Source organism: Mustelus asterias, chromosome 27 (genome assembly GCF_964213995.1).
Source record: "Mustelus asterias chromosome 27, sMusAst1.hap1.1, whole genome shotgun sequence".
Taxonomy (NCBI): domain Eukaryota; kingdom Metazoa; phylum Chordata; class Chondrichthyes; order Carcharhiniformes; family Triakidae; genus Mustelus; species Mustelus asterias.
Genome location: NC_135827.1, coordinates 28,724,097 through 28,796,185, shown reverse-complemented (window position 1 = coordinate 28,796,185; position 72,089 = coordinate 28,724,097).

The following is a 72,089-nucleotide window of genomic DNA, read 5'->3' as shown; positions in this document are numbered from 1 at the left end:
CATGAGAATGCATCCCCTGAGGAAGGCCTCACAGAATTATACTCTAGAAAGTGCATCCATCACATATTGCCAAATGACCTGTGCGCCAGTACTGATATGTGATGCGGGGGAGCACACCGGAAGTCACTCCCATGTGGCTGCAGGTGGTCGAGGACTGTCAAAGCTTTCACCAGCAGCCTCATTTCCGTGCAGCCACATAACAAGACATGGTGTCAGGAGCTGGCTGAGATGCTCAAGGAGTCTGGTGCATTGACACGCCTACTTTTGTCAAGAACATTGCTGACAACTGGAACAGGTTGGGAAAGGAATGCTGCGCACACTGCTCTGCCGGTCTGTCCGACAAGTCAAAGAAAGTCCAAGCCTACACATTGCTGAACCTGGCAGGCCCAAAATCTGTGGAGAAATCAAAATCCTTCACATTCCCGGAGGGGGAAGACCAAGAGGACCCTGAGGTCCTACTACAGAAATTTGAACAGATCTGTAAAAATTGTAATCCTGGATAGACACACTTTCAACACTGCTCGTCACAGAAACCCGATACAGAAAATCGATACAGTCATAAGCCTCAACACTGAAAATTCCAGCGAAAAGTGTGTTAATTTGATGCCCTCACTGACAAACCTGTAAGAGACCATGTAGTGTGTGGAATACACAGCAACAGTGTGCAAAACAAAACTTAACGTTGGAATCCGCCATTAGTGTTTGCATGTTGAATGTGTGGAATACAGAGTTCTAAAAGAGCCGGGAGTTGGCAGTATAGTTTCTTCTTTATTTGCCTCTCAACATGTCATCCATTCCAATTCCTACTCAACTAAATCACAGAGTCTCTGCTGGGCACATTCCACCATTATCTCTTCATGACCCTCATTTAATGTACACTCTCAGAGGGGCACTGGACAATTAAGAAGAGAAGCTGAAGTCTTTGCAGTACAGCACACAGCCCGCTCAAACTGCAATGGCCAGCACCCACAACAAAAAGAAGCATGTGCTTTACATTTAACAAGCATCGCAACAACTGTGCCAAGACTTTGTGAAGTGTTGCAGATCAAAGCTATATCAACCTGGTGCTACCACAAGACATGTTGCAGCCAGCTATCTCTCCAAAGTTCAGCATGTAAAAGTGACTGTACCCTTCGCCAACTTCTCCACCACGATGTGGAGTGGTGTTGGCAGGAGCATCGCAACAATGCATCCAACAGACTCAAGGACCTGCTTTCAGCTTGACCAGTTTTATAACACTGCGATGTCTGAACTGTATTGTTGTCAACAGATGTGTCTCGGCTTGGAGCAGAGAGCATCAGAATGGCAGACCAGTGGCTTTTGCATCAAGGGCCCTCACTGACTCTAAAACTCGTTAGGCCCAGACTGGGGACAAACTTCTTGTCCTTGTCTTTAACTGTCATAAATTTCATGGTTTCATGGTCTGCACCAACAATAATCCCACTCCAGGCCCTATCCCCACAACCCCACACATTTACCCCGCTAATCCCTCTAACCTACATATCCCAGGACACTAAGGGGCAATTTAACGTGGCCAATGCACCTAACCCGCACATCTTTGGGCTGTGGGAGGAAACCGGAGCACCCGGAGGAAACCCACACAGACATGGAGAGAATAAGCAAACTCTGCACAGACAGTGACCCAAGCCGGGAATCAAACCCAGGCCCCTGGAGCTGTGAGGCAGCCCTGCTAACCACTGTGCCCATGCCGCCCATGATGCTCAAGCTTCAACAACACAACCTCAGTGTGGTCTACAAGCGCGGTAAGAAAATGTACTTAGCAGATGCCCTTTCCAGGGCTCACCTATCCACCATGACAAACTGGCTGTTGTGCACAGCCATGCTCCCCATACCAACAGCTACACAGTGACCTCGGATGGCACCATATGTGTCAGGAACCGGCATCATCTGCTTCAGGTACCTTATAGAATCCCTACAGTGCAGAAGGAGGCCATTCGGCCCATTGAGTCTGCACCGACCACAGTCCTGGCCCTATTCCCGTAACCCCACATATTTACCCTGCCAATCCCATGACACTAGAGTCAATTTAGTATGGCCAATCAGCCTAACCCACACATTTTGGACTGTGGGAGGAAACCGGAGCACCCGAAGGAAACCCACGCAGACACGGGGAGAATATGCAAACTCCACACAGACAGTGACCTAAGGCCGGAACTGAACCCGGGTCCCTGGTGCTGGGAGGCAGCAGTGCTAACTACTGTGCCACCGTGATGCCCCAAATAATTATCATGACTTTTTAAAATTCGTTCATGGGAAATGGGTGCCGCTAGCTGGCCGGTATTTATTGCTCAACCTTAGTTGCCCTTGGAGGGCAGTTGAGAGTCAACCACATTACTGTGGCTCTGGGGTCACATATTCAGAGGTATCTGAACCAGTCCCCACTAACTGCCACAGAGGCTGACACACCGGGTTTGCAGTCCATGGCTCTCACATCAGCTGAGGTAGTGGCCCTTCCTGCTACCAATACAAGATACCCTGCAGCCACTATGCCCACTCCAGGCTCGGCCAGTTGCTCTCTGTCATGTGGACAATAACCCAGTCGCCTCCAAGGGACAGCCAGCTTGTGTGATGACACGCTAGGGGCAGCTGAGGAGGACCAACCCCAAGTTTAAGGTCCATGTACTCACTTAAATATATATGTGTGCTGTTTCTGACAAGTTGGTGGGGCAGAGAGACACGTTTGGGCATTGTGCCAGTTTTTAACTTAAGTTCATGCTCTGTGTTTTCAAGTTCTCCATTGTTTTTGCTACCATTTTGGTATTGTCCTATGCATTCAGTTACAGATTGTCCCAGCTAAAAAAAAAGGAGAAGGTATAGAATGTGCATCCATTCACATATTGCCAAGGACCAGGGTTAGTTGATTGGCTATGGTAAATTGCCCCATAGTGTCAGGGGGACGAGCAGGGTAAATACATGGAATAGGGCCTGGGTAAGATGTGGTTGGTGCAGACTCGATGGGACAAATGGCCTCCTTCTGCACTGTAGGGATTCTATGATTCTATGGCCAGTGCCACCTGTACTGATATGTGATGTGGGCGAGAGTGCCAGGGATCACTCCCACGTGGCAGTTGAGGACCTCTGTAATAAACTGTTGAACTTATCATCAGCGTCCCACACAACTACCAAGAATACATTTACCAAGATCCTTCACAATGATCCAAAACAGTAACATTGAACTGTGTCCCAAGATCTTACAGGCATCCGAATGTTTAACAATAACTTTCTGCAGTACATTTCTTCTTCCATGTAAATTAATTTGAATTTGATCAGCGCTACATTAAGACCCACCTGAATCTCAAGTGCCAAGAACACTCAATTTGCTGAAACCATATTTGCCTAATTAAGCACAACTCCTGTGCAAACTCTAACAGGGCTTAGTGATGACATCATTGCCAGGAGAACAAGCTGTGTATAAACAACATTTAAAGTGGATAGGGACAATTAATCGGGAGTCTAATAAAAATAGGGAGAATAAAAATTCAGACAATCTCTGTCGACCCACTGCAATATGGTTGCCTCTCAAGCACCCTCTGAAATGGAGGGGAGGTAGGGATGGGCAATAAATTGCTGGCCCAGCCAGGGCTGCCCACATCCTGCAAATAAATAAAATAAATTTCCATCCTGTGGATCTCGCTATGAACTCAAGCATCATGAACATCTCCATCAGCTCTAGCATAGTCACTAATGTGTCTCATCCATCATTTACAGCAAATCATTTAAATATATTGATCCACTATTTTTGTTTCAAATGAAGATGTGCATTTTGCAAAATAAACACCATCAAATACTTGCCTATCAAAAAAAAAGGCATCTCCACCCATCGACTACAGTGTGCTTGCAAGAATGTGCAGTTAAATATCAGGTCACAGTTCATAGAATCATGGTTGACTATCATTGTCGATCTTGCGCTGTTTACTTCCATTCAGCATTCATGGAAACATAGGAAATATAAGCAAGAGTAGGCCATTCGGCCCTTCGAGGTTGCTCTGCCATTCATTTTGATCATGGCTGATCATCAAATTCAATATCCTGATCCCACCTTCCCCCCTTTATCCCTTTAGTCCCAAGAGCTGTATCTAATTTCTTCTTGAAGTCTCACAATGTTTTGGCCTCAACTACTTTCTCCGGTAGTGAATTCCACACATTCGCTACCCTCTGGGTGAAGAAAGTTCTCCTCACCTCAGTTCTAAAAGGTTTACCCCTTATCCTCAACTATGACCCCTAGTTCTAAATTCCCCCACCATCAGGAGTAAACTTTCTGAATCTACCCTTTCTAATCCTGTTAGAATTTGATAAGTTTCTATAGGATCCTCTCATCCATTGAGTCATTGTGCCACCATGCCAACCAAATTGAACTTGTTTACACAATTCAGATAGGCTGGGAACAAGCAAGCCTTTGATACAGGCCGGGCTGACAATCCTGCCCAGACGCTATTGTTCAGGCTCTTGTTCACTTGGTCAAGGTACTGGAGCTGCAGAGTGCATAAGAAAGTGACCCCTAGCACAAGATTATCTTCTGAACAGGGGAGGTTAAGAAACTACAAAAGGTCACGAATGTAGCCCAATCCATCACGAAAACCAGCCTCCCATCCATTGACTCTGTCTACACATCCCCGCTGCCTCGGCAAAGCAGCCAGCATAATTAAGGACCCCACGCACCTCGGACATTCTCTCTTCCATCTTCTTCCGTTGGGAAAAAGGTACAAAATTCTGAGGTCACGTACCAACCGACTCAAGAACAGCTTCTTCCCTGCTGCTGTCAGATTTTTGAATGGATCTACCTTGCATTAAGTTGATCTTTCTCTACACCCTAGCTATGACTGTCACACTACATTCTGCACTCTCTCCTTTACTTCTCTATGAACGGTATGCTTTGTCTGTATAGCGCGCAAGAAACAATACTTTTCACTATTTTAATACATGTGACAATAATAAATCAAATCAAATCAAATCAAAAGGTAAGAAAATCGGTGCACAACGGCAGAAGAAAAAAATGCGACGGAGAAATTTACTGCAAAACCCAACTGAATTATTTATTATAAATTGTGCATTTCTGGCTATGTTGCCAAAACATCTGGAGGCAGATCCATTCCTGATTTTATTTCATTAGCATCCTTCAACTCTTTCATAGCATTTGAGGAATGCAGTTTCTTTTAATCGTTCATTTATATCCAATTGACAGCACATGTTCAACAACCCGATCACAACTCCTCCAGTTCACTCATTTTTTAACAATTAACATTTTAACGTAAAGTTTGATCTTTTTCCACATCACTTAAAATTTTCCTGTTGAAAATTCTGACAACTTTGCATATCTGCACTGAATAATGAACTTTGCCAGATTTCAGAACGGATTTAACTCTGCGATTTCAAATGCATAAAATACCCTGTATGACGGGATTTGATTTGATTTATTATTGTCACATGTATTAGCATACAGTGAAAAGTATTGTTTCTTGCGCGCTATACAGACAAAGCACACCGTTCATAGAGAAGGAAATGAGAAAGTGCAGAATATAGTGTTCCAGTCATAGCTAGGGTGTAGAGCGAGATCAACTTAATGCAAGATAGGTCTTTTCAAAAGTCTGTTGGCAATAGGGAAGAAGCTGTTCTTGAGTTGGTTGGTATGTGACCTCAGACCTTTTGTATCTTTTTTCTGACGGGAGAAGGTGGAAGAGCGAATGTCCGGGATGTGTGGGGTTCTTGATTATGCTGACTGCTTTTCTGAGGCAGCGGGAAATGTAGGTGGAGTCACTGGATGGGAGGCTGGTTTGCGTGATGGACTGGGCTTTGTTCACAACCCTTTGTAGTTTCTTGCGGTCTTGTCAGAGCAGGAGCCATACCAATCTATGAGACATCCGGAAAGGATGCTTTCTACGGTGCATCTGTAAAAGTTAGTGAGAGCTGCAGTGGACATGCTAAATTTCCTTAGCCTCCTGAAAAAGTAGAGGCATCACTGGGCTTTCTTAACTATACTAACTTAACTATGTAAATATATTGCTTAACTTTCATAAATCTAGGAGGGATTCCAATGAAACTCTTTCATTCAGGTCCTCATAAAAGTCCTATTTAATTTAACCAATGACTAACTGAATCCTAAGTCTGTAAGGTTCCAGGATCTAGAATGTGCAGTGTTCCTTCATCGTAACTGGAGCTGGAATAGGAGGCCATAGTTACCATCAGCAGCCTGGGGTTAGATCAGAGGTCAGCACCAAGTCAGCAGTTACCTGAAGAGTCTTTTTCAAAATTAAATCTAAAATGCAAACTATTGGGAACCATAAAACCGAGTATTTCCAAACTAAATTTTGGCAAATTGCCAAGTGCCATTGGTAGAATGTATAGATCGTAATTAAAATATATACACTTGAGTTTAACTATCAGTGCAACAGAAATTGAAATTAAAATAGACCTAGATGAATTATCATGTTTTTAAAAACTTTTTCTAACTATAATTTTGCCAGTAAAATCATCTTTTAATTAAACTTTAATTTAAGATGCATAGAATCTTTTTGGCTGTTGATCCTCGTGATCAAAAATAGCTTTTAATAGCACATTCAGAAATAATTATCATCTCAGCTATATCAGAAACAATGACTGTAGTAACCAGAAAAACTATTCGAACATTTGAACGTGCGAACAAGGAGCTGGAATAGGCCATTTGGCCCCTCGAGCCTACTCCACCATTTAATGAGATCATGGTTGATCTGATAGCAACCTCAAATTGGGCTGACATGGTGGCACAGTGGTTAGCACTGCTGCCTCACAGCGCCAGGGACCTGGGTTCGATTCCTGGCTTGGGTCACCATGCGGAGTCTGCACATTCTCCTTGTGTCTGTGTGGGATTCCTCCAGGTGACCAGCTTCCTCCCACAGTCCAGAAGACGTGCTGGTTAGGTGCATTGACCATGCTAAATTCTCCCTCAGTGTATCCCAACAAGCACCGGAGTGTGGCAACTAGGGGATTTTCACAGTAACTTCATTGCAGTGTTAATGTAAGCCTACTTGTGACACACTAATAAATAAACTGTAAAACAAATCTGCATCCCACCTACCTGTGATAGCCTCTCACTTTCTTGCTTACCACGAATCTATCCACCTTTGCCTTCAAAATATTCAACGATTCTGCTTCCCCCGACTTTTCAGGAAGAGACTCATGGTTCTCTGTGAGAAAAAAAATGTTTCATCTCCGTTTTAAATGCGCAACCTCTTATTTTTAAATGGTGGCCCCTTGTTCTGAATTTTCCCACAAGGGGAAACATCCTCTCCGCATCCACTCTGTCAAGACCCCCAAGGATCTTATATGTTTCAATCAAGTCACCCCTCCCTCTTCTAAACTCCAGCGGGTTCAAGCCCAGGCTGTTTAACCTTTCCTCAGAAGCCTCCCAATCTAGATATTAGTCTGGTAACTCTTCTCTGAACTGCTTGCAACACACATTTGTTCCTTGATCCATAGGTATTATCTATAACCATGGTGTAGGTTGACAACTCAAGTAGGTTTGTCAAGAGAATGGTGATATTTTTCATTATTTGAAACTATAAACAGATTAGCATTTTATCCTACCATTAAAACATAGTTCCTGGTTTGGTTTCACATTAACGAATTGGGAAGGTGATGGTGAGACTATTAATCCAGAAACTCAGTTAATGTTCTGGGGACCTGGGTTCAAATCTCGCCACGGCAGCTGGTGGAATTTGAATTCAATAAAAAATATCTGGAATTAAGAATCTCCTGATGATTATGAAACCATTGTTGATTGTTGGAAAAACCCATCTGGTTCACTAATGTCCTTTAGGAAAGGAAATCTGCCATTCTTACTTACCCAGTCAGGCCTACATGTGACGCCAGAGCCACAGCAATATGGCTGACTCTCAGCTGCCCTCCATGGGCAACTGGGGATGGGTAATAAATGCTGGCCAGCCAGCGACGTCCATGTCCCATGAATGAAAAAAAAAATGGAAGAAGTAGGGATTTGCAAATGAGATGAAAAAGCAGGTCCAGAGCTTCAGGTTGATTACCTCTGGGCTTGGGAGAGGAAAATCAATCTATTCCTATCAGTAATCCATGCAAAATGTGTGGGTACATTATTGTCAGAGATCAACATGTGGCTGATGGGTCTGTAATCAGATAGCCGATGGACACTCACTGCCAAGTCTTCCATATGAAAAATGACATTTTTGCTAAGGTATTAGAGGACACCCAATTTCCTTGAAGCTTTATCTTTGCAAAGAATTAATAGCTTGGATTTCGCAGCGGTAATGATGATGAAACTGTCAGCGCTTGCTGTCATTAAAGCACTGATACTGCTAACAACTTCTGGAGATTGCACATGTGTAGTTAAATCTGGAGTTCCAGAAGTTGCTGTCAGTGATTCTATGCATTTGCAGAGGATGCAGGCTAAAGACCACGCAGGTTCGATTCCAGCCTTCATTGCCTGTCTCTGTGAAGTTTGCACATTCTCCCCGTGTCTGCGTGGGTTTCCTCTGGGTGCTCCGATTTCCTCCCACACTCCCAAGATTGGCAGGTTAGGTTGTTTGGCCATGCTAAGTTGTTCTTAGTGTTAGGAGCATTAGCGGGGTAAATATGTGGGATTATGGGGATAGGGATTGGCAGGGGATTGTTGTCGGTGCAGGCTCGATGGGCCAAATGGCCTCCTCCTGCATTGTAGGTTTCTTTGATTCTATGATTCTGGGTTGCGATCAATTAAAAATAACCAAACTCACAAAAATGTATTCTCAGCACTTAACCGTACGGCAAACATTTCTGGACATAATTATAGCAAAACAGTCTTACTTTATTTAAAAATATATATATTTGTGGAATATCATCTTTCTCCAATGTGATTTTAAAAATCTAATGTTTAAAATTATTTTTATTTAAATAAAGTTGCTGATGATATTTCATCTCACATGTAAGTGGCAATAATGTATTTTGTTCTCCTTAAAATTTGAACTAAAAATGAAAAGTTCAATCATTTTACTTTCTGATTTGCTGTCTGTGAGAATACATCAATTTGATTGACTGCTTCATAAAAACAAAATGCTGCCGGTGCCAGGAATCTGAAATAAAAACAGAAAATGCTGGAAGTATTGAAACAGGTCTAACCCCATCTGTGAAGAGAGAAACAAAGTTAATGGTTTGAGTTGAATATGACTTTTTTCTGGAACTCCATTGGTTTCTTATCCTACTTGATGACATCACTGATACTGGACATGTCGAGATTCTTTTGGTTTGATGCCAGATACAGGCTAGCACCAGGAAAAGGAATGTCCACATGCAGAAACTGTTGGGCTTTTTTGGGCAACTTCCTTGGAGGTTAGTCCTGAGTTCAGGGATTTCGCAAAATATTGCAAAACAAAGGCCAAATGTCTTCCGGAATATTGGTGTGATGAGAATACTTTGATATGAGATAGAACTGTTCAGCAATTAGAATACAATCATAGAATCTCTATAGTGCAAAAGGAGGCCATTCAGCCCATTGAGTCTGCACCAACTCTCCGACAGAGCATCTTACCCAGGCCCACCCCCTGCCCTATCTCCATAACCCCACATATTTATCCCACTAACCCCCCCTAATCTACACATCTTGGGACTCTAAGGGGCAATTTACCATGACCAATCCCCCTAATCTGCGCATCTTTGGACTGTGGGAGGAAACCGGAGCACCCGGAGGAAACCCACGCAGACACGGGAGAATGTGCAAACTCCACCCAAGGCTGGAATCAAACCCAGGTCCCTGACGCTGTGGGACAGCAGTGGGAAGCATTGTGCCATTAGGTTAATGTGGGTAAGTATAAGAAAAGTTAATGGTCGGAATTCTCTGATGTTGGACACCTTCGCTGTCAGCGAGAATGGAGAATTTAGCGCTCAGCCAAATTTCCATACAGAGCAGCGGGACCGGAGAATCCCAGCCGCGGACGAGGTTGGAGAATTCCGGACAATGTCTCATAGCCTTTCACATGCTGACAGGATATTTGGAGGTTTCCTTAACCCCCATAATGTTTCATGAATCCTTGCGTTTTATGTTGGTATTCTATTCCAATGTCCACAGTGTTCAATCTGTTGTTACAGTGACAGATATACTGCAGATGTATATCAAAGAAATGCTGGACTCTGGGGATGAACCTCTGGTGGGGGAGGGGTTTCCCCTTCTTGTCCATCATAATTAGAAAGGAATGTCATCTCAAATGACGTTGAGAGCGTTTAAGTCCTTTCCCTCCAAGGCGAATATGGGATCTTCCACTGATGCTACAGTAGATGACCAGAACAACCTGTGCTGAAACTCATTCGCGGCGAATTCCGTGCCCTAAACAAGTCATCATGTTCCATGATTTGTTTTTTCCAAACCCACCCAACACATTCACACAACGGATTTGGAATTGAGTTGTGCGAAAGTGTTTGTAACTTGAAACTGAGTGAATTTGCAGTCACAGCTCCGTCATATCGAAGACTGGCATTAAAGCTAAATGAATCATGGAATCCCTACAGTGCAGAACGGGGCCATTTGGCCCCACTGAGCCTGCACTGATAACAATCCCACCCAGGCCCTATCTCTGTAACCCCCCCCGTATTTACCCTACTAAACCCCCTAACACTAAGGACCAATTCAGCATGGCCAATCAATCTAACCCGCTCATCTGTGCCAGTTTATGGACTGTTACATAGTCACAGTTTACTTTAGAGGTAGTGAAAGTCAATTATTTTATACTGGACGCTTTAAGCCAGGATGGTCACATTTATTTAGAGAATTGTTCTGGTCGGGAAGAGGTGGTTGCGGTGGGGGGTGGGGGGCTGGAATATTGTGCATAATTTTGGTCTCCTTATCTAAAGAATGATATATTTGCCATAGACGGAGTGCAAGAAAGGTTCACCAGACCTGTTCCTAGTATGGTAGAGTTGTAAGAGCAGAGTTTGAGGAGACTGGGTCTGTATTCTCTGGAATTTAGCAAAACGAGAAGCTATCTCTTTGAAGAGTATGTCATTCTTACTGGACTCTTCAGGGTAACTATAAGAAAGCTGTTTCACCTGACTGGATGAACTAGAACCAAGCGAGAGTCTCAGAATAAGGGGCAGGCTATTTAGAACTGAGGTGAGGAGGGATTTCTTCACTCAAAGGGTGGCGAATCTTTGGGATTCCTCCGCTACCTCAGAGGGCTGTGGAGGCTCAATAATTGATGACAGAGATTGAAAGATATCTAGATTTCAAAGACAAAAGTTAAAGGGGGTTATTTTACAAGGAAAGGTTAAAGAGGTTAGGCCTGTATCCACTGGAGTTCAGAAGAATGAGAGGTGATGTTACTGAGGGACCTTGCCAGAGTGGATGCTGAAAGGATGTTCCCCTTGTGGGAGAGACCAGAGGACACAGTTTAAAAATAAAGGGTCGTCCATATAAGATAGAGATGAGGAGATTTTCTTTCTCTCAGAGGGTTGTGAGTCTATGGAACTCACTTTCTCATGAGGTAGTGGAGGTAGGGTCTTTGAATATTGTTAAGGCAGAAATAGATAGATTCTTGGCTAACAAGGGAATCAAAAGATATCGGAGGTAAGCAGGATAGTGGCGTTGAGGCCATAGTCACGCTAACCAGGATCTTATTGTGGCGGAGCAGGCTTGAGGGGCCAAATGGCCTACTTCTGCTCCTATTTTCTATGTTCCCATAAATTACAGGAAATTACATCTTGAGGTCCACATTAGAGGGGCATGCAGGGATGTAAGGATGGAGAGACATTTGACTTTGTGAATACGCAGGGAGAAAAAGATACAAGGACGGGATCTTCTGGCTGGGCTCGCACCAAGACCGGAAAATTTTGCCCGAGGTCAATGGGCCTTTGCGTTGTCCTGTCCCACCTGCTATGATTCCCGTGGCGGGAAAAGTCCACCCAAGGAGTGAATTAGTCAGTTGGGTCAGGACGGGAAGTTAGGTGCAGTGAAAGAAAACCCACCCATCTTAAGCGCAAAGAGAACCATGAGAGGTAAGCCAACAGGGGCCAACTAACAAGGACAAATGCGGTGTGTGCTTTTTATTATTTGTTGCCATTTTCAAGGAGTATCAGTTGAATTAAGATGAAGCCTGATTACATCTGATATTCTGTACATTGCTGCCTGTAAAATAAAGCAGCTTAGCAGTTCAGATGCCGTCTCACAGCGCCAGGGTTCAATCCCGGCCTCGGGTCACTGTTTGTGTGGAGCTTACACATTCTCCCCGTGTCTGTGTGGGTTTCCTCCGGGTGCTCCGGTTTCCTCCCACAGTCCAAAGATGTGCAGGTTAGGTTGATTGACCATGCTAAATTGCCCCTTAGTGTCAGGGGAATTAGTGAGGCAAATATGTGGGGTAACGGGGGTAGACCCTCGGTGGGATTGTTGTTGGTGCAGGCTCGATGGGTCGAATGGCCTCCTTCTGCATTTCAGGGATTCGATAATTCTATGAGATATGACTGGTATGAGATTTTCGTTATACCTTTGTAAAGACTGAAGTAAATGTTCGGGTACAAACAACACAAGTGATATCATTCTGATCACAAAGGAGTCAATTGTCACATTCCTTGGTCACTATTTCCCCCCTCAACTCTCAGGGGCGTAGCCAGGTTCTAAAGTTAGGGAGAGCGAGCACATAAAAAAGGCGCCACGAAGCAGACCAAATAATTTTAAATTCATTATACATTTTTATTTTGTATTTAAAATAAAAACATAATAAAAACATGTGTGTTATTTAATTATTTTACATTATTTTACAAATTAAAGCTGCCAATGTTGGACTCTGTAGTGGTTTAAATTCTTGAAGTGGTAATCACCAAATCCATTTACTCACCCAATCTCGGCTGGTGATGTCCGTCGGCGAGGGATGCTTGGTCTCGACTGCCCGTTCGTCGCGGTGGCTGCATATTTATGTCCTTCGCGGCCTGTGCAATTATCCTCGTGATTGCAATGCCCTCTCGGGAGATTGCATGCCTTCCTCGCTGCCTGAAGCCCCCGCATCTGTATCGCATCCCGCGATTGCAGTACACGGATCGAGGACTTCAGACCTCGGGAAGAGATCTGAGGGGCCCGTGAGCAACTGCCCTTGGGCAACTTCCCGAGCAGTTGCTCCCCCTGCTCCCCCTCTAGCTACGCCGCTGCCAACTCTTCCCCCGCACCCTTCCCTTCCCCTCTCCCCACCGCCACCTGGTGGGATATTATAGTCCCGTCGAAGTGAACGGCATATTCAAGTGGCCCACTGCATCCATGGGGAGAGGCAAAGCATGGTGCAACTGTAAAATTCTGAGTTACCATAATCAGATCATTAAATATCAAGTAGCCAGGTGTAGGTCTGAAAGGAAAGTACTGGCTCTCCGCTTAGAAGTGATCTGTACCTGGGAGAATATCTAAAGCTGTTGTAAAACTAGAGGTTAATACGTCTGCCTCACGATCGGTTAGTTCACAGCTCCATTTTAAGGGATAGGTTGCTCTTTCAATCAGGCAGACAAGCACTTGCCACATTTTATAGAGACTTTCATTTTCTCATAATCTGTTTAGCAGATGAAATATGCCATTACCACTGAAGATTTCAGCTCGGAAGAAAAAATGAATTGCATTTCGCCCAGTAGTCAGTTCCCAGAGAACTTATCCATCTCATCAGATTCTAGAGTCCTTAATCAGAACATTCCTCACATCCCTGAACCTCCCAGCATTAAATTAGACCTCTCAGTTCATGATAGGCCCTATGAGTTCAGAACACTCAATCCTAGCAATTCTTTCAATCCAGCAGCACTATATCAGAATATTCATCCTATTAGATAGTCAATCGATCAGCACTAATTCAAACCATTTCAGTATCCTGACTCAATCATTGCTACCTCATATCGTTTATTCCAATGAATCCTTAAATCTGTCAGGGTTAAGTCTGGTCCTTTGCTTGCCAAAACCTGGCTTTAAAGAATGCTGTTAGACCTTCTAAATCACAACACCAGTATATCAATCTCAGATTGTTCATATGAGCTTTTAATCTATAAGCACTGAGATTTATTTCCTGAAAAACCTTTTGGATTTTGCCAGTCTTGTGAACTGAAATTAAATAATTTGCTAGGAATACCCTCCTGCAAAGAGGGGTAGAAATGTCTTGAATTATATATTTGGAGAGGTGGATCGAGGACATGGGATACAAAAGAAGGACAGGATAGGTCAGAGAAAAGGAGAGATTGACAGAAGTGTCATGGACATAGAACAAAGGGGATGTTAATGGTTCCATTAACAGTGGCATAAAGGTAAGATAACAGAATGTGTTAATAGGAGAACAAAGGTCAGTCACCTCTTTGCTCACTGGCTAGCCTTCACGGGCTATCATAAGGAGTCGGTTAGCTCAGTTGGCTGGGGAAAGCTGCTTACTTATCTGGTGTGGCCGACATGTGATTCTAGAGCCAAAGCAATGTGGTTGACTCTCAACTGCCCTTGGGCAACTAGGGATGGGCAACAAATGCTGGCCCAGCCATCGATGTCCATGTCCCTCAAATGAATAAAAGAAAATTCCTGCGATGTGCGTTGAGATTATGTTATGGCTATAAAATATAAAGTGGTGGTGTTGTCTAGTACAATACTACCAGAGTACTATGGATCAATAGATCAGTTTATTATTAATGATGGAGGAATACCTTTAAAAAAGACTCAAGTTAACTGAGATTGTCAATTGTGTTGGGACGAGGATACCTTTTGCTTTGTCAATAGTCGATAAAAATTGCATGATGATATTCCAATAATGACAGATGTTGAGATCAATAGAGGAAAGTGCAAAACTGATCTGAATTTATCAAATTTTCTTTAATCTAAACTGATCACCCTCCTTCTTTTGTGAGCTCCCTTGAATTTAAACACATAGAAGCGGTTCTGATATTTCATATTGATGGATATACTTTTGCCGCGCAGTCGAACGAAAAGCAGAACTTTTGCAGTTGGCAATGGAGAAGCAAGACTTGCATTTATACACCGCTTTTCAGGACCACCAGGTCCGCAAGTGCTTTACAGCCAAAGAAGTGCCTTGCAAAGTGTTTTCACGACTGTATTGGAAACACACCAGACAACTTGCACACAGCAAGCTCTGACAATTAGCAGTGGGATTTTGTCTGATTTTTGTGACATTGACTGAGGGGTTAATATTGGCCAGGACACTAGGGATAACACACTGCTCCTCTTCAACAGAGTTTCTTATACCAACCTTAGAAAGTCGACAGGACATTACTTTGACGTCTCATCTGAAAGATGGCACCTCCGGCAGTGCAATGCTCCCTCGGTACCACACTGGAGATTTCAGTCTGTAATGTCACAAACAAATGGGTCTTTTGCAGTTCCCAGAGTTTTGGCAGCTGCTCTTTCTATCCCCTGTATTAAACAACACTTACAGTGATATATAGGATCATTAAGCATTCAATCCCATCCAATACAATGCACAGCTTCAACAATTCAGACCACTCTTCTTTCCCTAATGAAGGAAATGTCAGAAATTGCAGATCATGTTTGCGATTATATATAAATGATTTGGAAGAACTGTTTGTGATATATATGAATGATTTGGAAGAAGATGCAGCTGGTCTGATTCGTAAGTTTGCGGATGACACAAAGATTGCTGGAGTTGTGGATAGTGATGAACATTGTCAGAGAATACAGCAGGATATAGATTGGCTGGAACATTGGGCAGAGAAATGGCAGATGGAATTTAATCCAGATAAATGTGAAGTGATGCATTTTGGTAGATCTAATGCAGGAGGGAGCTATACAATAAATGGCAGAACCGTCAGGAGTATAGGCACACAGAGGGATCTGGGTGTGCAAGTCCACAGATCCTTAAAGGTGGCAACACAGGTGGAAAAGGTGGTGAAGAAGGCATATGGCATGCTTGCCTTTCTTGGACGGGGCATAGAATATAAAAGTTGGTATATGATGTTGCAGTTGTATAGAACGTTGGTCAGGCCACATTTGGAATACTGCGTCCAGTTCTGGTCGCCACACTACCAGAAGGACGTGGAAGCTTTGGAGAGAGGGCAGAAAAGGTTTACCAGGATGTTGCCTGGTAAGGAGGGTATTAGCTATGAGGTGAGATTGAGTAAACTAGGGTTGTTCTCCTTGGAAAGACGGAGGTTGTGGGACAACCTAATAGAAGTTTATAAAATTATGAAGGGCATAGATAGGGTGAACAGTTGGAAGCTTTTTCCCAGGTCGGAAATGACAAATACAAGGGGTCACAAGTTCAAGGTAAGGGGGGCAAGGTTCAATACAGATATGTGGGGGACATTTTTTTACACAAAGGTTGGGGGTGGCCTGGAATGCACTACCAAGCAAGGTGGTTGAGGCAGACACACTAGGATCATTTAAGACTTATCTAGATAGCCACATGAACAGACTGGGAATAGAGGGAGACAAACGGATGGTCTAGTTAGGAACACATGATCGGTGCAGGCTTGGAGGGCCGAAGGGCCTGTTCCTGTGCTGTATTATTCTTTGTTCTTTGTTTGTTCTTTGTTCTAAATAACTTATTAAATTTATCCTCATCTACAAGGACTAGGTTTATTTTTAAACAACAATATCATTCCCAATCATTGAACATGTCATGTAGATGTTTTTTATTTTCAAATGGCCAGGAACAGCAACAAATTTACAAGGGGAGTTGGTGGCGTAGTGGTATTGTCATTGGGCTAGTAATGCAGGGACCCAGGGTGATGCTCTGGGGACCCAGGTTCGAATCCCACCATGGTAGATAGTGAAATTTGAATTCAATAGAAATCTGGAATTAAAAGTCTACTGACAACCATTATCAAATTGCTGGAAAAACCCACCTGGTTCACAAATGTCCTTTAGGAAAGGAAATCTGCTGTCCTTACCTGGTCTGGCCTACATGTGACTTCAGCACCACAGCAATGTGGTTGACTCTCAAATGCCTTCTGAAATGGAGGGTGATAAATGCTGGCCCAGCCAGCAATTCTCACTTCCCATAAAGTGAATGATAAAAATAAATGAACTGGCAATTTTAAACTCAACTTTTTATCCAGACAGCAGGTATACTGTGTAAGATCTGATTGATGTAAAAAATTCTTAAGAGGAAGAGAAGCTGAGGCCAGGATTTTATGTCTGCGTCAAGGCTGGACCCGCCACACTGACGAGCCAAGAGTCCAACGCCTTTCAGCAGGACTGGAAGATCCTGTTGGCGAATGGGGCTGGAAAATCCCAGCTGTAGACTTTTTGCCTTTGGCATGAATCACAGTCCAATTGCTGAGCTAACTGCTGAATTATATCACCAGATTTGCATTTGCCCTCATTTAAATCCAACCCGGATTAATACAGCAATACTCCAGCTGGCAATATTTTTTTGCGACACAAAAGCATCTTGTTACACTGTTATAAAATTCATTGGCTAGCACTGGTTAGCACTGCTGCCTCACAGTGCCAGGGACCCGGGTTCGATTCTGGCCTCGGGTGACTGTGGAGCACATTCTTCCCGTGTCTGCGTGGGTTTCCTCTGGTTGCTCCAGTTTCCTCCCACAGTCTAAAGATGTGCAGGTTAGGTTGATTGGCCGTGCTAAATTGCCCCATAGTATCAGGGGGGTTATCAGGGTAAATACCTGGGGTTATGGTGATCGGGCCTGGGTGAGATTGTTTTCAGTACAGGCTCAATGGGCTGAATGGCCTCCTTCTGCACTGTAGGGATTCTATGATTCTATAATTGCATGTTTTAAACTTCTTTAAAAAGATTGTTGACCCTATGCTGTGGTTCCACAGAATTTCATGCTGAAGGACAATTTTCAGGATGTCCCTTTGAAGTGTTTGATAAACTCACAAAATTGCTTTTCTGACCCACATTGCTTAGATTGCAATAACAGGAAATAGTGTAGCCAAGGGCATTTTATTTTTAACTAGATTGGATCTTTCAAACAAAAACAGAAAATGCTGGAAAATCTCAGCAGATCTGACAGTGTCTGTGGTGGGAGAATAGAGCCAACATTTTGAGTTGTCCCAAGTGGCATCACACTCGAAACGTTGGCTCTATTCTCTCACCAATGATTCTGTCAGACCTGCTGAGATTTTCCAGCATTTACTGTTTTCATCCAAGATGGCGGCGGAGCGAGGCAACTTCTTGCAAGCTGTATCCAGCATACCTTCTAATTCTATCTTTTACTCTCGTTCTATGCTTGTAAAACTTCATTCTAACTCTTTTAAACTCTCTACACACTTGCTATGACTGTAACTACATTCTGCACTCTCTCCTTTCCTTCTCTATGAACAGTATGCTTTGTCTGTATAGCGCGCAAGAAACAATACTTTTCACTGCGTGGTAATACATGTGACAATAATAAATCAAATCAAATCAAGTTTTAGTTTCATATCCCAGCATCTGCAGTATTTTGCATTTATCGAAGATGGTTTCCATTTTATAATCTTATTATTAAAAACAAATCTAGGTCACGGTGCATTAAGCCGTAAGTAAACACCAGTCTGTTAATTAATGGGACCACACATATAATTAAACAGCTTGTTATATTACATTCATTCACTAAGTTATAATAGCATTGACTGTTCAAAAAAGTAGCATTCTGAATAGTTTAATTCACAATCCGGAAAAATAAATTAAAAACTTACAATTTCAAACAAATATTCTGCATCATAACTTATAATGTGACTGGTTACCGAGAGCAGACAAACTATTTTTAGTTAAAAGTTCTCATTTTCCTCACAACTTCAAGAAAACGATAATTAAAAAATGTGCCACCACCAGGATGAGCTAACTTGTTATTTGAGGGAGATGATGTCAGCCACGAAGCTTTGGCAACATTTTGTTCAGTCGCAGAGATGGGGAGGGGGCTAAATTGGTCCTGGAGACGGGTGTGCGCAATGACCCCGTGCTGCGGACAGAATGGCACAATCATGCTGCTCACTCATTCTCATTGGCCAAGGTCTATGGCGTATTGTGTGGTTCGCCCGCACAGCTGCAGGGGGACCTGCTGAGAGGAGGCGGGGGGGGTGGGGGGTGGGGGGGGGGGGGGGGGCAGTGCGGGGGTTGTGTCGCCTTTAGCAGGACCATTATTTCTCTTCGCAGCCAGTGCTAACCACTCTGTTCTTTGGCTGCACACTTCAGCAGGAAGCTCAGAAATCAGAACTTGGGAGTTGCGTTACTGGTATTGCACTGGCATTCATTCATCACATGCAGCAGCCGAGCAGAACTGGACAGCCTAAGTCCAGGAGCAGGAGTAGGCCATTCGGCCCTTCAACCTATTCATTAGGATCATCAAATTCAATTTTCACCAATCTCCCTTGATCACTTTAGCCCCAAGAGCTATATCTAATTTCTTCTTGAAATCACACAATGTTTTGGCCTCAGCTACTTTCTGTGGTAGTGAATTCTGCACATTCACTACTCTCTGGGTGAAGAAATTTCTCCTCACCTCAAGGTTTACCCCTTATCCTCAAACTATGACCCCTGGTACCACATTTCCCCACCATTAGGAATATTCTTCACTGAATCTATCCTGTGTAATCCTGTTAGAATTTAATAGGTTTCTGTGAGATCCCCTCTCACTCTTCTAAACTCCAGTGAATATAATCCTAACCAATTTAATCTTTCCTCATATGACAGACCTGCAATCCCAAGGATCAGCCTGGTAAACCTTTGCTGCACTCCCTTTATAGCAGGAACATCCTTCATAGAAACATAACTTGTCATTTAACTTCCTCTAACTCCTCTTCCACATCCCCCTCATGCTCCTGTTCCTTACCCTCTTGCTTGATAGTTGAAGTCATGTGCTGGCAAAGTTCTGCAGCGTGCAATATACCACCACGAGTCACGAGACCCTCCGTATGGAGACCCTATGGAGTCATATTCATTTACGGGGATCGGTTTAGCTCAGTTGGCTGGACAGCTGGTTAGCGATGCCAACAGTGCGGGTTCAATTCCCGGACCAGCTAAGGTTATTCATGAAGGTCCAGCCTTCTCAACCTTGCCCTTCACCTGAGGTGTGGTGATCCTCAGGTTAAATCACCACCAGTCAGTGCCTATGGTCATCTGGGACTTTGGTGTCTTACCTTTAGTCATTTATGGAAGAGAGGGAGACCATTCAGCCGATTGAGTCCGTGCCAGCTCTTCACAGATGAATCCAGTCAGTCCCTTTCCCTGCTCTGTCACCATGACCCTGCAAGTTTATTTCCTTCAGATGTCCATCCAATTTCCTATTGAAATCAGTGGTCATCTATGCCTCCAACATTCTTATGTCGCGGTTATTACCATTCACTTAGTAAAATATTTTTCCTCACATCTCCCCAACATTTACCCAAAATCTTAGGTCTGAGTTCCTTAGACCTTGTACCATCAGCAGATGAAAACAGTTTTCTGTGTCTATCTTATACAACCTGTCATAATCTTGTACGCATTGATCAAATATCCCGTTAATCTCCTCTGCTGCAAGCAGAACAACCCTAGCCTCTCCACCTTAACCTTGTAACTTAAATTCCACATCCTTGGAACCTATCTGGTAAATCTTCTCTGTACCCTCTCACTGGACTGGTTCTGGCAGTGAGATTGTCACTTCAATATGCTAATTGTCAACTCTGGGATCATGGCTCTTGATGTATGCATGTTGTGCACATGAACATGGATTGTGAAGCAGAGCGATGAGCCATATTGTCAATGGGTGGTTTTTGTTACCCTGGTTTGTTGCGTTGAGTGAAATGCAGCTAGCACAGAATGAAGTCACCATGATTGTTGCCTAGGGACTGGCCATTAAGTTGCATAATGCATCATGCGTGGTCAAGCACCAGCTGGACATTGAGGGAATGTAATCCTTTCCAATTCTGATATAGGTCAGAATTGACATGTGACTGCTGCAAAGTGATTCGTGGGCAGACAGAGTCATAGAGCAATACAGCACAGAAACAGGCCCTTCACCTTCCAGATCCACAACCACTTCCATCTAGAAGGATAAGGGCAGCAGATACATGGGCAGCAGGATACCACCCGCAAGTTCCCCTCCAAGACACTCACCATCCTGACTTGGAAATATATCGGCCGTTCCTTCGCAGTTGCTGGGTCAAAATCCTGGAATGCCCTCCTTAAAGGCATTGTGGGTCAACCCACAGCAAGTGAACTGCAACGATAAAAGAAGGCAGCTCACCACCACCAAGGGCAACTAGGGATGGGCAATGAATGCTGGCCCAGCCAGCGACGCCCATGCCCCACGAATGAATAAAACAAAAATGCAAAGAGGAAATAGTTAGCGATTATATATGGAGCAGAAAATGAGGTGGGTTGATTGCAATCACACATAAATAACATGCACTTGTCCAACATATTCCATAGTCCATCACTGTCCCAAAGTCCTTTACAGCAAATTAAATACCTCTGAAGTGAATTGATTAGTGTTATGTGGGAAAACAGAGCAACCAATTTGGGCCCAGCAAGCTCCTTCAAAAAGTAACAAAATAAATGATCTTTTGGTGATTTTGGTTGCAGGCGAATGGATACCGGGGCGACTCCTCATTCTTCTCTGAAAAGTGCTACGAATCGGAAAAATGGCACCTTCTGAAATACAGCAGTCAAGACTGCACTGAAGTTTCAGCCTTGATTATGTCGTCAAGTCTCTGCAGTGGGGTTTGAAACCACAGTTTTGTAGCAGGCAGACAAGAGAGCTGCGACAGAGCCAAGGCTAACATTGCCAAGCAGACGTTCCAAAGGGAAGTACAATCAGAAAATGCTATGAACATTCAATGGCTGGAACAAAAAGACGGAAGTTCATATTCAGCTGTGAGGTTCCAGCTTCAGTTCCGTCTTTCAGCTTTCTGCCTGTCCTGTTGAGTGTTCCTAGCATTATTTGTTTTGGTCTCAGATTACCAATGGCTGGAATCTTTTTGTTCACTTTGAAAGAACAGCTTTTGGAGGAACTACATAGATTTATGGGCCACAGTTTTATGACCTTGCTTGGGCGAAGCTCGTAAAATCCTACCTGAGGCCAGTGGAGAATTCCGTTCTGTGAGCCTCGCCCGCCCCGATTCTGGGGCGGCGTGCCAGTTAAAATTCCGGCCATGGTGTTATTTGCGAATAAAAAAGAAAATGGGTATGATTCAGAGGAGCGGCACGGTGGCACAGTGGTTAGCATTGCTGCCTCACAGCGCCAGGGACCCGGGTTCAATTGCGGCCTCGGGTGACTGTGCAGAGTTTGCACATTCTCCCCGTGACAGCGTGGGTTTCCTGCGGGTGCTCCGGTTTCCTCCCACAGTCCAAATATGTACAAGTTAGGTGTATTGGCCGTGCTAAATTGCCCCTTAATATCCCAAGATGTGTGGTAAATACATGGGGTTACGGGAATAGGGCCTGGGTGGGATGCTCTGGATGGGATGCGGAGGCTGCACGTTCTTCCCATGTTTGCGTGGGTTTCCTCCGGGTGCTCCAGTTTCCTTCCACAAGTCTGAAAGATGTGCTGGTTAGGTGCACTGACCATGCTAAATTCTCCCTCAGCGTACCCAAACAGGCGCCCGAGAGTGGCAACTAGGGGATTTTCACAGTAACTTCATTGCATTGTTAATGTAAGCCTATTTGTGACACTAATAAATAAACTTTAAATTGTTGGAGAGTCGGTGCAGGCTCAATGGGCCAAATGCCTCCTTCTGCACTGTAGGGTTTCTATGATTCTAAGATGATATTGTCCCAGAGAACTTTTATTTTCTTAATTTAAGAGAGGCCAAACTGTAAAAAGGGGAAGTGCTTGATGGGGAAATTGAATTCTATACCAAAAATGAGAAATATAAAATGAGTATTTTTGCAACCCAACTTGAGAAAGAAAATAGGGGGGTTTTGTTAAAAGCTATACTTTTTATAACAGATACTTTAATGTGGAGGGGGCATGATGAGACCTCTATTATGGCAATAAGACTCATGCAGACATTAAAAGGATAAGGTTCTCGGCCAAGTTAGTTCTTGTGGGTGGAAAGAAGGAATCCTGTAATTTTCAGCTCCGAGCCAACTCAGACTGATTGAACATGAAGGACCCTTAAGATCACCGCAGTAATGGAACTGCTGAAATACTAAGAGGAAAGGCATTGTGGAACAACCACTTCTAAAACAGCAGCGTAGATAAAAAAGCATTTTGTGCTCCTGTGCTGTAAGTTATGGGAGGAACCCACCAGCAGTACATGACATATAAAAGGGTGACAGAGGCAGCACTGTAAAATAGACTTGTAAGAACAATTTCAAAGTTGAGAAGATGTATCTTTGAGGGAAGATTGAACAGGCTGAGCCTTTTTCTCTTGAAGTAAAAAGATGAAAGGAATAGATTTAGAGACAAAATTTCTACCCGTGGAGAGACAAAGACCCAGGGCCGACCCGTACATATTAGACAGTCATTCAAATCCAATAGGTAATTTGGGAGAAGCTTCTTTACCCAGGAAATGCTTAGAATGTGGCACTTGCTGTACTATAAGGGTCTGGCACATTCACGTTCAGCTCTGACAAAGGGTCATCTAGACTCGAAACATTGGCTCTATTCTCTCCCCACAGATGCTGTCAGACCTGCTGAGATTTTGCAGCATTTTCTGTTTTTGTTTCAGATTCCAGCATCCACAGTATTTTGCTTTTATCCTAAGGTCTGGCACATACAGGATTAATGTGGGACTAAGCGCAGTACCACCCACACAGTGATGTAAGAAGGCACATGACCGAGACCCAGAGGTCAGTGTGTTGTTGAGCAGAAGTAGTTAAGGCCTAAGCGTGGAGAAATCTCCCAGCCTGTATCCTTGACTGTACATGTAAATAGTTCTACTTGTTAATAAAGACTTAGCTAACCTCCTGAAGACTATGAAGACCTCTTTAAGAGAAACTGGTCTGTAATCAACACCATCCCAACACTTGCTATCACAAAGAGTAGTTGAGGCACATATCATAGCTACATTTAAGGGAAAGCATTCTCAGGAGAAAGCCATAGAGGGTCGTTCTGTTAGGGATAGATAAAGAAGGTTGGGAGGAACTCCCTGTGGAGTCAAAATACCAGCATGCATCAGCTGGACTGAATGGTCCATTCCTGTGTTGTGCAGTCTATGATATAATTTTAAATTGTCTTGTTTTGCTAATTCAGCTGTGGAATATAGTGCAGGATTTCATTGTTGCTGCTCCTGGCAGTTGCTGTAATATTATTTAAGGTATGTGCAGCATGCCATCACTGGAAGGGAAGTGTGTCAAGTGATCCAGTCTCAGTTTCACCTTGGCCTGTGAGCAGAACACACACACACACACACACAGCTCTGCAGCTCTGATGTCTTCAAGCTTTCTATTCATGTAAATAGGTTCTCATGCGCCAAGTCTTAATAAAGGAGACCACAAGGTGTTTATCCCAATCCCTCATGAATAATGGGTGCCTATATATCATTATAACACGACAAGAGTAGTCTGAGATGGGGCTAGTCCATAGATCGTGGACATGAATCACATTGTTAGGTCCAATAGTAACATTTTCCTTAGCTTCTGGACAAAGCTGCATTACAGCTGCCAGAAACATAGAATGTACCATTGAAGAAATATTTGTTTGATTTAAATGACCTACCTTAAACATAGCAGAAGTTGCTAAAATTAGATCAATGGATTGGGTTAAGTATGAGGAGATAGGTTTTTCTTTCAGGAAGCCCTAGACCTCTGGATTGAGTTAACAATATAGACAAATGAGTGCAAATGTGTTCCAAGCATTCAAAATGATCCTGCATGAATTTCTGAGAAAGGTTAATCCAAACTAGGTGGAGCCAACGGGGGACAGTCACTGTGGTCTCCTAAAGCTGGCTCAATTGCCCTTGGGGTACAGAGAAACGTTTCAAAGATTTTTTTTCCCCCCCTGAACTTGGTCTAAGCTTCCTTTCCTGGTTTATTTTCTCTCCCAGGAGACGGTGTCGCTGTGTGGAAAACTCAGATAACCATCCCAAAATGTTCTTCATTATGTAGGCTTATTGTTAAAACTGGGAACATTAATCCACACATGGCATGAATAAAAACATGGGTTCCAGGCCATTTAAGATTTGGCCTGCTTATGGAAATGATCATCCAGCTGTCAACATGAGGCAGAAATGTTCAAATAAGCATAGTCTGTCCCAATCGCCACGCCTCAGTACAAATTAAATATTGAATAATACAGTGATTCCACAGTGGTTCCATTCGCGATAAAAGGCATGAGGAATTTTGTTTCCATTGGCACTGAACCTAAATTCTTCCTATTGAAAGTGAAACTACTCTTTAATGACTAGAGTTAGATAGGAAGTCTGCAGATCTTGTTCCAAATGTCACACTCTTATCGCCAGCTCCATCTCTCTTCTTAGCTGTTCAGAACCTCAGTATATTGTTTGATTCTCATCTGAGCTCTGACCCCTTACTGAAAATATAAAGACCACCCACTTCAACCTCTGTTCTACTGATTGCTTCTACCCTTATTTCCCACACCAAGTCTTAGTCACCCAGCAACCAAACCAGAAAATCCCGCCTGAGGTCAACGGTCCACCATGGTCCACCCCCTCGCCCACTCCGATTCCTATGGCGGGCAGGACGGCAAAATTCTGGCCCCTGTGTTCCCTGATCCACAGTGGCTCCTGACCACTTTCTAGAAGTTTCAATATCAGGAATTCTCACCTAAATTCCCTTTACTTTTCCATTTCCCACTTTTGCATTAAAACCTTCCATAAAAAGCTATTCTTTGACCAAGCGCGTTGATTATTGTTCCTAATATCTCCTTTATCGGTTTGATATCTTTCGCTCACATCTCTGTGAGGCATCTTGGGACTTTTCTTCTATATTAAAGATCGTTATGATCCTGAGAGGATCCATAAATCAAAGGAACCAAATTTACCAAATGAAGAAATTATCAAATAAAATTTTATTTTTTGTAACTTTTACTTTATATTGAATCAGAATCAATATAAATTAAACACAAATCACAATCAAATCACATTCTGTACAAAGTATAATTGACACACAAAATAGTCGACACAATGAAATTGGAACTTAGAATCCCTACAGTGCAGAAAGAGGCCATTTGATCCATCGAGCCTGCACCGACAACAATCCCAGCCAGGTCCTCTCCCCGTATATTTATGCCGCTATTCCCCCTGAAACTAAGGGGTGATTTATCCTTGCCAGCCAACCTAACCCACACATCTTTGGACTGTGGGAGGAAACTGGAGCGCCTGGAGGAAACCCTTGCAGACACAGGGGGAACATGCAAACTCCACACAGACAGTGACCCGAGGCCGGAATTGAACCCCGGTCCCTGGCACTGTGATGCAGCAGTGCTAACCACTGTGCCACTGTGCTGCCAGATTTTTCGGGGAGTCCGCTTTGTCTATACTGCACAACTTTCTGCCACAGAGTTGTTCCCAGCTTGGATCTTCCTTGGGCAGAATTCCAGGACTGAATTAATTCTCTGCAGGAAGCAGCTTCTTCACGAACAAGGTTCCACCTGTGTATCTTCTCCACGATGGGGGTGCACACCTTTCTGAAACTTTTTTAATTTTTCAGCTCTTGTGTCTTGTGGTAGTGTGGCTCTTTTGGAACTACCTTGAGCTTTGCATGGTCTGGCTGATTCTGGGCATTCAAACACCCATGGCGACTATGGCAAGGTCTGCAAGACATAACACAGGCTACAAGATGAAGGCATGTAAAATCGCCGGCTCCAATGCACCTCTCCCTGATGAGCTCAATGCATTCTACACCCGCTTTGAGCAAGAGGTCAGCAAGAGCATGCCCTCCGCCCTGGAAGCCCTGGGTGAACTTATACCTGGGGTCACCATTGCAGATGTCAGAGCAGCTTTCTTGAAGGTCAACCCACGGAAAGCGACTGGCCCGGATGGGGTACCCGGACTTGCACTCAGATCCTGCATGGATCAGCTGGCAGGGGTATTCGCAGACATCCTCAACCTCTCTTTACAACAATCTGAGGTCCCTATCTGCTTCAAGAAGACGACCATCATCCCGATACCTAAGAAAAACCAAGCAGCGTGCCTTAATGACTATCGGTCGGTGGCTCTGACATCCGTCATTATGAAGTACTTCAAAAGGTTAGTCATGGCACGAATCAATTCCAGCCTCTCAGACTACCTGGATCCACTACAGTTCGCCTACCGCTGCAACAGGTCCACAGCAAATGCCATTTCCCTGGCCCTGCACTCAACCCTGGAACACCTAGATAACAAAGATACCTATGTTACACTCCTATCTATTGATGACAGCTCAGTCTTCAACAGTATTATTTCCACGAAACTCATCTCCAGACTCCGTGGCCTGGGCCTCGGCACCTCCCTTTGCGACTGGATCCTGAACTTCCTAACTCACAGATCGCAATCAGTAAGGAAAGGCAACAACACCTCCTCCACGATTATCCTCAACACCGGTGCCCCACAAGGGTGTGTTCTCAGCCCCCTACTATACTCCTTATACACCTATGACTGTGTGGCCAAATTCCCTCCAATTCGATTTTCAAGTTTGCTGATGACGCCCCCGTAGTGGGTGGGGTCTCAAACAATGACGAGACAGAGACAGGAATGAGATAGAGAATCTGGTGAACTGGAGCGCCAACAATAATCTCTCCCTCAATCTCAACAAAACGAAGGAGATTGTCATCGACTTCAGGAAGCGTAAAGGAGAACATTCCCCTGTCTACATCAATGGGGATGAAGTAGAAAGGGTCGAGAGCTTCAAGTTTTTAGGTGTCCAGATCACCAACAACCCGTCCTGGTCCCCCCATGCCGACACTATAGTTAAGAAAGCCCACCAACGTCTCTACTTTCTCAGAAAACAAAGGAAATTTGGCATGTCAGCTATGACTCTTAGCAACTTTTACAGATGCACCATAGAAAGCATTCTTTCTGGTTGTACCACAGCTTGGTATGGCTCCTGCTCTGCCCAAGACCGCAAGGAACTACAAAAGATCGTGAACGAAGCCCAGTCCATCACGCAAACCAGCCTCCCATCCATTGACTCTGTCTACACTTCCCGCTGCCTCGGCAAAGCAGCCAGCATAATTAAGGACCCCACACACCCCGGACATTCTCTCTTTCACCTTCTTCCTTCGGGAGAAAGATACAAAAGTCTGAAGTCACGTACCAACCGACTCAAGAACAGCTTCTTCCCTGCTGCTGTCAGGCTTTTGAATGGACCTATCTTGCATTAAGTTGATCTTTCTCTACATCCTAGTTATGACTGTAACACTACATTCTGCACTCTCTCGTTTCCTTCTCTATGAACGGTATGCTTTGTCTATATAGCGCGCAGGAAACAATACTTTTCACTGTATGTTAATATATGTGACAATAATAAATCAAATCAAATCAAATCACTCGGAGGTGAAAAAACAGCAGCAGCGCTCCTGAAACTGCTTTCTGACAACATGGAGATGCAGATCCCCAACTTGGTTTGCTAACTAGCTCTCTCCAGCCCTTCTCTTTATCTGCTGCCAGCTCACTCTACATGTTCACCTTCTTCCCACTGGTACAGCTTTCACGTTAAGGGGGATCTAGGCCACACGGCCCACTATTTCTTATTATCTGAAAAAGGCCTGGATAGAGTGGGCATGGGGAAGATGTTTCCATTAGTAGGAAAGACTAGGATCCAAGGGCGCAGCCTCAGAGTAGAGGGACAACCCTTTAGAATCAAGATGAGGAAGAATTTCTTCAGCCAGAAGATGGTGAATCTGTGGAATTCATTGCCATGGAAGGCTGTGGAGGCCAGGTCATTGAATGTAATTAAGACAGTGATAGATAGGTTCTTGGTTGGTAAGTTGATCAATGGGGAAAAAGGCGGCATGGTGACACAGTGGTTAGCAGTGCTGCCTCACAGCACAAGGGATCAGGGTTCGATTCCTGGCTTGGGTCATTGTCTGTGTGGAGTTTGCACATTCTCCTGGTGTTTGCGTGGGTTTCCTCCGGGTGCTCCGGTTTCTTCCCACAGTCCAAAGATGTGTGAGTTAGGTGGATTGAGCATGCTAAATTGCCCCTAGTTTCGAGGGGATTAGCAGGGTAAATATGTGGGGTTATAGGGATAGGTTGGGGTTGTTGTCAATGCAAGCTCGATGGGCCAAATGGCCTCCTTCTGTACTGTATGGATTCTATGAAAAGGCAGGAGAATGGAGTTGGGAAATCTATCAGCCATGATTGAATGTCGGAGCAAGTCTTGATGGGCTGAATGGCCTAATTCTGCTCCTACATCTTATGGTCTATCATTGAAAAATCACAATTGATCCTTTTCATAGATATCATCGATATCATAGATTCCTACAGTGCAGAAGGAGGCCATTCGGCCCATTGAGTCTGCACCAACCACAATCCCACCCAGGCTCTATGCCCGTAACCCCATATATTTACCCTACAAATCCCCTGACATTACGGTCAATTTAGCATGGCCAATCAACCTAACCTGCACATCTTTGGAGTGTGATACACATCTTTTATGTGTGATACAAACTCTGAAAGTTGTTTTCAAACATTATAGATATCCGAAACATTACAGATTTCCCAAACATTTAGCAGCAATTACAGGACGGATTTTACCGTCCCGCCCTCCACGGGAGTCGGAGCGGGCGAGGGGCGGACCATGGAAAGGTCCGTTGATGTCAGGTGGGATTTTCCAGTTTCAGAGTGAGCGAGGCTGGAAAATCCCGCTCGACAAGTTTTCCTTCCTGTGACTGCTTCTGGGCCAGAGGCCATCACAAGGTATACAAATGCGAGTTATTGAGGGAGAGGATTTAGAAAACAACAAATCTTGCTGAGCGATATGCTGCCTCCATTGGTACAAAACATTCTTCCTCAATCGCATTCACAGTACTCTATCAATGTTGAAGCTTTTTCAGATCCTGTGCACAGTCGCCTGCAGTTTGTTGGGTTTGATAAGATTAATGAGTGCAGTAACCAGTATTTATGTACAACGTGCTATTGGTTTCAAATATGGGTTATTACCTTGAACCTCCTAAGTGAAGCCTGGGCATGGCTGAGACTGCATCTTAATAAACTGCTTTCTTACTTTTCAGCTGTGGCCAACATTCGACTCGAGATTTTAATGACAAGAAGAGCGGGGCTGTCCTAATGAGAGTGGAAGCTGGTTAGAAAATATTCTGGAATAGACACTTGAGGAAACTTAAGTACTACGCAATAAATATTTAGGTGGAGTTTTTGAGTGTCGCCTGTAATGCCTGGTTTCTGTAATTTTAAGGTTTCATTCAAAACTATTGATAATTTAGAAGCATTTAAAACATAGAAATATAGAAGATAGAAGCAGAAGGAGGCCATTTGGCCCTTCGAGCCTGCTCTGGCATTCATTATCATGGCTGATCATCCAACTCAATAGCCTAATCCTGCTTTCTCCCCATAACCTTTGATAGAAACTTAGAGTGATTATCACAGAGATTACAGAAAAAAATACCATTCAGCCCAGTGCACCAGTGCCGTACTTCTATGGTTCTTGATCAATAAGGGGATCAAGGGTTACGGAGAGAAGGCAGGAGAATGGGGATGAGAATTACATCAGCCATGATTGAATGGCGGAGCAGACTCAATGGGCCGAATGGCCTAATTCTGCTCCTTGTAGTCTCATGGTATTGATGCACTTCTCAAACACGAGGCCAGATGCTCGGGAAATAAAAGGCTTTTATTTACTGTAATGAAGCAGCCAATAATTATATACACGGTCCCAGACTGAAGGGGTCCCGGCCAGAGCAGGGACTCTTATACCTCTCCCAGGAGGCAGAGCCCGACTGGGATGTACCACAACACTACAGTACAAAGGTGTAACAACCCCACCCTAACCCCAACAGCAACAAGTAGCACAACCCAACAGTAACATATGTACATCCTTGTAGTACTGGCCAGACCCTGGCTCAGTACTATCCAGTGGGAACCAACGATGGTTCACCACAGGTATAAAATTCATAATTCGAATTATCCTTTGCAGAGCTTTCTCTTGGTGGAGTTTTCCCATCCTGCCCCCCCCACGGGAATCGTATCGAGCAGGACATAAAATTTGGCGGACCATGCAAAAGTCCGTTGACTTTGGGTGGGATTTTCCGGTCTTGGGGTGAGCGTGGCTGGAAAATGCCGCTCCCTGTCTTTTAAGGTCTTTGTATCAAGCAACACAAATCTCTATTCCCCTCCACCGTGAAAGATTTAACATTTAGGTTTATTTCCTTCACTGTTGTTTTGTGTCAGCAATGATGACTTTTGTATTTCCCTGCAGTCGTAGCTTACCTCCCCGCTCTGTGATCCTTTCTATAACCTTTCAAAACCTTACAGCTTGCCATCTTCTCTTTGTTTTAGCGTCAGTATCACTCCTTTTGTGAAAATGCCCAAATCCTTTCTAAAAATGGAAAACAAAACAAGTCCCAGCACAGATTGCTGGGCACACCGCTACCCACATCCTGCCAATTTGAAGAACATTAATTTGCCCAACCCTCTGCTTTCTGTCTGCCAGCCATCTCCAATTCCATATGGTCACATTCCCAGTATTTCCATATCATCTCCCTATTGTGGCACCTCATCAAGAACTTGCAATGAAATTACGTGTATTTTAGTATTGTAGAGCATTTGGTGTGGCACGGTAGCACAGTGGTTAGCACTGCTGCTTCACGGGACCTGGGTTTGATTCCCGCTTGGGTCACTGTCTGCATGGAGTTTGCACGTTCTCCCTGTGTCTGCGTGGGTTTCTTCCGGGTGCTCCGGTTTCCTACCACATTCTGAAAGACTTGCTGGTTAGGCGCATTGACCCAAACAGGTGCAGGACTGTGGCGAATAGGGGAATTTCACAGTAACTTCATTGCAGTGATAATGTAAGCCTTACTTGTGACTAATAAGTTAACTTTTACTACATTTCCTCTATTTGTACCCTCTGCAATTTCCTCAAAATAAACAAAATAAGTTAATCAGCCTTCTTTTTAGTAATTCACACTGAGTGATTTTAATAAGTTGCATGGCTTTCAATAAGTTGACAGGTATCATGGTTAGTACTGCTGCCTCACAGTGCCAGGGACCCAGGTTCCATTCCTGGCTTGGGTCACTGTCTGTGGAGTCTGCACCTTCTCCCCATGTCTGTGTGGCTTTCCTCCGGGTGCTCCCGTTTCCTCCCACAGTTTGAAAGACGTGCTGGTTAGATGCATTGACCCGAACATGCGCCGGAGTGTGGTGACTAGGGGAATTTCCCAGTAACTTCATTGCAGTGTTAATGTAAGCCTTACTTGTGACTAATAAATAAACTTTAAACAAAATCATTGCCCATTATGTTGTACTGTAAGTTATTCCAAACCAAGGTCTAATCGAACAGGCTATAATTTCCTTCTCCTATCCAGAACAAGGCTCAACATTTGTTATCTTAAGACAGGATATTGCGTTTTGAATTGGGGCCCCCGGTGTCAGGTCCCGAACCCGCATCATGTTGAGAGTTGCCTCCCCGATGTGGATTTTAGCTGGATGGGCCATTTAGCAGCCGATACGTTTGATCACCGTTCCATTAAAGAGAGCGGGTGGGCTTTCAAAACCAGAGGGTCTACAGGAATTCCTCAGCAGTAGACCTCATCCGCAAGGGCAGGACAAGCTGACAGAACAGTCCGGAACTGAGGAGATATCTGAGCCAGCAGTGCGAATTGTCGGTGGAGAATGGTTGTTGTGGGGCATGTGGGTCATTGCGTCTTCCTTGAAGAAAAAAGTGTTGGAGCAACTGCATCAAGGGTACCCAGGGGTGATGCAGCTGGAAGAGATGGCCCGCAGTTGTGTGTGGTGACCAAATGTCAATGCCAGCACTGAGGAGACTGCAGGATCTTTCGTATTGTGTTCCAACATTTGGAAAGCATCACCTGTGTCACCATTGCACACATGGGCATTGCTAAAGGGGCCTTGGGAGCACTTTGCGGAGCCAGTGAAAGGCCGTATGTTACAGGTGGCCATCGATGCACACTCGAAGTGGCCAGAAGTGATATGTATAAAATCGACAACAACAGAATTGACATTTGACAAGCTCAATGACATGTTTGCTAGGTTTGGATATCTGAACCAGGTTGGAAATGACAACAGACCACTGTTCATGTTGCGAGACTTTGCGGAGTACTTGGAACTGCATGGAATTCGCCATGTAAATTCTGCGCCCTCCCACCGAGAGACAAATAGGTTTGTGGAGCGGTTAGTACAGTCTGTTAAACACCACCCTGAGGCTTCACCAGGGGAGGGGTTATTGGCACGAAGATTAAACACGTTCTTGAGTGTACACAGGAACACCACCCCATCCAACAACTAAATTCTCCCCGACAGCATAAATGTTTGGGAGACAGTTGTGTAAAATGTTTGACCTATTGAAACCTGATGAGACAAGACGAGTGGTGGAGAGGAACCAGGAGGTACAGATGGGACGTCGAGCTGAATATGCCAAGCTGAGGGCATTCCAGAAGGGCGAATTGGTACTGGTCAGAAATGACTCTTTGGGGAGAGAAGTGGGTTACAACCGTGATTGTAGCCAAGATGTGGCTGTTGTCCTATACGGTGGAAACTCAGCATAAGTTAGCTTGGCGTTGGCATGCGGACCAACTACTGGCGGCTGCACATCAAGGGGTGGAGGCCCCATCAGCAATTTCGGAGGCGTTCTGGACAGGGTCAGGGGAGGTAGCAGGAGCGGGAGGCATGAAATCAATAGCTCATTCTTCGACAGAAGAAACTGGGGGGGCTGACATTGGCGACTGACGATGTGCGGGAAGAAAAGTCACCAATGGTGGCTTTGCCAAGGCAATGATTGCCGGAGAGGAACCTAAGGCCAGTATCAGTTCCCAGGAAACAAGCCCCACAGGACCGTCGTCCTCTGACAGATTGATCACATCGATGTAGGATGGACGTATGGGTGGGGAACTCAAGAAAGGAATGTACCATATTGTAAATATGCTGTGGGTTCATCACAATGTATTGGAAAATTATGTAAAATAAGAAATGTATAATTGTTTGTAAATAGTTAAAATGTTGTTGCTGTCATGGGGGATTGTTGCTTAGAGGGAAGGAGTGTTATGTGTTTTGGGGAGTAGCCCCTTTAAGGGAATGGGTCAGGTGACCATGGGTGTGGGGTGAGCTGGCCAGGAGCTGCCCTGAGAGGGAAATTGTTGTTTGGAGTGCGGAGCGAGTAAGACTGTAATAAATACCTGACTTCCTTGAGGCCTGTCTGTGGAGTGAGTTGTTGAAGATACCCCTCTGTAGTAAAGAATTTAACACCCGCCACTTCACATTCGGGGCCTAGTTTCTTTGTGCGGCAATCCTTTGAGGAGCTGAGGACCTACTGGCTACAGCGCAGTCCAAAACACTACAGCTGAGCCAATGAAATCAAAACGCATTGCAGACCAGCAAACTGCAAGCAACTACTGCAAATCTCATGTCATGAATCATTTTTTTCAGCATCACAACACTGCTGTGGCAGACGTCCCTCTGTAGTCAGTTCTTACCTGCAACCCTATTCACATATCACCCTGTGATTGCTGACCCATATTCGTTCCCGGCTAAGGAATGTCCCATCTGCAAATCTTCATTCTTTCCTTTCATGGCACAGTGGTTGGCATTGCTGCCTCACAGCGCCAGGGACCCGGGTTCGATTCCAGCCTCGAGTCACTGTCTGTGCGGAATTTGCACATTTTCCCCGCGGGTTTCCTTCCATGGTCCGAAAGACGTGCTGGTGAGGTGCATTGGTCATGCTAAAGTCTCGCTCCGTGTACCCGAACAGGCGCCGGAGTGTGGCGACTAGGGGATTTTCACAGTAACTTCATTGCAGGAGGCGCAGATGGGCTGTCGGGCCGAATATGCCAAACTGAGGGCACTCCACAAGGGCGAGTGGGTACTGGCCAGAAACTACTCTTTGGGGGAGAAGTGGGTTATGGCCACGATCATAGCCAAGACGGTGGAAACTTGGCATGAGGTAGCTTGGCATTGGTAATTGGCGGACCAACTACTGGCGGCTGCACATCAAGAGGTGGGCGTAAGCCGACTTGTGACACTAATAAATACTTGAAAACGAAACACTCCTCCCTCGCTCTGTAATCTCCATCAGCCCCACAACCCTCTGGGATTGTGTACTCCTCCAATTCTCGCCTCTTGTGCATTCCCAGTTTTAATTGCTCCACTAGCTGGTGGCCATGTCCTAAACTCTGGAATTTCCTCCCAAAGCCCCTTTGCCTCTCTACCTTTCTTGCCTTCTTTAACAGATCCCCTCGCCAGAGTTAGTGGCCATTTGTTCACTTCCTGCCTAATGTGGCTCAGTGTCAAAATTTGTCACAGGATGACACTGTGAAGCACTTTGGGATGTTATATTCCTCTGGAAGTGCTGGATAACTGTAGCAATGCACCAATCCCCACGAGGAAATTGGACAAAGTCAGTTGTTCCCAAGTGTGCATGGAAGAACTTAACTCAGAAGACACACAGGAGAATCCTTAGAATTATGCATTCTTCCACTGTCCTCAGTCAATACACATGGAATAAAAGTGTTTGCAGCAGCGAAACACACCAAGAATAACTGAATTATTAATAGGGCGACAGATGGAGAAAGAGATTGGAGCTGTGAGGAAGATGCGGACATGGTTGTATCCATTGAACACTGTGTCACTTTCCTGGCCCTTGCAGACTATCAGCATTCTCTGTCCCGCTGTACCAATAAGTAGCTATTAGTAGATGCTTGTTAGCCATTATGATGTGATGTAGAAGGTAATTCTTGAATGGCAGCCGCTCAAGGCTTGTGCTAATGCTTCAGATGGCAGTACATGACTAGAAAGTGGAAGTGCTCCTTCTGTATGTGGTGGCAATAATAAAAACATTAAAAAAGTTATGAGAAAGAAAAGAACCAATAGCTCATCAATTCCACTTGTCGGACCAAGCTGCTCGCTAGGGAAGATGATCTTGTTTTCAGTCAGGAACCAGTTACATTTGGATTCTGGGCTGTGGCTTGCATACCCACCTTTAGCATCACAAGTGAAGAAGATGTCTCCATTAGTGGGAGAGACTGGGATCCGAGGGCACGGCCTCAGAGTAAATGGACAACCATTCAGAACCGAGATGAGGAGGAATTTCTTCAACCAGAGAGTGGTGAATCTGTGGAATTCATTGGCACAGAAGGCTGTGGAGGCCAGGTCATTGAGTGTATTCAAGATAGAGATCGATAGTTTCTTGATTGGTAAGGGGATCAAAGGTTACGGGGAAAAGGCAGGAGAATGGGGTTGAGAAAAATATCAGCCATGATCGAAAAGAGGAGCAGACTCGATGGGCCAAATGGCCTAATTATACTCCTATATCTTTTTCACAGCAACTTCATTGCACTGTTAATGTAAGCTTACTTGTGACACTAATAATTCATAGAATCATAGAATCCCTATAGTACAGAAGGAGGCCATTCGGCCCACTGAGCCTGCACCGACAACAATCCCACCCAGGCCGATTTCCCCGTCACCCCCCCATATTTACCTTGCTAACCCCCCTGACACTAAGGGGCAAGTTAGCATGGCCAATCAACGTAACCCATGCAGACAACCGGAGCACCCGGAGGAAACCCATGCAGACACGGGGAGAATGTGCAAACGCCACACAGACAGTTATCTGAGGCCGGAATTGAACCCAGGTCTCTGGCACTTTGAGGCAGCAGTGCTAATCACTGTGCCACAGTGCCGCCCCAAATAAACTTAAAACTTATAGCTTAAAACTTAAAATTTAAGACTTATAACTTCACACATATAGTCTAAGATGGAAAGAGAGATGAATGGCCCCTGTACAGAAGCACACGCTATTTAATCCATCCAGCTCCTGTTGTTTGGGTGTCTTGAAATAACTAGTTGCTCGTTAAAACAATACCACTTGATTTGCTCCCTTCAATTTTCTCACTAAACTTTTATATTGGTTTTGACTTGATAACAGCTGCTACACTACAGTAACAAAGCACGTTGTATTTGATGCCAGGGTAGTGCAGTCGGAGATCTGATGTGTCAGTTGCAAGACAAGTATAATGAAACTGCTTTCATCAGGAGCATCTTGATGAAAGATCATCGACCTGTAAGGATAACACTGTTTCTCTCTGTACAGATGTGGCCTGACCTGTTGCTTTTTCCAGCGTTTTCTGCATTAATTGGACACAAATATGCCCTGATCCTCTCAAAGGCAATCAAAGAAAACCAGAACATTCACCACCCTCACATTTGCATTGATCTCCACGGGTTCCTTTCCCTTCAGTCCCAGCAGAGGTCAAGGGCTGTAGCATTTGATCTCAGTCCATGGTTATCACTTCAGCCTCTAATCCAGTCTCCAGATATTGATTAAGTCCATTTTAAAAATAATGAATGGTGTCAACCGCAACTAATTTTGCAAGGATTTCCACTTTGAGGAAGTGGCTTTATCTAATCTCAATTCTCCCTTGAGATTTGTGATTGTTAAACATAGTGCTCGCTCTATGCTGAAAGATGACAGGAGGCTTCATTTGTCAAATTGCTTCCTCCTTAAGTAAATCCATGGGATCACCAGTGCGGTACGGTGACACAGTGCTTAGCACTGCTGCCTCACAGTGCCAGGGACCCGGGTTCAATTCCTGGCCTTGGGTCGCTGTCTGTGCGGAGTCTGCACGTTCTCCCCATGTCTGAGTGGGTTTCCTCTGAGTGCTCCGGTTTCCTCCCACAGTCCGAACAACATGCTGGTTAGGTGCATTGGCCATGCTAAATTCTCCCCCAGTGTAACAGAACAGGCACCAGAGTGTGGCATCTCGGGGATTTTCACAGTAACTTCATCGCAGTGTTAATGTAAGCCTACTTGTGACACTAATAAACAAACATTAAAATTGTATGCATTTGAACATGCAAGATAATGCCTCGACGTGGATGGAGAGCTGGCCTCTCTGACTTTTTGATTTGATTTATTGTCACATGTATTAGTACACATTGAAAAGTATTGTTTGTTGCGTGTTATACAAACAAAGCATACCATTCATAGAGAAGGAAAGGAGAGAGTGCAGAATGTAGTGTTGCAGTCATAGCTAGGGTGTAGAGAAAGATCAACCTAGTGCGAGGTAGGTCCATTCAAAAGTCTGATGGCAGCAGGGAAGAAGCTGTTCTTGAGTCGGTTGGTACGTGACCTCAGACTTTTGTATCTTTTTCCCAATGGAAGAAGGTGGAAGAGAGAATGTCCAGTGTGTGTGGGGTCCTTAATTATGCTGGCTGCTTTTCCAAGGCAGCGGGAAGTGTAGACAGAGTCAATGGATGGGAGGCTGGTTTGCGTGATGGATTGGGCTACATTCACGACATTTTGTAGTTTCTTGCGGTCTTGGACAGAGCAGGAGCCATACCAAGCTGTGGTACAACCAGAAAGAATGATTTCTATGGTGCATCTGTAAAAGCTGGTGAGAATTGTAGCTGACATGCCAAATTTCCTTAGTCTTCTGAGAAAGAAGAGGCGTTGGTGGGCTTTCTTAACTATAGTGTCAGCATGGGGGGACCAGGACAGGTTGTTGGTGATCTGGACATCTAAAAATGTGAAGCTCTCGACCATTTCTACATTGTCCCCATTGATGTAGACAGGAGCAAGTTCTCCACTATGCTTCCTGAAGTTCGTGACAATCTCCTTCCTTTTGTTGACATTGAGGGAGAGATTATTGTCACCGCATCAGTTCACCAGATTCTCTACAATATAAGAAACATGATAGTCAATTTACACAGACTAAAATCCCACAGACAGCAATGTGATAATGGCCAGTGTAAGATTTTGATAATTCTGATCCTTCTTAGAACCTGCAATATCAATGCATTTTATTCTGTTACCATAGTTTAAATTAAACACTTCAATTTTGATTTTCTGTTGGACAATTAACAATCAAAATGTAAATTTTAAAGTTTATTTATTAGTGTCACAAGTAGGCTTACATTCATACTGCAGTTAAAGGTAGTTGTGGAACAGGAATGCAATAGTTTGTGAAGGCAAAAGTGGTTTTACAGGGTCACTGTCTGTGTGGAGTTTGTATGTTCTCCCCGTGTCTGCGTGGGTTTCCCCCGTGGGCTCCGGTTTCCTCCCACAATCCAAAGATGTGCAGGTTAGGTTGATTTGCCATGCTCAATTACCCCGTAGTGCTGGGGGATTAGCAGGGTAAATACATGGGGTTACAGGGATAGGACCTGGGTGGGATTGTGGCCAGTACTCTTCTGAGTCAACGCTCCTTTGAGTCTGAAACTGAAGCTGTCTTAATGGCCACAACACAGATAAGTGTTTATTTTCAAATCAATGTGAAGGATTAACTAAAATCAGCCAGAACTTGTTTTAACAAACCATGCATTGCTTTAATTGCTTTAATTGATCTGTGGCAGATAGGAAACCTTTATTCTCTGATATTATGAAATCAAGTGATCTTAACTGTTATGTTAATAGCTTTAGTGTGGGATTTGGGTTAAGATATGCTGATAAGAGAATGTGACTTTATGGCTTCTCTGTATCTGAAAGGAAAATGTGCATTTCTTTGTGATGGAATATAAACATCTGGAGTTTAATGGCCCATAAAGCGGTTGTTGCTTTAAAGGTGGGGTGGCATCAGATGATTTGCGTCCTATAGTTAATACGGGGAGTGAATGTGGACCATCTCCAAAAAAGGAAGAAGGAATGGGAGCCTGGGGAATAAAAGTTGAGAACTCATAATCCTTGCTGGCACAGTGTTTCTGGGGTATGCCTCTTTTAGACATGGTTCAACATCATTTCAAGGCCAACGACAAAGAAGAGGGACATCCCTTGTGCTGACAACAGCAAGAATTCCTGGGATCTTGAGGGATGAGAAACTTTTATATTGTCTTCACTGCTTGCTGTTAAGTATATGTTTTAAAGTTTAATTATTAGTGTCGCAAGTAGGCTGACATTAACGCTGCAATGAAGTTACTGTGAAAATCCCCTAGTCGCCACACTCCGGTGCCTGTTCGGGTACACTGAGGGAGAATTTAGCATGGCCAATGCATCTAACCAGCACGTCTTTCAGACTGTGGGAGGAAACCGGAGCACCCAGAGGAAACCCACGCAGACACGGGGAGAACATGCAGACTCCGCACAGGCAGTGACCGAAGCCGGGAATCAAACCCGGGTCCCTGGCGCTGTAAGACAGTAGTGCTAACCACTGTGCCACCATGTAAAATCATGCTGAATGAATTCTACTTGATTCACAAATACTAGTTATTTGAACCTTGTAGGTCACGCACAATTGATGACCCGAGCGTTAGAAATGAAAAATTTGGATCTGAGAGTTATTTTAATTAGAAGGGTTTTATGTCTCAAACGTTGCACAGATCATCGATTCGAATGATTTTGGATGAGAGATGATTAGTGGTCAGGACTCCTACTTGACGTTTTACATCCAAACCAGAGTGAAGTTCGGGCCTCCATTTAATGTCTTATCCGAAAGATGTTAGTAACGCTTTATGTCCTGCAGCGGAGCATCAGCCCAGACATTGTGCTCAGGATTCTTGAGTGGGACCTCAACAGCAATCATCAGACTTAGAGGTAAGTGTGCTACCAGCTAAGACATGGCGGGAAAACTAAACAACACACTTGCTGGAATTCTACCTCCTCGCTCACCACGGAATCGGAGCGGGCCAGGGGCAGACAACGGAAATGTCCATTGACTTCGGGCAGGAATTTCCGGTCTCGCTGGAGCAAGGCTGTCAAATCCCACCCACTGTCTCGGGACTTTGTTGTAAATTTAGAGATTTGTTGCTTTGTTGGAGATGCTTTGTTGGGGTAGCATGGTGGCACAGTGGTTAGCACTGCTGCCTCACAGCAGCAGGGACTTGGATTCAATTCTACCCTCGGGTGACTGTCTGTGTGGAGTTTGTACATTCTCCCCGTGTCTGCATGCGTTTCCTCCGGGTGCTCCGGTTTCTTCCCACAGTCCAAAGATTTGTGGGTTAGGTTGATTGACCACGCTAAATTGTCCCATAGTGCCCTAAAATGTGTAAGTTAGGTGGATTAGCCATGGCAAATGTGTGTGGGGGGGGAGGATTAAACATAGAAACATAGAAGATAGGAGCAGGAGGAGGCCATTTGGCCCTTCGAGCCTGCTCCACCATCCATTACGATCATGGCTGATCATCCAGCTCAATAGCCCAATCCTGCTTTCTCCCCATAACCTTTGATCCCAATTGCCCCAAGTGTTATATCCAGCCGCCTCTTGAATACATTCAGTTATTAGAATGGTAAATAAGCGGGGTTACAGGGATAGGGCCTGGGTGGGGGTTGTTGTCGGTGTAGAGTTGATGGGCTGAATGGCCTTCTTTTGGACTGTAAGGATTCTACGATTCTATGCTGTCACCCAGACAACACGGTAAAACGAGCTCCAATCCCGGCAAATAAATTCCCATGGCATTATTGAAGTGGAACTGGGAATCCTCACAACATCCACTGACTCAGTCACAAACTGATCATTCATCTCTGCTGCTGTTTGTGGCATCTCGCTGAGTACAATTGACTGCCATGTCTGACTGCAGAACAATTGTGATTGCACTTCAAAATTAATTGGTTATGCAGAGCTTTGAGATGGCCCGAGGATATGGTGAGGTGTACTATAAATGCAAATTATTTCATTCTTGTTGAACCAGTGATTACTTTTTCTCTTCACTCCCTGCTTAATTAAAATGTCTACTTCACAGGGAGTAACTTCTATTGTCCCTTAACTATGTGGAGGTATTTTGTTTGTTCCCTTGTCACTGGTTCCAACCTCTTACTTGTGTTCAGCTGAGGCCTGGGCTTTTAGTAATGAATGTGTGTTACTGACGTGAATCAGTTGATACTGTCTGACTGCTGAGTGGTGTAAAGAGAGGAGGCCATGCATATGCAGTGCAAGTGGACAGTTTGAATTTCTTTCCAAGCTTCTCTCCTCAAGACAGAGATTTACAGCTTGGTATGGCTCCTGCCCTAATCAAGACCGTAAGAAGTTACAAAGCATTGTGAACGTAGCCCAGTCCATCACGCAACCAACCTCCCATCCGTTGACTCCATCTACACATCCTGCTGCCTCGGGAAAGCAGTCAGCATAATCAAGTGCCCCACGCACCCTGGACATTCTCTCTTCTTCCATCTGGAAAAAGATACAAAAGTCTGAGGTCATGTACCAACCGACTGAAGAACCGTTTCTTTCCTGCTGCCCATCAGACTTTTGAATGGACCTACCTCACATTAAGCTGATCTTTCTCCACACCCTAACTGTGATTGTAACATTATATTCTGTACTCTCTCCTTTCCATCTCCCCCTATGTACTCCATAAACGGTATGTTCTGCCTGTTTTGTGCGCAAAAAATAATACTTTTCACTGTATCCCAATATATGTGACAATAATAAATCAAATTAAAGGTAGCAATACCATGGGGCACATCTATAAAATACTCAAGAGCGCATTCTTCACATGCAAGGTAAGGGCAATGTGTTGGGCAGGCACCAAAACCGGAGCACCTGATAAAACCTGCGCAGACATGGGGAGAATGTGCAAACTCCACAGACAGTCGCCCAAGGCCGGAATTGAACCTGGATCCCCTGTAGGATGGCATGGTGGCACAATGGTTAGCACTGTTGCCTCAAAGCGCCAGGGAGCCGGGTTCGGTTCCCGGCTTGGGTCACTGTCTGCACATTCTCCCCGTGTCTGCGTGGGTTTCCTTCGTGTCCTCCGGTTTCCTCCCACAGTCCGAAAGACATGCTGGTTAGGTGCATCGGCCATATTAAATTCTCCCTCAGTGTACCCGAACAGGCGCCGGAGTGTGGCGACTAGGGGATTTAACGCAAGCCTAGTCGTGACACTAATAAATAAACTTTAAACGTTACTGCCCTCAGCGCCATTGACAGCTTGGAGAGGGTGTAACTGACGTAAATCACACATGATGTGGAGATGCCGGCGTTGGATTGGGGTAAACACAGTAAGAAGTACACACAGTAAGAAGGTTCACCTGATGAAGAGGCAGCGCTCCGAAAGCTAGTGGCTTGTGCTACCAAATAAACCTGTTGGACTTTAACCTGGTGTTGTGAGACTTCTTGCTGTGTAAATCACACAGTCAGTTATTCACATTCTCTCAAGTTCCCTGAATTGCAATCAGATATGCCACCCACGTGACCTGTCAGAGAAGCAATTAATAGAGTCAAAATGAAGCCGCAGACACCCAAACAAAAACTGACAAATTCAATCCGAAAGAAACATAAGGCTGGTGAGTTAGCTGAGAGCAGATTGGCCAACAGCTCAGAAGGGCAGCATGAGGCACTTCATCTCATTTGCAGCTCTTGACCTTTCCCAGTTGGATGACATTAACATTAATTGTTGGGGGTTAAAGGGGAATCATTATGCTGCACTTTATGGTTTCAAATGATTACTTTAATGAAAAACATCATTGTGATCTAAATAAACCGCTCTGAGTGGTATAGCTACTCCAGGGATTTGGATAGTGCCTCTGGCTCAGGGGGATAGGTTTTGCGGTCACGGACATCACTGTTTCCAATATAGTCGAGATGATAAATTATTCCGCATGTATTTTTCACCACAAGAACCAATAACTGAAAACAAAAGTCTTAATTCCACGCATCTTAAATTAAAGTTTGTTTTAAAGATGATTTTTACGGGCAAAGTTATGGTCAAAAAAAGGTCAAAAATCGTGTTTATTCAGTTTGGTCAATTTAAATTTACTCTTACTCTACCTAATACTTGACATTCTCACCTAGGCCATCCCAGGCGAGATGAAATTTAATGCAGCGAGGTGTGAAGTGATTCATTTTGGACAGAAGAACATGGAGAGACAATGTAAAAGAAAGGGCAAATTCTAAAGGAACTACAGGAGCAGACGGGGTTGGGTACATATGTGCATAAGTCATTGAAGGTGGCAGGGCAGATTGAGAGCGCAGTTAATGTATGCACATGTATTCCAAGTGCTCATCTGAATGTTGTGAGGGTTCTACCACCCTTTCAGGCACCAGATTCCCACCGCCCTCTGCGTGGAAACGTTTTTCATAGAATAGAATACGATATCTGCAGCGCAGAAGGAGGCCATTCGACCTATCAAGCCTGCACTGACAACAATCCCATCCAAGCCCCATCTCCGTAACCCCACGTATTTACCCTGCTAATCCCCCTGACACTAAAGGACAATTGAGCATGGCCAATCCACCTAACCCGCACATTTTTGGACTGTGGAAGGAAACCGGAGCACCCGGAGGACACAGACATAGGGAAAATGTACAAATTCCACACCGACAGTCACTCAAGGCTGGAATTGGACCAGAGTCCCTGGTGCCGTGAGGCATCAGCGCTAACCACTGTGCCACCATGCTGCCCTCAAATCCTTTCCTCAAATCCCCTCTAAATCTCCTGCCCCTGACCTTAAACATTGTACCTGCCCCCCCTCCGTTATTGACCCCTCTACTAAGGGAAAAGGTTTGTTGCTATCAATGTCCCTATGACAGAAGGAGCAATAGAGACATGATAAGAATCATTTCCATGCAACAAATGTTTGGAATTTGGAATGCAGTGCCTGAGTGTGGCGATGGCAGGTGCAGTAGTGGCACTTAAGAGTGAATTGAATTATTACCTGAAAAGGAGGAATGCGTAGGGCTATGGGGAGAAGGCCGGGGAACGGCATGAGATAAAATGCTCCTTTGGTGATGAGCCAGCACAGGCTCAATGGCCTTCTTCTGTGTCGTAATCATTTTGTGGTAAACTGGTATGTATTTTCTTTATATTATATGTAAATTAGGCATTCTAACAAAGACCCTTGGCAATTTGCCAAATATTTGGTTTAGAATTATCAAATTTTAATTTTGCAGTTCCCAAGATTTTTATTATGAAAAAGACTCCTCAGGTAAAAGATGACCCCTGACCTAGAGAGTGGGAGGCACCTTAGACATACCCCAGCCCCACTTCCAAACAGAGATTTCTCTGAGATTCGAAAGTTCCTCACTCTAATATCCAGTTCATTGTCACAAATGGTTGATTCCTCAGAGAAATCTCATAAATGTGTAAGAAATGACCCCTGGATTTCAGATATCTCTGGCGCGTGGCAATTGCTGCTTCCACTTGCGTGAAGAAGAGAGAGTCTAATATTTATCCAACCTTGGATGTCAAGCCAACAGGCACATCAGTCTCAAGATCATATTACTAAACTTCCCTTTTTAAATTAAAGAAACATTAGCTATTCTCCAATGTTCCAGTATTACCCAAATCTGTGATGAGCTGTGAAAATCTTCAGACACACATACATCAACCTTAATGTCTTGAAGGTCTCTTGGATGCATTCCATCTGGTCCTGTTGTCTTATGAATATTCAAACAGTCTGGTTCTAATGATTATTACATTACTTAACTCTGTTTTCTGCATGAACTTAGTTGCAGCTGTTCCCTCTGAACTAAAAAGCCCAGCTTTCTTTCTCTGAGGAAGTGATTTCTTTTCTTTATTTATTCCTTTGACTGTTGCATCTCTGTTCCTGTCCTGACTATTTTCTTATCAAGTAGCCTTCACCAATTTTTAGGAGCCAAGCTGTTCAGTGACAGCTACAACGTTCAGCTTAATTCACAACACCTTTGATTATGCAGCAGCCAATAGCAGGACCTGGGTTAAGACTTAGCTTAACAAGTGCCAGGTAAGACATGCACCAACCGACTCAAGAACAGCTTCTTCCCTGCTGCTGTCAGACTTTTGAAAGGACTTACTTTGCATTAAGTTGATCTTTCTCTACACCCTAGCTATGACTGTAACACTGCATCCTGCACTCTGTCATTTCTATGAACGGTATGTTTTGTCTGTATAGCATGCAGGAAACAATACTTTTCACTGTATGTTAATACATGTGACAATATCAAACCAAATCAAATCAAATACAATTCTAGAATCATAGAGTGCAGAAGATATCATTCGGCTCATTGAGTCTGCACCGACAGGTGAAACACTTGACCTCCCATCTAGTCCTATTTACTGGCACTTGGCTCATACATAGCCTTGAATGTTATGACATGCCAAGTACTCATCCAGGTACTTTTTAAAGTTTGTGAGGCAACCCGCCTCTACCACCCTCCCAGGCAGCACATTCCAGACCCTCACTACCCTCTGGCTCAAAGGATTTTTCCTCACATCCCCCCTAAACCTCCTGCCCCTCATCTTGTGTCCCCTCATGACTGACCCTTCAATTAAGGGGAACAGCTGCTCCCTATCCACTCTGTCCATGTCTCTCATAATCTTGTACACCTCGATCAGGTCACCCCTCAGCCTTCTCTGCTCCAATGAAAACAACCCACATCTATCCAATCTCTCTTCATAACTTAAATGCTCCATCCCAGGCAGCATCCTGGTGAATCTCCTCTGCATCCCCTCCAGTGCAATCACATCCTCCCTATAATGTGGTGACCAGAACTGCGCACAGTACTCTAGCTGTGGCCTCACCAAAGTTCTATGCAACTCCAACTTGACTTCCCTACTTTTGTAATCTATACCCCAATTGATAAAGGCAACATAAGTGATCATTTTCAACAGGGAAGGCTCAATCATCTTCCTCTGGCTTCAGTAGCGTTGTGGCCAATATTCTGGGACTCACCATGACCAGAAGGCTAATAGAGCCAGCAACATTGACACAGTGACAAAGAACAGTGCAGAAGTTGTGTGTAAGATATATGCCTCATCTGACGATATTACAAGTCTTTCCATCATCTATGACTTAAGTCAGGAATGTGATGGAAAGCACGCCATGCAACTCAGGACAGAACAATCTGTTGGACTGGTATCCATATCACTGACCTCAGCACCAATTATGTCTACCTGAAGTGCATTGTCGCTGCCATTTCAGCAATCAGATGAATACATTGCAGCATGTAGCTCCTAATTTCATGACCTCTCTTGCTGAGAATGATGAGTGCAGCCTTATCCTGTCAAAGTTGTCCAAAATCACACCATTCTCAAACAATCATTGGAGCACTGTTAGCCCAAAGTATGGACCAGGTCAAGAACATTCGCCTTCATGTTGTGCAGGTGGGGAGGCAATGGCCTAGTGGTATCATCGCTAGACTATTAATCCAATAACTCAGCAAATGTTTTGGGGAGCTGGGTTCGAATCCTACCAAGGCAGATGGTGGAATATGAATTCAATAAAAAAAAATCTAGAATTTAAAATCTACTGATGACCATGAAACCATTGTCAGAAAAACCCATCTGATTCATTAATGTCCTTTGGGGAAGTATATCTGCCATTGCAGTGAATGGAGTTTTGGCTGAGTGCCAAATTCTCTGTTCTTGCAGGCAGTGGTGATTGGATGTACGAGATCGGAGAATTCCTCCCTATATGTAAGCTTGAGGAAGGTCCTCAATTGCAACTCCAGAATGGTGCTCCAATCATCTCGACTACCGCAGGAAGACATTTGATTTTGCCCAGTTTTTTTTCTCATTTTCATTTCACTTTGACATACCAACATAGAGTAAAATTTGGGGGCAGTTTAATTCCATGAAGTCATATTCACTGGGTGTTTGATGATGATTGAGATGAAGAGGAATTTCTTCTCTCAGAGGGTTGTGAATCCTTTATAGAATCATTGAATCTCTGCAGTGCAGAAGGAGGCCATTCGGCCCATCAAGCCCGCACCAACAACAATCCCACCCAGGCCCTATCCCCGTAAACCCTGATTACCTCCTGACACTAAGGGGCAATATAGCATGGCCAATCCACCGAACACGCACTGTGGGAGGAAAACCGAGCACCCGGAGGAAACCCACGCAGACATGGGGAGAATGTGCAAACTCCACACGGACAATGACCCAAGGCCGGAATTGAACCCGGGTCCCTGGCGTTGTGAGGCAGTGCTAACCACTGTGCCAATCCGGTAGAAATCCTTGCCAGAGGGCTGTGGGGAAGAGTCATTATGTATATTTAAGGCTGAGATGGATAGATTTTTGATCAGTAAGGGAGTCAAGGGTTACGGGGAAAGGGCAGAAAACTGGACATGAAGAATGTTGGATCAGCCATGATCCTATTGAATGGCGGAGCAGACTCGAGGGGTCGAATGGCCTACTCCTGTTCCTATTTCTTGTGTGAAAGTTTGAGCCTTCAGAAGAGCTTGACATATTTAAAGAGGAGACCTGCATCCTATCCATCTAGTCAGGACAGGAACATGAGTCTCAAAGGTGAAGACAATTTTATTTTAAGCTAGTCTGTTTCTTTGCCCTGGTTTCTTTATTTCTGGTTAGGTGCATTGGCCGTACTAAATCCTCCCTCAGTATACCTGAACAGGCGCCGGAGTGTGGCGACGAGGGGATTTTCACAGTAACTTCATTGCAGTGTTAATGTAAGCCTACTTGTTACACTAATAAATAAACTTTAAACTTTAAAACTTTAAACTTCTGCTGCATGCAGATTCTTCAGCACGTATGTAGCTCCCCTCAAAATTAACATTATTGCCCCTGATTTAAAGAAATTATTTACTTTCAGCCATAGTACCCTTAGGTGCAGAAGGAGGCCATTCAACCCATCGAGTCTGCACCGACCACAATCCCACCCAGGCCCTATCCCCATAACCCCATGCATTTACCCTAGCTGGTCCCCCTGACACTAAGGTGCAATTTAGCATGGCCAATCCACCTAACCCGCACATCTTTGGACTGTGGGAGGAAAACTGAGCACCCGGAGGAAACCCACGCAGACATGGGGAGAACGTGCAAACTCCACACAGACAGTGACCCAAGCCGGGAATACGAACACGGGTCCCTGGTGCTGTGAGGCAGCAATGCTAATCACTGTGCCACCATGTTGTCAACAGCTTAAATACAGGTTTGTATAAAGTTGTTCAAAAAAAAGATTTCCCTGTTTACAACCACCCTCGTAAATGAAATCATTCCAACTATAGGCCCTAAAGATTGTCTTTGATGCATTTACTTGTCTGATTTAATATAATTTGCACAATTATTATAAATATTTGACGTAATTCTTTCTTTTTTTTGCCATCTTTTCGCAGACTTGGGCCGGAATCTTCCTACCGTTCACACTGGTGGGATTTTCCCATCCCGCTGCAGTGAATGGAGACTTGTCTGACCGCCAAAATCTCAGACCTGACTTCAGCGGGAGCGTGGCATGAACAGCAGGTAAGATTGTGCTCTTGGGTTCTGACAAAGGGTCATCCAGACTCGAAACGTTGGCTCTATTCTCGCTCCACGGATGCTGTCAGACCTAGTGAGATTTTCCAGCGTTTTCTGCTTTGATCTGAATACACCAATTAGCTGAACTGCAAGATGGATAGGTTACCAGGAAAGGTCAATCGGTTGGGAGTTCCAGCCAGTGATACCTTGAGGTCTAGATCAGCAAGGAACTCCATTGAGAATCAATGATAGTAATTACACAGAGTTTAGTGAATTTGTGTCTCAGTCACTCCTGCTTTCTGAACCCACAGTCTTACTCCTATTAGACCCAGCTGGCCGAACTGTGGCCCCAGACGCACATGTGGTTCTTTTGTACAAAATGTGCCATACAAACAAATGTTTGTGCTTTTAATGATAAGCTTTGCGACGAAGTAATCCGAAACGCCGGTCACACTCGGACTAATGTTTAACGTTTATTTATTAGTGTCACAAATAGGCTTACATTAATACTGCAGTGAAGTTATTGTGAAAATCCCCTAGTCGCCACACTCCGGCGCCTGTTTGGGTCAATACACCTTAACCAGCATGCCATTCGGACTGTGGGAGGAAGCCGGAGCACCCGGAGGAAACCCACGCAGACACAGGGAGAACAGACAGTGACCCAAGCCAGGAACCAAACCCAGATCCCTGGGACTGTGAAGCAGCAACCACTGTGCTGCCACTGTACCACCCCTCACACAGTTTGCACATTCTCCCCATGTCTGCATGGGTTTCCCCCAGATGCTCCGGTTTCCTCCCACAGTCCGGAAGGCATTCTGGTTAGATGCATTGGCCATGCTAAATTCTCCCTCAGTGTACTTGGACAGGCGCCGGAGTGTGGCGACTAGGAGATTTTCACAGTAACTTCATTGCAGTGTTAATGTAAGCCTACTTGTGACACTAATAAATAAACTTTTAAAATCTTTAAGGAAGAAAAGGGCATTAAAAATGGGAGGGGGGTGAGGGTGAAAGCATGGACTCGAAAAAAAAGAATAAGCTTACAACAATAACAAGTTTTATTTACGTAGCACCTTTAACATAACCGAAAGTTCCGAGCTTCTGACAAAACTGCACTTTAAAAAGAATGGAGGACAAATCACAGAAGGACAAATTAGGAGGGATGTCAGTAGTTTGGTCAGTCTGACAACTTGATGTTTAGGGAGATGTGTTATAAACTGAAAAATGTGGTCTGCTGCTTTGATTCTCTAACTCAGTCATCTAATCCTGACATCTCTCAATTCATTTATGCTTTAAAAAAAAATCTTTTTTCTTGCCACAGATTATTTTTCTACACCCAGTTTTCAATTCCTAAGTGCCTTATCCTTCAGGTTGTCAAATTACACTGTCCACAAATAGGAGGAAGAAATCTTGAATGATGTCTGTGAGAGGATGAAAAAAAAATTCTTAATAGAGGATAATTATTGTATTTGTGCTGCTTTAGAGCATTTTTATAAATAATCCGTCGGAGGCAGACAGATCATACTGCTTTAAATTATATGCAAACATAAACATTCAACAATGTGCCACAAAGAGTCAAAGCTATAATTTACATTGCTAAATTGCAAACATGACATCCATCCAGGAGAATCACATTGACAAATAGTTATTGCAAGAGCGCATTGCCGCAAAATGTAGTCTTTTTTTAAAATGACAACTCCACCCCAGTTGTTCTGCTGCATAAGCTCAAAGGATATTCACTATATTTAGCTTTGGTCTCCACTAGATGTTAGAAATTGCCCGGATGCATTATTTTATCCTTGATTTCACTATTCTCTGCTCCCCAGAGCCACATGCCACTCCCTTTCCCACAGGGTTGGTAACCAGTCCACTTTTATTTCCAGCATTCTGTAAGGGAAAGAGGTTTTGCCTTCTGATTCTTCTGTCTTGACTTACTTTAAAGCAACTGGTCTTTGATTCAAAACGACTTTGACTGGAATCTAGAGCTCACAGATAGAAACTGAAAATTTAGAATCTATAACTTCAGTGTTCCATGGTCCATCATGTCTCATAGTTCTGAGGCAATATGACTCTCACTCACGTAGATGTCCACTTACGCAGGGAATTTCCTCAGGACTTGTCCTGATTGCCTACATGGTGGAATCCTGGATAGTTTATTTATTAGTGTCACAAGTAGGCTCACATTAACACTGCAACGAAGTTACTGTGAAAATACCCTAGTCGCCACACTCCAGTGCCTGTTGTGGTACACTGAGGGAGAATTTACCTTGGCTAATTCATCTAACCAGCACGTCTTTTGGACTGTGGGAAGAAACCAGAGCATGACATGGGGAGAACGTGCAGACTTCGCACAGACAGTGACCCAAGCTGGGAATCGAACCCAGGTCCCTGGCGCTGTGAGGCAGCAGTGTTAACCCACTGTGCCACTGTTCCGATAGACTGTGTTAACAGGATTTCTGCCAATCTCCTACTGATATAACACTAGCCATTCGAAGAACCTCTTAGTAAATTCCTGTCACTATTTTAAATTAAGTGAGTATTGAATTTGCCCCAAAATAAAATTGTCATTATGAATGGTCATGGCACGTTGGCGCAGTGGTTAGCACTTCTGCTCAAGTGCCAGGGACCCAGGTTAAATTCTGGCCTCGGATCACTGTCTGTTTGGAGTTTACACGTTTTCCCTGTGTCTGCGTGGATTTCTTCTGGGTGCTCCAGTTTCCTCCCACACTCCAAAGATGTGTGGTTAGGTTGATTGGCCATGCTAAATTGATCCTTAGTGTCAGGGGGATTAGCAGGGTAAATACATGGGGTTACAGAGAAAGGGCCTGGGTGGGATTGTTGTCAGTACAGGCTTGATGGGCCAAATGGCCTCCTTCTGCATTGTAGGGATTCTATGAACTGTGCTGGCGTATTGCTCCTGTTAACAAACATCTCAAGGCCAGTGGCGTTTATGGGCTTTCAGGCCATTAGCCTACGCATTGGATTGGGCAATGTGGAAACAGCATTGTTATCCTAAGACTTTATTGTTTCAAATTCAAATTAAGACATTTTGGGATGAACAAAAGAATAGCAGAGGAAAAGGAACTGTGTGTGGCCCAACCAACTTCCCATGTTTGCAGATATTTATGTTCTGCAGCAGACTGGACAATTCTATTCCACTTCAACTCAATCCCAATGGGCGGCATAGTGGCACAGTGGTTAGCACTGCTGCCTCACAGTGCCAGGGACCCGGGTTCAACTCTGGCCTCGGGTCACTGTTTGTGTGGAATTTGCACGTTCTCTCCGTGTCTGCGTGGGTTTCCTCCGGGTGCTCCGGTTTCCTCCTACAATCCAAAGATGTGCGGGCTAGGTTGATTGGCCGTGCTAAATTGACCCTAGTGTCAGGGGGACTAGCAGGGTGAATATGTGAGGCTATTTGAATAGGCCCTGGGTGGGATTGTGGTTGGTGCAGACTCGATGGGCTGAATGGCCTCCTTCTGCATTGTAGGGATTCTATGTTTCTATGTCCAAGCTTGTATCCAAGTTATGTGCCATATCTGAAACCCTGACTATTAATTTTGTTAATTTATAAAATCTGCCATTGTTAGCAATTTAGGACTCCAAAAAAAGAAGGTTGCAATTTAACTCAAGGACTTTCCGTCAGCCTCCCTGCACAGAGAACTTCTTTACATCCACTTTATCAACACCCTTAATGATTAGAAACACTTAAATCAAGGAACCCTCAGTCTTTTCTCTTCCAAAGAGAATATGTTGAGCTTTCTAAGTTGCTTATTTTATTTCGGTTCAGTTTTTCCAGGTACAAGGACCAGAATAGGATGCATTGCTTCAAATGGTGGTTAGCCAGCATTCGAAAGCATTTGAATAAGCATTAAAAAAGCAAGAATCTGTGTGTTATTTTCTGGAAGACTCATGAACAATTTACACGTTGAATTGATAGTCGTCCTTTCTGTTTATGTCCATTGCTGATAAGTGAACAATTACTCTATGTACCCGATCAGTGATGCCATACACTTTGGTGAACTATTATCTTTTGAGAAACTAGCTTTATCTCCTCAAATACATCATAATACATTGTAGCACAGTTGTTAGCACTGCTGCCTCACAGCGCCAGATCTTGGGTCACTGTCTGTGTGGACTTTACACGTTCTCCCCATGTCTGCATGGCTTTCCTCAGGGTGCTCCGATTTCCTCCCACACTGCAACGATGTGCAGTTTGGTGGATTGGACATGCTAAATTGCCCCTTAGTGTCCAAAGATGTGCAGGTTAGGTGGATTAGTAGGGTTACAGGGATAGGGTCTGGGTCAGATGCTCTGTTGGAAAGTTGAGGCAGCCTCGATGGGCCGAATGGCCTCTTTCTTTTTTTAAAGTTTATTTATTAGTCACAAGTAAAGCTTACATTAACACTGCAATGAAGTTACTGTGAAATTCCCCTAGTCCCCACAGTCCTGTTCGGGTCAATGCACCTTTCTGTACTGTAGGGATTCTATGATTCTAAAAAGAGCCTTTGGGTACTGTTGTGGTGGAGGAAGGCTTAGCAAAATGACAAACTCTGTTAATGGGATAGAAATCAGCTGGTGAATCTGAAACTGAGACACACAGAACTTGACTTGTTCAGTCTCACACCTCTTCTACCACACAACCCAGTGTCCTAGCTATCCCCATTCATATGCACTCAAAGACAATTAATACCCAACACCTGTTTCTCGTCACCTTAGCAATGCAATTGGCATTTATTAACAAACCATAACAATGCAATGGGCAACCTGTTAACAGGTTCTCAGTGGTACATTATAACATAACACCTTTGGTGTTACTGTGTCTGTTTGGCTGTACCTGGAATTTTTCCGAGATAGATAAGGTATCTGAGTTACATGCTGAATCTGAGATTAGTTATACATTGCCCAGGTACTGGGCTCAATAGCACACGACCCCTGTGCTTCTGGGCTGCTTGTTCTATCTTCTCTGGTAGTAGTGCAAGATAAGATACCCATTGATATCCATTGATGTTCCCATTCTCTGTGCCATAAGAAGTCTCTACATTATTCAAAATCCTTCAAAATCCTATTATTTGTTCAATTTATTAAAGCCAATCCTGTCCTGAAATACTTAAAGGGAGAAACTTCCATGTGTATTGCCCAGCCCCCGCACTTGGAACTCTGGAGAAATAACTTCATGTTTTTTGATGACTTCTGAAGTGATGGTGGCAGATCTTTATATATTAACGATCTAGACGACGGGACTGGGGGCATTCTGGCCAAGTTTGCTGATGATACAAAGATAGGTGGAGGGGCAGGTAGTATTGAGGAGGTGGGGAGGCTGCAGAAAGATTTAGACAGTTTAGGAGAGTGGTCCAAGAAGTGGCTGATGAAATTCAACGTGGGCAAGTGCGAGGTCGTGCACTTTGGAAAAAAGAATAGAGGCATGGACTATTTTCTAAACGGTGACAAAATTCATAATGCTAAAGTGCAAAGGGACTTGGGAGTCCTAGTCCAGGATTCTCTAAAGGTAAACTTGCAGGTTGAGTCCGTAATTAAGAAAGCAAATGTAATGTTGTCATTTATCTCAAGAGGCTTGGAATACAAAAGCAGGGATGTACTTCTGAGGCTTTATAAAGCACTGGTTAGGCCCCATTTGGAATACTGTGAGCAATTTTGGGCCCCACACCTCAGGAAGGACATACTGGCACTGGAGCGGGTCCAGCGGAGATTCACACGGATGATCCCAGAAATGGTAGGCCTGACATACGATGAACGTCTGAGGATCGTGGGATTATATTCATTGGAGTTTAGGAGGTTGAGGGGAGATCTGATAGAGACTTACAAGATAATGAACGGCTTAGATAGGATGGACGTAGGGAAGTTGTTTCCATTAGCAGGGGAGACTAGGATGCGGGGGCACAGCCTTAGAATAAAAGGGAGTCACTTTAGAACAGAGATGAGGAGAAATTTCTTCAGCCAGAGAGTGGTAGGTCTGTGGAATTCATTGCCACAGAGGGCTGTGGAGGCCGAGACGTTGAGCGTCTTCAAGACAGAAATTGATAAATTCTTGATTTCTCGAGGAATTAAGGGCTATGGGGAGAGAGCGGGTAAATGGAGTTGAAATCAACCATGATTGAATGGTGGAGTGGACTCGATGGGCCGAATGGCCTTACTTCCGCTCCTATGTCTTATGGTCTTATGGTCTTATGGAAGGACTCTGATGAATGTCCAAGGTATGAGTTTTCAATTAAAATCCAGAACCATGTTACTCCTCTGCAAGACGTTTTCCTGATATTCACACCACCTCCCTCCTCTCTCCCACCCCCGACAACCCTCATTGTTCAGTAATGCATTTCTGATTTTTCCTTTTAATTCATTCATTTGTGGGACATGGGCGTCGCTGTCTGGTCAGCATTTATTATTCATCCCTAATTGCCCTTGAGAAAGTGGTGGTGAGTTGCCTTCTTGAAACCCTGCAGTTTGGGGAGCCAATGGCCGAGTGGAATTATCGCTAGACTATTAATCCAGAAACTCAGCTATGTTCTTGGGACTCACAATAATTGGGATAAATTCCCACAGCACTGAGGAAAATGTTGCCCACACGAGCCAACACAGCCAACACTGAGGAAGATGTAACCCACAATAGCCAACATTGTAGCTGCTTCATTCAATAACTCAACTGTCACCTCCTTTCATTGGGATATACCTGACTGGCTGCCATAGCTGCGGGTGAAGAGGTTTGGATACCTTGGAAATACTGTACGAATGTAGAACACATCTGTTGTATATGTGGTGTCTGCCTCTTTCAGACAGGACAGCAGAGGTGAGTCACCCAACTTAAGGGACAAATGGAGACAGAGAGTGAATGGTCACTCCAGAGGGTGGAGTCCTCTCTCAGGCAGGATCTTCTCACAGCCATGTAGTAAGCATGTAAGGACTGGAGTTACTGCTCCAGGGCAGCCCAGAGTTGCAAACCTCCTGTACTAAGTTTTGCTTCTCAATAAATACCTTCCTTGTTCCTAACAAAGTTTGAAACTTCTCTTAACAATTGCAGAAGCCAGCCATTTAATAGTATAATTATTCTCCTGTTCCCTGGCCCTTCCACCAAAGCTATGGTGGACATGTGAGGGATGTTCCATGGAAATTCATCCCCTTTTTTTGTTCTCCCTCATTTCTTTTCAATTCCTATCATAGAGTTTGTGATATATATAATAAAGATATAGATGAGAATGTTGGGGGAGGGTTGCTGATAAGTAATTTTGTGAATGACATGAAGATTGATAGGGTGGTTAATGGTGAGGAAGAGGATGTTAGCTTGCAGGAAGTTATGGACAGGTTGGTCAATTCAACCCTGAAAAGTGCGAGGTGATGCACTTTGAAAGGAGTAACAAGACAAGAGGGTACTCAGTGAGTGGCAGGACACTAGGAAGCTCAGAGGGCTCTTGGGGTGCTTGTCCACAGATCCCTGAAAGCAGCAGGACAGGTGAATAGGGCAGTTAAGAAGGCATATGGGACACTTGCTCCTGTCAGTCGTGGCATAGATCACAAGAACAGGGAAGTTGTGTTGGAGCTTTGGTTAAGCCATAGCTGGAGCACTGTGTGCAGCTCTGGTCACCTCACTATAGGAAGGGTGTGATTGCACTAGAGGTACATACAGAGAAGATTCACCAGGATGTTGCTTGGGATGGAGCATTTGAGCTATTCTGCAGAGACAGGATAGATTCAGGTTGTTTTCTTTATAGTAGAGAAGGCTGAGGAGGAACTTCATTGAGGTGTATAAGATGATGAGAGGTGTGGAGAGGGTGGATAGGAAGCAGCTGTTCCCCTTAGTTGAAGGGTCAACATCAAGTGGGGCATAATTTTAAAGTGAGGGGCAGAAGTTTTAGATGGGATTTGATGAAAAGTCTTTTCGCCCAGAGGGTGGCTGGAGTCTGGAATGCATTGCCTGGGTGGGTAGTGGAGACAGGAATCCTTACAAACCTTTAAAAAGTATGTGGATGAGCACTTGAAATATCATAACATTCATGGATATGGGCCAAGTCCTGGAAAGTGGGATTAGTGTAGATTTAATGTAATTTTGTTGACGCAGACCCGATGGGCTGAAGGGCCTCTTCTGTAGTGTATGATTATAATTGTTACAGTGCAAAAGGAGGCCATTTGGCCCATTGTGTCTCCACCGGCTCTCCAAACGAGCATCATAGTGAAACGGCATTGAATTCTTTCCCTTTCATCTCAGCCGGTTTTGGAAGGTTACCTTTCCTGATTTTGTTAATGCTGGCAGGGTACTGCTTAAAACTGACTGCTGACTGATTCCTTTTCTCCCGTTTATGCTTCCTTTCTCCTCTCCCACTTCTTGTCTCAATAATTCCCAATTATAGTTAATAAGCTCTGATCTGATCTTTCATGCCCGTATTGATTTGGACAAAGTCTGTCTCTTCAAATAATCCACAGCTGCTCCCGAACCAATTCCAGTGACTGATGAAAATCCATTCCATCCTCATTACACCATCTCTTCAATCAAACAGTTCAAACCAATCATTTTACTCAACTTTCTTTCATTCCCTGTCATCATCAGAAGATACTCAGCAATCACCGCATTTGCAGTTTGATCCTACAACCTCCCAATCATGTCTTTATTTTCATTAGCAATTCCTGAGGTTAACCCTCTCCCATCTGTGCATTAGCCTGAGAGTTGGAAGCTCAAAGCACGTAGCAATCTTAAGAAGAATTACTCCACCGCATTGCAGGGAGAGAAATCGGCAACCTTGGCAAGGGAGCGCCTCTTTTTAGGTCAAACCAAATAAACAAACTAAGGGAGCGCTGCAGGAGGAGGGCAGTTGTGACACGAAGTGGCAATTGTGAGTGGCAACCTGGGTGAAGTCATTTCCAAATGCTGAAGTACATTACCAGTAACTTGCTGCTGCAGCTTTCCTAGCTACAGAAGTATAGACTTTCCAATCAGTGTCATCTGGTAAATTAGGCAAAGCCAATTGGAAAATTGGATGAGGATTGTTACTTCCATGATTAATGAACATCTTGGGTTGCTGGAGATGGGCTGTTAAGTACACTTAAAATGCAACGTATGAACATCCGTTCAATCGGTTTGAAGCCAAAGAGGGCGGCACGGTAGCACAGTGGTTAGCACTGCTGCTTCACAGCTCCAGGGTCCCAGGTTCGATTCCCGGCTCGGGTCACTGTCTGTGTGGAGTTTGCACATTCTCCTCGTGTCTGCGTGGGTTTCCTCCGGGTGCTCCGGTTTCCTCCCACAGTCCAAAGATGTGCGGGTTAGGTTGATTGGCCAGGTTAAAAATTGCCCCTTAGAGTCCTGGGATGTGTAGGTTAGAGGGATTAGCGGGTAAATATGTGGGGTAGGGCCTGGGTGGGATTGTGGTCGGTGCAGACTCGATGGGCCGAATGGCCTCCTTCTGCACTGTAGGGTTTCTATGATTTCTATGATAATTGTGAGGTGATGAATTTTGGTAGGAAGAACATGGAGAGACAATAGAAAATAAGGGTAAAATTCATAAAGGGGTGCAGGAGCAGAGGGTATATAAGTGCATTGATCATTGAAGGTGACAGGACAGGTCAAGGAAGCAGTTAATAAAGCAGAAAGGCTGGAATTTTCCAGACATTCGTGCCAACAGGGTACTCTGGTCCTGCTGCCAGATTCTGGAGCACCAGATTCTCCGTCCTTGCTTACAGCAGCGGCAGGGTATGAACAGCTGGAAAATTCTGGGCTTTATTGATAAGGGCATTGAGTACAAGAGCAAGGAGGTTATGCTCAACTTATACAAGACACTGGTTAGACCTTAGCTGGAATATTGCGTACAGTTCTGGACACCACTCTAGAGGAAGAATGTGAACACTTTGAAAAGAGTGTAGAAGAGGTTTAAAAGAATGGTCTCAGGGATGAGAACTTTCAGTTGTGAGGATAGATTGGAGAGGGTAGGACTGTTCTCCTCGGAGAGAAGGCGGCCATGAGGAGATTTGATAGAGATGTTCAAAATCACGAGGAGGCTGGACAGAGTGGATAGGGAGAAACTGGTCCCACTTGTAAAAGGATCAAGAACGAGAGGGCACAGATTTAAAATGATTTGCAAAAGAATCAAATGTGATATGAGAAAAAACATTTTCACACACAGTGATTGGGGTCTGGATGCGCTGCCTGGAAGTGTGGTGGAAGCAGGTTCAATTGAGACATTCAGGAGGGCAAATAGATGATTATTTGAATAGAAACAATGTGCAGGAGTACGGAGTTAAAGGCAGGGGAATGACACTAAGTCACGATGCTTGTTCAGAGAGCCGATGCAGACACAATTGTATCCAGTTTTGGTCTCAAATAAGGAGCCCAAAACGGGACACAATACTCCAGATGTGGTCTCACCAACAACCCTATACAATTGTAACAACACTTATCTACTTTTATACTCCAGTCCTTTTGCAATAAATGCTATCATTCCATTTGCCTTTTGTTTTGAGAATGAGATAGAAGTGATAGCACATTATAGAAAACTGCTTCACAGAGACACAAGGAGAAAATTACGTGAAGGTCTGACAAACACAATATCGAATGGTTCTGCTGAAGCATGCCAATCGCAGGATTTCATCCATTAAGTGTTCTTGCTTGAAAGCAGCTATGTCAGTGCGATCAATAGTGGATGTGAAGTGATTTGGAAAAGCCAAGAAGCCACCTAACATTTCTGTCATCGCTAGATAAAGGGAGGTTCCACGGAAAAGGATTGGACAATTGTGAATGGGGCCAGGGAGATCAGACGCAAAATACAGCACGTTTGCCTTGCAACAGAGCTACCTGCCACCCTGGGAGGGGAAGTGTGTGTCTGCAGGATATGAAGCATTTTTGATTTTCTCACAGCTCACAGAAATGAATCGAAAAATGTTTCAACATCTACTTCACCAAGTCTGAGAACATTGCTCACAAAGTCTGTCTGCCAGTCCACTCACAACAAGGAGAAGTTTATCAGGATGCTGCCTGAATTAGAGGGTATAAGGAGAGGTTGGATAAACTAGGGTTGTTTTCTCTGGAGCGACGGAGGCTGAGGAGAGACCTGACAGAAGTCTGTAAAATTATGAGAGGCATAGATAGGGTTGACAGTCAGAGTCTTTTTCCCAGAGTTGAAACATCTAATACTAGGGGACATGCACTTGAGGTGAGAGGAGGAAAGTTCAAAAGAGATGTGAGGGGCAAGTTTTTTGCGCAGCGAATGTGGTAGGTGGCTGGAATGCGCTGCTCGGGGTGATGGTGGAGGCAGATACGATAGGGGCGTTTAAGTGGCTTTTAGATAAGTGATGCGCTATCAATAAGGCGAAAGACTACCGATATGCCAATATAAGTGTAGGCTTTTATTCACAACAGAATCAGGAGCAGATCCCAACAAATAGCCGACCTGGACTGAACAAGGGGGAGGAGACAGCCACCTTTATACTAGGTGCTGAGGGGAGGAACCAAACTGGAAGGGGATGTGTCCAGGTATGACAAACACACACAACGGTGGTCCATATAGGACAAAGGCACAACTGAGGTCCACCACAATAAGCACATTGTTATGCAAGCAATAGAAGGATATGGACCAAGGGCAGGCAGAAGGGATTAGCTTAATTTGGCGTCAAGTTCAGCCCAACATAGAGTCCTAGAGTCATAGAGGTTTACAGCATGGACACAGGCCCTTCAGCCCAACTTGTCCATGCCGCCCTTTTTTTAACCACTAAGCAAGTCCCAATTGCCCTCGCTTGGCCCATAATTCCTCTATGCCTAACTTATGCATGTAACTGTCTAAATGCTTTTGAAAAGACAAAATTGTACCTGCCTCTACTATTACCACTGGCAGCTTGTTCCAGACACTCACCATCCTCTGTGTGAAAATATTGCCCCTCTGGACCTTTTTGCCTATGCCCTCTAGTTTTAGACTCCCCTACCTTTGTGAAAAGATGTTGACTATCTAGTTGGCCTATGCCCCTCATTATTTTATAGACCTCTACAAAATCACCCCTAAGTCGCCTATGTTCCAGGGAAAAAAGTCTCAGTCTATCCAGCCTTTCCTTATAACTCAAACATCATGGGCCAAAGGGCCTGTTTTTGTGCTGCACTGTTCTGTGTTTAAGTCACTGGCCATATTTTTTTCTTCACAGACCCTGTTAATGTTGGGGGGTAATTTTAACTTTGGATCAGCTGCTTGTCTCATAACTTTCCTAATTTTCATTTCCATTGCAGTGTCAAATTGGGAGTTATGTACTGGGGCGGCACGGTAGCACAGTGGTTAGCACTGCTGCTCCACAGCTTCAGGGACCTGGGTTCGATTCCCGGCTTGGGTCACTGTCTGTGTGGAGTTTGCACATTCTCCTCGTGTCTGCGTGGGTTTCCTCCGGGTGCTCCGGTTTCCTCCCACAGTCCAAAGATGTGCGGGTTAGGTTGATTGGCCAGGTTAAAAATTGCCCCTTAGAGTCCTGAGATGCGTAGGTTCCATAGAGGGATTAGCGAGTAAATATGTGGGGGTAGGGCCTGGGTGGGATTGTGGTCAGTGCAGACTCGATGGGCCGAATGGCCTCCTACTGCACTGTAGGGTTTCTATGATTCTATGATATTTGACGTGGCTGGTTTTAAGCAAATTAATCCCTATTTCTCTGTGTAGATTTTAAATAGCATATTATACACCCAAAAAAGATATCTGGGTGAAATTCTCTCATGTAGTGGGTGAGGCAGAAAATTCGTCGGACCATTCAAAGCTCAGGTGGGAATTTTCGGTCTTGGGGTGCACACGGCCGGAGAATCCCGCTACCAAATTTCTCCTTCAGGTTCTAAAAGTCTCCCTTCACCAGGGAGACCTGGCTTCCTTCTGTGAGGCCTTAATCTTCCATTCCTCGTCCTCCACTTTTCCGTTTGGATGTTCCCCCAGTCACACTGTCTTCAGCGCACGTGCAGCGCTTCATCCCTTCACGGCCTGGTTCGGAGCCTTGACACAGATTGCTAAAATCGACCTCCCCTCACACCAAACCCCACCAAGCAATTGTCCCCCTCCCACTCACAACATCCGGGGGTCTGCCGTATCTTCTGACAAAACCTTTATCTGGCAACTCACTTTCTCTGGTATTGCAGATTTTGAACTGTCAAACTTCAAAGTAAAAACAGCATTAAGTATAATTCCCACCTGCAAAAAGAGAAGAACAAATCGAATCTCTGGACTTAAGTGCTTTCTCTACTGTGAGTCAGCCCCACTTACTTCTTTTTGAAATTCTCTTACCCAGTGCAAAGAAGAAAGGCAGAAAATTAAAAAGATTTTTGCTGATGATTGCCATCATCTTATGCTCCAAGTACCTGACAATTGACTACTCAGTACTCCTACACTTTACACTAAGCTGATATAACCCAGAAAGCTACATGCAAGAACTTTTAACATATGCCGTTCTAATATATGATTGATACTTAATATCTGTGTGCAATATTTTTGTTATTGATCTATGAAGATCAGGTGGCTATGCACATTGTTGAAGAAAAGACACAGGGCGGGATTTTTATCCCCCTCCGTGTGTTTCGTGGCAGTGGGAGACAGTGCGCCACTCACTCATGGCGGGATCTTATGGTCCTACCATTGTCAGTAAGAAGTTTAACAACACCAGGTTAAAGTCCAACAGGTTTATTTGGTAGCAAAAGCCACACAAGCTTTCGAAGCTCTAAGCCCCTTCTTCAGGTGAGTGGGAATTCTGTTCACAAACAGAGTTTATAAAGACACAGGCTCAATTTACATGAATAATGGTTGGAATGCGAATACTTACAACTAATCAAGTCTTTAAGAAACAAAACAATGGGAGTGGAGAGAGCATCAAGACAGGCTAAAAAGATGCTCTCTCCACTCCCATTGTTTTGTTTCTTAAAGACTTGATTAGTTGTAAGTATTCGCATTCCAACCATTATTCATGTAAATTGAGTCTGTGTCTTTATAAACTCTGTTTGTGAACAGAATTCCCACTCACCTGAAGAAGGGGCTTAGAGCTTCGAAAGCTTGTGTGGCTTTTGCTACCAAATAAACCTGTTGGACTTTAACCTGGTGTTGTTAAACTTCTTACTGTGTTCACCCCAGTCCAACGCCGGCATCTCCACATCATGCCTACCATTGTCCACAGGCTTTCCCTTTGAACGCGCACCCCTCATTGCCGGGAAAACTGCAGCGCGGCTGCGCTGTCACGATCCCGCCGACATGAACGGCAGCAAGATTTTGGTGATAAACTGTGAAAAGTTTATTCATTAGTGTCACAAAGTAGGCTTACATTAACACTGAAGTTACTGTGAAAATCCCCTAGTCGCCACACTCTGGTACCTGCTTGGGTATGCTGAGGGAGGATTTAGCACGGCCAATGCACCTAACCAGCACATCTTTCGGACTGTGGGAGGAAACTGGAGCATCTGGAGGAAACCCACGCAGACACGGGGAGAACGTGCAGACTCCACACAGACAGTGACCCAAGCTGGGAATCAAACCCGCTCCCTGGCGCTGTGAGGCAGCAGTGCTAACCACCGTGCCACCGTGCCACCGTGCTGCCCATACCTATATATGCCCCATGTATCAACTATGGGGTTGCGCTATGGGGATAGAGGGTGTAAAAGGCATTGAAGTGTCCCATCAGCCATGTTCAGATTCAGCGAAGGAGCAGGCTCGATGGGCTGAAGGGTCTACTCCTGTTCCTATCCTGGGATAAAGTAAGCGCTCTGATAAAGGCGACTGGAATCCAAGTGTTACTGCAGAAGCATAAAATGTTTTGTACCACACGCTGCACTGTGTGTGGCATATAGATTCAATTTGAGGGTTAAAAAGAGAGTAAGTCATGTCAAAATGTCTACCATATGCTGCAGCAGAACAACATTCAGATGAGCAGATGAGGTTTGAAGGACTGAAGACAATTAAAAAGATACAGGACTCAGCAAGGGCCTTGATCCATTTTTAACCTGGAATGATTAATGGCTGGTGCAGGTATGAATGATACGGGTCTCAAATGCAGAGTCTGGGCTGGGATGCAGGAGATAGTCTAATGTAAAGGCTGCATGGTGAGACACAGCAGTTTCCATTCCCTGAGGGATATTAATGAACCAGTTGGATTTTACAACAATCTGACAGTGTTTAATGACAGTTTTCCGGTGCTAGTCCACAATTAGGCAATTTAATTACGACAACTTGCCATGGTGAGATTTGAACTTAGTGAACTTTGGCTTCGTAATTCAGCGTCATAACCACTGGACTTTTGTACCCATATGGAGAACTTATTTCCTTGCCATCGCTGTTACGCTTGTATTTTCATTTCCCACGTGTTTTAGACGTCAGTTCTGCCTTTTCAATCAAGGTGGGCACTTTCCACTTAGATGTGCCAAATAGTCAGTCGAGGTCAGGGTCCAGATTGGAGACGGGTAGGCCTGAAATTTGGTTCTGCCCACCATTGTGCTGCCACAAGCCTGCCTCCAAACCATTATCTAAGAGCCTGTCTCAGGGTCAGAGCGGCTGCTCTTTGGCAAGTGGCGGGTAGCCAATTAGCAGCAAATTAATTTAATTAATTGGCCTTTTAAGGCACCATTTCCATGCCAACTGAGATCCCTATTGTCAGTAATGCAGGCAGACCTGGATCAACATGAGGGGGGGGGGAGGGAGTCAAGATTGTTCTCGCAAGTAACTCCACCCCCCCCGAGCCATAATAGCCGCTGGGCCACAGCTGCAGCTCCCGACTGCAGGAGCTATCGCTCTAGAGTCATGCCCAGGCAGCTGTGATCGTTTCGAAATATAGTAAATCTTACCTAGCCTTCTCCGAGGCTGCCTCCCATCTTCAAATTGGCAGCTCCAGCCTTGGCCAGTGAGGCTGTCATTCACTGACTGCTGGAGGGCCTTCGATTGGCCATTGGCGAGTTCGCCCGTCACTCCTGACTGGATGATGAGCCCATTCTCTGATTTTTAATTGATTCCCCATTGGCACAGCGGTTAGCACCGCAGCCTCAGAGCGCCAGGGTCCCAGGTTCAATTCCGGCCTTGGGTCACTGTCTGTGTGGAGTTTGCACATTCTCCTCGTGTCTGCGTGGGTTTCCTCCGGGTGCTCCAGTTTTCTCCCACAGTCCAAAGATGTGCAGATTAGGTGGATTGGCCATTCTAAATTGTCCCTTAGGGTCAGTGGGACAAGCAGGGTAAATGCATAGGGTTATGGAAATAGGGCCTGGGTGGGATTGTGGTCGGTACAGATTTGATGGGCAGAATGATCTCCTTCTGTACTGTAGGGATTCTATGATAATAGTGGTGGACATATCGGTACCACCCTATCAGGATCCAGCACTACCCCTCGCCCCGACTCCCAACCCCGGAAGAACGTCTAGCCCAATATGTCTAAATTTATTGTGACAATGGCATTTTTACGTTTTGTAAGAGCAACTTGCATTGATATAGAACCTTTAACATAGAAACATGAACTCTTGCACTGCCTTGCCTGAGGGAGTCCCTGAGGGCTGGATTTCTTCCCCATTGAGGGGTGGAAGTCCCACACTGACCCAATTCAGACTGCCCACAGCGCATGATGTCCGCTGTTCGGAATGTCGGTGCCGACTCGATGGACCAAATGGCCTCCTTCTGCACCGTAGGAATTCTATGGATTCTATGGTAGATTGCAATGACAGATTTTCACAGTAACTTCACGGCAGTATTATTGTAAGCCAACTTGTGACACTAATAAATAAACTTAAACTGAAACTTAGATCGGTAAAGTGTGGAATTTTTGAGAAGGGGCACATTTATGTTCCTCCCCTGGTCACACAGCATCTTGTCATCACCACTCCAAAGATGTGCAGGTTAGGTTGATTGGCCGTGCTAAATTGCTCTTCAGTGTCAGGGGAACTGGCTGGGTAAATACGTGGGGTTAAGGGGATAGGGCCTGGGTGGGATTGTTGATGGTACAGGCTCAATGGGCTGAATGGCCTCCTTCTGCACTGTAAGGATTCTATGATTCTTCCATTACCACCAAGTCAATAATTTGTAACTCCCTACCCAATGTCATTGTGTGAGGACCATCACCATTAGCACTGCAGTAGGGAGAGCCAATATCCAAGTGGTATTATCGCTGTACTATTAATCCAGAAACTCGGCTAATGTTCTGGGGACCCGGTTTCGAATCCACAGCATTTGAATTGAATAAAAAATATCTGGAATTAAGAATCTACTGATGACCGTGAAACCATTGTCGATTTTCGGAAAAATCCATCTGGCTCACTAATGTCTTTTAGGGAAGGAAAGGGCGGCACGGTAGCACAGTGGTTAGCACTGCTGCTTCACAGCGCCAGGGACCCGGGTTTGATTCTTGGGTCTGTGTGGAGTCTGCACGTTCTCCCCGTGTCTGCGTGGGTTTCCTCCGGGTGCCCCAGTTTCCTCCCACGGTCTGAAAGATGTGCTGGTTAGGTGTATTGTCCCGAACAGGCGCCGGAGTGTGGCAACTAGGGGAATTTCACAGTAGCTTCATTGCAGTGTTAATGTAAGCCTTACTTGTGACTAATAAATAAACTTGACTTTTTTTAAAAAAACTTTAAAATCTGCTGTCCTTACCTGGTCTGACCTACATGCGACTCCAGAGCCACAGCAATGTGGCTGACTCTCAACTGCCCTCCAAGGGCAACTAGGGATGGGCAATAAATGCAGGCCGGCCAGTAACGCCCATGTCCCATGAATGAATTTAAAAAGAAAGTTCACAGCAATGGCCTGTCACCTCAGGTTAACAAGAGACAGGCAAGATATTGTGCCCTTGCTCATGTTCCATGAGCAAGTAACAGAAACAGAAAGCAGCATTGATTAGTGTGTACTTATACCCAAGATGCTGATCTGAACTCAGATTCTGTGCATTGTTGCTTTTGCTCTACTGTTCCCTGAGTGCATATACGCTGATTAAACGCATTCTGTTGCTGAATGATGTTTTAAACATTAAAAGAAATGTCATCGTCACCTGAATGGCTGGGAATTAAACTGTCTTGATTAACAGAAAGCTCTGCCTATGACTGGGTGTATCTGCTTAGGCAGCGCTGCCTCTCAAAGATGGGATGTTTCAAAGATTAGGGAGAAGGAAGGGAGGAATCGCCACTCTCCAAGCATTTCATGTGAAGCCACCTTACCCTGAGAACTTTGCAAAGCAGCTTCACACAAGCTTGGATTTGCATTCCATGATGTATGAAACTGGAATGATGTGACATTGCCCTTCATGTGTTCAGCTGAACTCTGGTGTGATTTAAATTGATTTAAGCCTGTTCCGAAAGCTCGTGGCTTTTGCTACCAAATAAATCTGTTGGACTTTAACCTGGTGTTGTAAGACTTCTTACTGTGATTTAAATTGCCACTTTGACCTTGGTGTGATGCAGAAACCATTTTGTATTGGCAGTACATTCAGTGTAAGAATATGCTTAATAACATCTGTGAGTTCATTTGTCTTAAACTTTGGTGGGGGGTGGGTGAGGTGGGGGGGGATGGACTTTGGTCTTGGGCTCTCCATGTGCGGGATTCTTGGTGCAGCTGTAAAATCCAAAGAGCACGTTTCCTAATTTTTCCCGCCCTCTCGCTGGCGACATCATGAGGTTCACGCCCACAAAGAGCAGGAACATCATTTAAACAGATTTTAATGTATTTAAATATTAATAATGCTTCCTCCCCGTCGCATGATTCCCCCCTCACTAAATATTTGAGGTTCACAACAGGCTTGGCCAAACGCCTGAGCTGGGGGCTCAGAGGTAAATATAAACCCCCTGAGGGGAGAGGGATATGGCCAGTCAATACCCTGGCACTGCCCCCCGGGCACAGGTTAGCAGTGCCGGGTTGGCAGTGTCAACCTGGCAGTGCCAACCTGGCAATGCCAATGTGTGCTGGGGATGGCATCAGGGGTGGACCCTTGTGGGAGCCTCATGGGGGAGGGGGGAGTTCATTTATGTGTTGTGGGGAGGGGGTGGGTGCACAGCCATCGAGGGTGATGGGAAGGCCGGTGAGTTGATTATTTGTGTGGGGGGGTGGGGTTGGAATTTCAGCAATGACTGTGGGGTGTGTGGGGGGAGAGCCTTGGATACCACCATGGTAGTAGTGGGGGCGGCGGGGGGGCGGTGGAATTAACCTTTTAATAAATTTTAAGTTTATTTATTAGTGTCACAAGTAGGCTTACATTAACACTGCAATGAAGTTACTGTGAAAATCCCCTAGTCACCACACTCCGGTGCCTGTTTGGGTACACTGAGGGAGAATCTAGCACGACTAATCCACCTAACCAGCACGTCTTTCTTATTTCTGATTAGGCACTCCAATCTCAATAGATTGGTCTTCCCCCACCCTGCCAGAGTGATGGCGTAAACCACGCCCACTTATTATCTTTTGACCAATGGGTTCAGCATCTGGAGATCTGAAATGTACAGTGATGCAAGTTAGGTAGCCATCTTGGCTGTGAGTTAAAGTGACTATTCTGTGTTTTTTTACGTGTGTTTTTCGAAAAGATCGATTCATGTTTCCAGCCCATGGGTTAAAAATCAGTATTCTGCATAAAGAGCAAAAGCTGGAATCTTGGGGCGAATCTTACCAAAATTTTGCTCAGCATCTGGAGAGAAAACCTGTCTGTGGAACTTGTGAGCTTCCCTCTGGTTTTCTCTCTGAGCCTGGCACTTCGCAAACTTTTAGTCAGATTCCCCCAAAGATTCCAGTTTTTGTTCTTTAAGCAAAATACTGATTTTTGACCCATGGGCTGGAAACATGAATTGAACTTTTAGAAAAACAGACTTTTAAAAAAAAGACACAGACTAAAGTCACTTGAACTCACAGCCAAGATGGCTACCTAATTTGCATCATTGCACATTTCAGATTCCAACCCCATGGAGATGGAGATGCCATGTCTACATCAAATACAATAACCTGAGATGAATGTGGACGAACTCTGTTTCCTATTTCATGAGCACAATGTCCAGATATTCAGCTGAGTGGAGACAAACCATTAAAACCTAATCACTGGAACAATGGGACTCTGACTAAAAAGAAGAATTCCCAGACCCGACCCAACCAAGTTACACTTGGAATACAGGATCATGTTTAAATCAGTTGGAGAGGGAGGTCATGTGACCAACCAATCCTTTGTATGTTTTAAGCACATATTTTTCTCACCAGAACTGGGGATAAGTAGCTGAGAATCTGCGAGAGATCTGTCTTCCCTCTTTCCCTCCTCAACAAACCTGTAAGCTTTTGGGCCTTGTTTGCATTCGCTGACTCTCTCTCTCCATGTCCAGTTGACAGAGATTTCAAAGGAAGAACTCAATTCCACAGCTGGGTCTCCAGAGAACATAAGAACTAGGAGCAGGAGTAGGTCATTTGGCCCCTTGAACCTGCTCCACCATTCAATAAGATCATGGCTGATCTTTTCGTGGACTCAGCTCCACTTACCCACCCGCTCACCATAACCCTTAATTCCTTCACCATTCAAAAATGTATCTATCCTTACCTTAAAAGCATTCAATGCGGTAGCCTCAACTACTTCATTGGACAGGGAGTTCCACAGATTCATAACCCTTTGGGTGAAGAAGTTCCTCCTCAACTTAGTCCTAAATCTGCTCCCCCTTATTTTGAGGCCATGCCCCCTAGTTCTAGTTTCACCTGTCAGTGGAAACAACCTCCTTGCTTCTATCTTATCTATTCCCTTCATAATCTTATATGTTTCTACAAGTTACCCCCTCATTCTTCTGAATACCAATGAGTATACAGATCATCCATCTGCAGTTTTAAACCACCTCAACACTGAAAGCAGCAAGTCCACTGGATTCAGCCTGAAGCCAGTCAAGCCATCAAACCACAGACTGGGAACAGTAGTGGGCGGGACAAGAGATTCGGCGGACCGTGCAAAGGTCCGTTGACCTTGGGCGGGAACTTCCGGTCTTGGGGCACTGGCGGCCAGAAAATCTTGCCCATAGTCTGCAATGTTTGTGACAATAACTCGGGAAGATCTCATCCACAGCAGGACCAGCCTTCAGTAGCACAAGTGACATGGAAGTTTATCCATCCCAGATGACGATTCTTCAGTGCACAGAATAATAATCGGGCTGCCTAATAATTGGCTCATTGTGTTCCTTCACCGATACCGGAAAATAGAACGAGGCGTTGGCCAGTCCTAATGAAATAACTAACTCGCTAACATAGTTGTGCTATTTTCTGATTGGTGTCGAGGCAGAACGAAAGCTAATACCACTCAGAGAGCTCTGTCATCTGTTCGGCCCCTGGAGGTTTCCAACACTGAGTTGCGTACTTCAATGGATGCATTAAAGGTGCCACTGGGATTGCACTGTTAGCTGAGTAAATGGGGTAGAACGTGAAGAGAAGCAAACAGATGCTGGCAATACACTCCATTAGCTGAACACACTCAGGATTATGGAGCGAGGTGAACTGTCGTGGCACCATGGGAGGCGCTACTATGCCAGAAAGCAATAGAATATCTGATAAAGAAACACTGTTTTTTGTCACTGGAAAATATTCAACAATTCACTTTATTCAGCATAAAAATTAGATGATTATAATCAATACAAGTGGGAAATACAGACCTTTCGTGTTATATGATAAAAAATCCCAGATATGAATGGCACATATCTCCTATCCTACCTGAAATGTATACTACTTAACGGGGGATTAATGCATTTTATGGGTCCAAGTTATGTCCCAAGATACGGTGTTGTCAGCATCGATTCCACGAGCCATCAGTAATACTCCAGACCATGAATAAATGCCTACCAAAGTAGAAATATATTTCTCTTTTAAACATGACTTGCAGAGGATGAACTTGTTTTCACTGCAATAATTTGCAAAATAAAGTAACAGATTTCTTCCTGAAGGTGGTGATGAATTTGTTTCATATTTAAAGATCTGTCACGACAACAGTCTGGATTTAAGCAAAAAAAAATACCATCAAAGGAAAATTACATGGAAGAACAGCGGTAACTGTCAATTTCCTATCAATTGCTGCTTAATCAAAACCTCGGAGAAACCTCGGAGAAATCTCGAGTCATCAGGATGGTGCTTACTTTTCATGACACTTTACTGATTTTCACAATCAAGGCTTTTGGAACATTGCTTTGTATTCACTGAAGCGATCAAATTGTAAGGAAATAATAGGGCACTGTTAGTTGAAGCCAAAACGTTGTGTGATTTCAAGAAGAAATTAGATGTAGCTCTTGGGGCTAAAGGGATCAAGGGATATGGGGGAAAGCAGGATCAGGATATTGAATTCGATGATCAGCCATGATCAAAATGAATGGCGGAGCAGGCTCGAAGGGGCAAATGGCCTACCCCTGCTTCTATTTTCTATGTTTCTCAGTTCCCCATTTCTTTTGTTACTCAGTGTTTGTGTTAAGTTTGAATGCATTGCAACCATATGCAGAATAACGCTCTCTCTGTACTGCACCTTACAGTGTGACTCTGATTGCTATGTTCATTCCAAGAACATTCACGAGCAGAGGCAATTCTTCATCCCATTCTTTCATCCAACCACATTCCAGCATTCCCTCACGGACATGTGAAAAACTCTACACTCAAAACTGTTCATCATCATCATCATTAATATGTGTACAGCGCCTCCAATGTGGAAAAATATCTCAAGCTGCTTCAGAGGGGTAAGAAGTCAAATGGATGATGGACCAAAGAAGGAGAGACTGACCAAGGAGAATGTGACCAAAAATTAAGTCAACCAAGTGAATTTTAAAGAAGATCCAAATGGAGAAGAGGTGAAGGACAGTCATATATCAGACGATTCCTGGGATGGCGGGACTGACTTATGAGGAGAGGTTGATTCGGTTTGGATTATATTCACTTGAGTTCAGAAGAATGAGGGGGAGATCTCATAGAAACCTATAAAATTCTAACAAGACTAGACAGGGTAGATGCATGAAGGATGTTTTCGGTGGTGGGGGAGTCCAAAACCAGGGGTCATAATTTAAGGATAAGGTGTCAACCTTTTAGGACTGAGATGAGTAGGAATTTCTTCACCCTGTGACTGGTGAGTCTGCGGAATTTACTAC